We start from the raw sequence: 72,089 nt of genomic DNA, 5'->3' as shown, positions 1-72,089 counted from the left end.
AAAAAGGCGACTATCACTCAGGACAGAGATGAGAGGAAAATCCTTCACCCTGAGGATGTTGACTGTTTGGAATTTTCTTCACCCGAGGAGATCCAGTCACCGAGTGTTTTCAAACTGGATTTTCAGTTCTCAGGGGAGTGAAGGGATATGAGGTTGGTGCAAGAAACTGGAAATAAGCCATGGTCTTGAGTGTTGGGCTGGGCAGCAGAGGCCTATTCCTAATCTCCGTCTGACAGTCGGTGCTGCGCTTGGCAACAGCCAGGGTGTTAGAAGAGGCTCTTCACTGCACGTGCCCGGCACCAGGTGAAGAACCAAAAGCAAAATATTCCAGATGCTGTAAATCTGAAATAAAGGCAGTAACTACTGGAAATACTCAGCCAGTCAGAAAGCATCTGTGGAGAAAGAGAGAAATAGTTCATGATTCTAGACAACACTTGACATCAAATCTAAACTGCAATGCATTTTATGCTCTGAAATGTCTTCACTAAAATTCCCCACCTATCTCTCTCTCCACTCCCTGAAATTCAAAGCAAGTGTTGGTTTTCCTATGCTGACATTTTCTTGCGTGTCTAGCTGATCCTTTTTGCCTGTCAATTCTCCTTTGAAAGCTGGTGGGCAGTTTTACCAAATTACTCTAAATTGCTGATGCACTTCCCAGACTCATTAATACTAACGAGTAACTCACACAAATGCTAGAGGAGCTCAGCAGCTCAACGTGACTCGGAGGAAATGGGAGCACCACGGTAACGTAACAGTTAGTCCAAAACTACTACTGGCTCAGGACGTTGGATTTCGGAGTCCAGTGAGCACATGGGTTTCCTCCCACAGTCTAAAGACGTACCAGTTAGTAGGTTAATTGGTGATTGTAAATTGTCCCGTGTTTTGGCTGGGTTCAAACAGGTGGGTTGCTGAGCAGTGTGTCTCCCTGGGCCCAAGGGCCCTGTTCTGTGCTGTATCTCTGAATAAAATGGTGGACAAGTCAGGCAGCACCGATTGTGAAGAATGAAGAACCAACATCTCAGCCTGAGACACTTCATCAAGACTGGAATGGAAGGGGGAGGAACCCAGAGGTGTAAGGTTGGGGGAAGGGAAGGAGCAGAAGCTGGCAGGTGGTAGGTAAAGTCAGCTGAGGGGGAAGGTCAGTGTGTGGTGGAGGGGAAGAAGTGAGAAGCTGGGAGGTGATGGGTGAAAGAGATAAAGGGCTGAAGATAATGGAATCTGATCAGAGAGGAGAGTAGACCACAGGAGAAAGAGAAGGGGGAAATGACGGGCAGGTGAGGAGAACGGGTAAGAGGGGAGCCAGAATGGGGAATGGACAAGGCAGGAGGGGGAAGGGGGAGAAATGATGGAAGCTTTCCAGATGGAATATGAGGTATTGCTCCTACAGTCTGACAGTGGCTCATCCCAGCAGTAGAAGAGGCCATGGACCGACATGATGGAATGGGAATGGGAATACTGATCTGAAGGTTTTGTGCACAGAGCGTGGTGAGTGCATGGAACTTGTCTGCTGGGGAGGGGAGGAGGTGGGTCATCATGGTGAAGCAGATACATCGGAGAAGTTTAAGAATCTCTTCGATAGGCACATGGATGAAAGAAAAATGGAGGACAATGTTGGAGTAGGTTAAAAAGTTGCACAATATTGTGGGCCGAATGGCCTGCACTGTACTGTTCCATGAATATCTTAATGGTATTTGTTGTTAAGTCTGGTCTCTGTATTATATCTGTTAATGCAGAAGGGGATGAGCAGCTTAAAACAAGGTTGTGTCCAGCCTAGTAAACACTAACAGTACGTAGGATAAATATTATTTCATGGGTTCCCTAACAGTGTAAACAATGAAGTAATAAAGTGGTTAGCTCCAGATGATGGGGTGCAGGCTCACTCCAGTGGGGAGTTGTCAGTCTAATAAGAACAGCTTGGTTAGCACACTGGCCGCGGTTTCACAATGCCAGACACGGTCCAGTCCTGACCTTGGGCTCGGTCTGCGTGAACTTTGCCTGTTCTCCTTGTGAATGTGCGGGTTTTCTCCAGGAGCTCTGGTTGCTTTCAATATTCCAAATGATATGCGGGTTGGCAGGTTATTTGGCTGCGGTAAGTTACGCCTGGTGGCTGGTAGGGAGAGAATGAGAAATAGCAGAGGGAATGGGAATGCTCTGAGAGCTGGCAGCAATGGGCTGAATGGTCTCCTATGAAAAAAATGGAGCAAGTTTTATACATTTTAATAAATATAAAATATGGAAAATGATTACAGCTCATACTCCACACAGTTTTCTCTAACATTTTATTATGAGTTTAGTTTTCAGTGAGAGATTCGGATTTTATTTCCCACAAGTGCATCGAAAAATACTGTCAAATGCAGTGTCTGCATTAACAACCAATACAATCTAAGGATGAGCAGGGGTAGACCGCAAGTGTCGCCACACATTCCGGTGCCAACATAGTATGCCCACGGTGTGGGCAGAACAACACTGAACACAATAGCATGCCCACAAAGTGGGCAGAACAACACTGAACACAATAACATGCCCACAATGTGGGCAGAAAAACACTGAAAACAACCAACAACATAACAACAGCAGGACAAGCCCCGTCCTACCTCCCTCCCACCCATCCGCACACATACACAGTCCTCCAACCGCAGGACAGGCTATCTTTGGCCTCCAGCCCCCAGTGGACTCACAGAGTCTAAATGGAGCTGCTTCCTTGGTATTTTCTATATAACCATATAACCATATAACAATTACAGCATGGAAACAGGCCATCTCGGCCCTTCTAGTCCGTGCCGAACGCTTACTCTCACCTAGTCCCACCGACCTGCACTCAGCCCATAACCCTCCATTCCTTTCCTGTCCATATATCTATCCAATTTAACTTTAAATGACATCGAACCTGCCTCAACCACTTCCGCTGGAAGCTCGTTCCACACAGCTACCACTCTCTGAGTAAAGAAGTTCCCCCTCATGTTACCCCTAAACTTTTGCCCTTTAACTTTCAACTCATGTCCTCTTGCTTGAATCTCCCCCCACTCTCAATGGAAAAAGCCTATCCACGTCAACTCTATCTATCCCCCTCATAATTTTAAATACCTCTATCAAGTCCCCACTCAACCTTCTACGCTCCAAAGAATAAAGACCCAACTTGTTCAACCTTTCTCTGTAACTTAGGAGATGAAACCCAGGCAACATTCTAGTAAATCTCCTCTGTACTCTTTCAATTTTGTTGATATCTTTCCTATAATTTGGTGACCAAAACTGTACACAATACTCCAAATTTGGCCTTACCAATGCCTTATACAATTTCAACATTACATCCCAACTCCTATACTCAATGCTCTGATTAATAAAGGCCAGCATACCAAAAGCTTTCTTCACCACCCTATCCACATGAGATTCCACCTTCAAGGAACTATGCACCATTATTCCTAGATCTCTCTGTTCTACTGCATTCCTCAATGCCCTACCACTTTCCATGTATGTCCTATTTTGATTAGTCCTACCAAAATATAGCACCTCACATTTATCAGCATTAAACTCCATCTGCCATCTTTCAGCCCACTCTTCTAAGTGGTCTAAATCTCTCTGCAAGCTTTGAAAACTTATGCAGAGCTTTATTCACTAGCTTATCGAATACCAAGAAACTGGTCAATCTGCAGACAGAGAAGGAATGAAGGGACTTATATGGGTGCTGTGAGGCCTTCTTTACTGCAGCTGCTTCTTCAGGAAATGGTCCCCTGGCACCTTACACGTGAGGCAAACTGACTGTGGCTGGAGCAAAAGGAAGGGAGTGTGTGAAAATCAAAAGGAAAAATAAACTGTAGCAGTTGGAAACCTGAAATAAAAACAGAAGATTCTCAAAGGACATTGAGCCACTCGGACAGCATCGACAGAGAGAGGAACAGTTAATGTTTCAGATCCAGGACCCTTTGTAGGAACTGGGACAGAGAAAAATCAAGTCAATTTTTGGTAACAGTTAAGGGAAATCTCTCTGTTCTCAGTTGACGCTGAGCTGCATCGATTGGCTTTAGGTATATTGGCTGGTGTTTCAGTTCTCAATTATCTATGGAACGAACCATACAGCACAGAAACAGACGCTGAGTCTTATCCAACTATCAGACACCCAGTGACACCAGCTGTGTACATACATCTACTGATGCTTCTGGACACATCTGCAGTGATGTTCCTGGAATCATCAGGTGTTTCGGGTCTTTCAACATCATACAACCTCCTCCAGGTGACCCAGCCGGGGCTGATCAGACCCCAGCTTGTGTCCAGATGGCTAGCTACTTATGACTCCATAGCTCCCCTCTTTTGAGCCACGGCCATCTTGAGGCCCTCTCTGCCGCATCGGTGGTACTGCGGATGGCTCTCCTCTTCCTCTCTTCCTCGATGCCCAAATTGCTGAAGGCTCTAACTAAGGAACGGGCTGTGAATCCCCTACAACCAACCTCCACCGGGAGACACCTCGCTCTCCATACAATAATTGTTGTCATGGTTTGCAGCTTCCTATCAACCCCTCCCTTCGCCGTTGCCTCCAGAATTTGGTTAACATCGTCATCAAACTGCTTCCACAGTGAAGTCATAATAGCTGCAGGCCATTTGATCCGCCTCCTGTTAGACTTCATGCGAGAGGGATTACTTTGCGAGTAATATTAATGTAAAATTAATATTGCATTAGTATTGCTTTATTCTCCCAACATTCCCTCCAGCGTTTTTCCACTCACCCACAGACTAGGGGAAATTTATAATACAGTCCAATTTATAACATAAAACACTACAGCACAGTACAGGCCTTTCAGCCCACAATGTTGTAGCAATCTTTCAACTTACTCTAAGATCTATTAAATTATGAGGGGCAATTTACCAAACAGGACCTCCTTTGGGAGGAAACTGGAGCACCCAGATGAAACCTATTAGGTCTGTGAAAGAAGGTTCAGACTTCCAGGTTTCTGGAGCTGTGAGGAAATGTTACAATGACACAGTGTAACTGGATCTTAGACTTCTTGATGATAAGACCCCCGTCAGTCCGAGTTGGAAGCTACATCTCAAGCTCCATAATGCTGAACACTGTTGCCCAGTCCCACTCCCCAGGGCTGAGGGCTCAGCCCACTGCTGTTCACGCTGCTGACTCATGACTGCACAGCCAGATCCAGCTCAAACAGTATCATCAAGTTCACCGATGATACTACAGTTCATCAACAACAATGATGAGTCGGCATACAGACAGGATGGTCAAATTGTGTGAGAACAACAACCTGAGTCTCAACATGGACAAATCAAAAGAGATGATTGTGAACTTCAGAAAGGCGCAGGTCGATCACTCTTCATTGCACATCAATGTGCTCTTCACTCTTGTTATGTTTTCTATCTCCAAAACATAAAAAGTAATTGAAAGAAAAGCATGGACCTGGGGATAACTCATGCTCAGCTATAAATAAATTCCAAACAACATAGAACGCATTTCAGCTCTACACTATAATACAACTATGGTACAGACATCCACAGCATAGTAAATTTTAAACTGTCCCATTCAGGCCTAAATACCTAATTGCTGTGAAGAATTTCATATTCTAGTATGATAACATCTTTCCTGAACAGGGGTGGGGGGCGGTGGTCACTGCTTGGCAGGTAAGACTTGTGGCTGTCAAACAATCTCAGGTTCTGGGACCTCTTCTGTGATGGTTGTAGGGTTGACTCCTGCGCTGCAGGAAGTGGTTCTGACACCTTTCGGCTGGGTTGGTTGGAGCAATCAGACTAAGCAAACTGTATGCTCTTTCACCAATTGCACTCAGCAAAACTGGTATTTGTTTTTCATTGGCAATTTAATTTGTTTTGAAATATTGTTCAATTTGTTCAGTATATATTTCAGTTATCTGTTGTGCAATCAAACACATTTATCTTTCTGATGTAGCCAGCCATTTCTGCTTTTTAAAAAAATACTTATTATTAACATCTGGTACTCACAGTTTATGAAACCATGAAATTTGTCCATTTTCTGTCTTTTTTAAAACTAACTCAACCTTTTCTTTCCCCTTTTCGAAGAGATGCATGCTGTGCTTTTTTAAAAACTTGAATAACTCTCTCCTCTTGCAAAGAAAAAAAAGTGCTACACTTTTTTTTACTTGACTGTTTCTCTCTTCTTGCAAAGAAAGCATGATGCACTTTTAAAAAAAACTCAACCGTCTCGCTGCGCTTCAACAAGTAGGTAGTCATCTCGGGTTCGTTTTAAAACCAACTCATTGTTGTTATTACACTTTGTAATTCCAAAACAGAGATACAAATTGAAAGAAAACTGCGGAGTCATGTACGTGTACACTTTAGTCTTTACTTTAGTAAGGTGCACACTTATGATGTGGTGGTGTAATGACAAATGCCATTCACATACTTCCCATATAGAATGCGCAATGAACCATGCAAATTAAGAATGCTTAATGAAACAATGCATTTATAATACTACTCAAATATTTCTGATATATTAAGTACACAACAACTATCTCCCAGCAGAGCCAAAGTTCCTTGGTGTGCACATAACGGACTCACCAAACCTCTTCATTAGTCAAGAAGGCACAGCAATGTCTCCTCTTTCTGAGGAGACTGAATTGTACAAGACACCCCAACCCCAACCCTAATTCTAACAACTTTCTACAGGAGCACAATTAAGAGTGTTCTGTCTGACTGCATCATTGTGTGGTATGGAACCTGCAAGGCATCGTACCGAGGATAGTAAAGAGGATCACCAGAGTCTCCATCTCCCCTATTTGTGACATTTACCAGGAGCATTGCATACGAAGGGCCCAGGGCATTGTTGAGGATCCCTACCATCCATCCCACAAGCCCTTTGACCCACTACTATTGGGAAGGAGGTGCAAGAGCATCAGGACTAAGACCACCAGACTTGATAACAGCTTATTCTCTCAGGCTGTGAGACTAATGAGTACCCTGCCACCTCCGAGGTCTCATCACTAGAACACCGTTATTTATGGTTTACCTGTGCAACACACTACATACACTTTGAATTATGGGTTATTAACTTATTTGTGGTAATATTTTGTTTTATGTTCTGTGTGACATATGCTTTGTGGGTGCACCGTGGTCCAGAGGAATGTTGTTTCATTTGTTTGTATATATGTACAGTCAGATGACAATAAACTTGAACTTGGAACTTAATACATGTTGCCAGATCTACTCCCCCGATTACATTCTCCTCACCATTGAGGACATCTTCAAAAGATAATGCCCCAAAAAGACAGCATCCATCACAGAGAACTCTTTGCATTACCACGATCAGGAAAGAGGTACATGAGCTTTTAGGAACACACTTAATGTTTTGAGAATTGCCTGTTCCCGTCCACCATCAGATTTCTGAATGGTCCATGAACCTTTGAACACTACTTCAGTATTTTGCTCTTCCTTCAGTTAGTCCTGACGAAGGGTCTCGGCCCGAAATGTCGACTGTACTTCTTCCTAGAGATGCTGCCTGGCCTGCTGCGTTCACCAGCAACTTTGATGTGTGTTGGTTCAGTATTTTGCTCTCTTTTTGCACTGCTTGTGTTTTTTTTAAATTCTATTGTAACTTATATTGCACTGTACTGCTGCTGCAAACCAACACATTTTGTAACAAACACTCAATGGCCACTTTATTACTGTATCTCCTGTACCTAATAAAGTGGCCACTGAGTGTTTGTTTGTGGACTTCTGTTGCTGTAGCCCATCTTCTTCAATATTTGACATGTTGTGCATTCAAAAGTGTCCTTCTGCATCTCACTGTTGTAATGCATGGTTATTTGAGTTACTGTTGCTTTCCTGTCAGCTTGAACCAGTCTGGCCGTTCTCCTCAGAGCTCTCTCATTAACAAGGTATTTTCACCCACAGAACTGCTGCTCACTGGATGTTTTTTTTTGTTTTTGCACCATTATTTGTAAATCCTAGAGACTATTGTGCATGAGAATCTCAGGAGATCAGCAGTTTCTGAAATACACAAACCACCCCATCTGACACCGACAACGTTTCCACGGTCAAAGTCACTTCGATTACATTTCTTCCCCATTCTGGTGTTTGTTCAGATTAACAAATGAACCTCTTGACCATGCCTGCATGCTTTTTTTTTGCACTGAGTTTTTGCCACACGATTGGATGATTATATATGTACATTTACTAGGTGTATAGGTGTACCTAATAAAGTGGCCACTGAGCGTACCGTATATCAGTAATAATAAACCTGATGCTGGTATCTGTGAAATGCAGCCTCAGATGGCCACTAACACCTTCAGAGTAACTAGAGAAAGTTAGCATAAAGGTATTAATTCCTTTCAAAATTTCTTTTTAAATTGGAAAATAACCTTTCCAATCAAACCTCTCCAATACAGCGATGGTTCTGTCTTTTGTCTATACTATTCTAGCGAATGTGCCCTTGAGTACTGGGTCTCACAGAGAGCATTAGACAATTGGCCAGGATGGAAATCAATTATTCAGAACAGCCTCTTGTCACAGGCTTGTAATAATTCATTGTTATATTAATCAGAACCTCTCCAACGAGCTTAGGATTTAAATCCGACTCCAAGGCAAATGAAACCATAATTAAGTCAGTGTTTATTGGATGGGAGTAATTAATTTTACACGTGTATGTGACATTATGGTCAATGGAATTGGCTGTGATTTATAACTTGGAACGAATGTTATTGTCGAGCATTATTATAGTTCCAGCTCTCAATATGTTCCAACCTGCAGCCAAGGGTCCTTATGTTGCAGCATATGGGTCTGTTTGTCACGCTCCTCTTCTGATACGCACTGTCTGGTAATGGTTGGTGATGCAGGGTCCACCGGACAGAGGAGTTACAGCAAGTGGCTGGTAGTTTAACCCTGGTGCATTGCCTTCACCAGATTAAAACTCCACCGTGGAACCTGGTGATCCTGATTTGGCTGAATGTGAACAGTGGAGGGGAGGTAAAGAAATGTGGTTTCTTCTGCCTTTCAGTGTAAAGAAGGGGGTACCTTCTCAATATATCATTCGCTCATTACCTGAAAAACCTGCCTCTCTTTTCACTGCTGCCACACTTGTCAATTCCAGGACTGCCCTAGAACTGAAGAACAGAGCCTGCTATGTAATTCAATATGACCAACATACTACCTACGTCCCAAGTCACACAATGGCATTTGCCAGGGTAGAAATGGCTAATACGGAAGGGAATAATTTTAAGATAATTGAAGGAAAGTATAGGGGAATGTCAGAGGTATGTTTATTTTACACAAACTGCATGGAACAGCCTGCAGATACATTAAGAAATTCTTAGAAAGGCACATGGATGATAGAAAAATGGAGGGCTATGTAGGAGGGAAGGGTTAAAAGGGCAGCCCAACATCTTGAAGGACCTGTACAGTTCAGTAATGCTGCTTAGTTAGACCGGAGAGGTTGTGGAGAATCCTTCTCAAATTTGGCTGCCTTCAGAGACCTGCCTCCATTCAGGCTTGCGGTAACATATGGTGTGGTCCCGTCCACCCAGCTGTGTGGCCACTACCTTTGACTACATGCACGTCTGCAGACCAAGTTGCAAGTCATCACTGAAGCATGCCTAGAGGTGGCCTTCCACTAATCTGCTTGACTTCTTTCAAGAATTAACAAGCAGTATATATAAAAGAGAAATAGAGGATGTTGTGTAGATGGACTTTCAGAATGCCTTTGACAAGGTGCCACACCCTGAGGCTGCTTAACAAGTTAAGATTCCATGGTATTACAGGACAGACACTAACATGGACAGAGCATTGGCTGATTTGGCAGGAGGTAGAGTGGGCATAAAGGGGGCCTTTTCTGGTTAGCTGCTGGTGACTAGTGGTGTTCCACAGGGGTCTGTGTTGGGACCGCATCTTTTTACGTTATATGTCAATGATTTGGATGATTGAATTGATGGCTTTGTGGCAAAGTTTGCAGACTATATGAAGATAGGTGGAGCGTCAGAAGTTTTGAGGAAGCAGAGAGGGTATAGACAGATTAGAATGGGCAAAGAAAGTGGCAGATGGAATACACTGTCAGGAAATGTATGGTCATGCACTTTGGTAAAAGAAAGAAGTGTGAACTATTTTCTAAATAAAGAAAATTTAAAAATCTTGAGGTGTAAAGGGACTTGGAAGTCCTCATGCAGGATTCCCTAAAGATTAATTTGTAGTTTGAAGTCAATGGTGAGGAAGGCAAATGTGATGTTAACATTCATTTTGAGAATGACTAGAATATAAAAGCAAGGATGTAATGTGGCTTTGCAAGGCACTGGTGAGGCCTCAGTTGGGGTATTGTGAGCAGTTTTGAGCCCCTTATCTAAGAAAGGATTTGCTAACATTGAAGAGGGTTCAAAGTAGGTTCACAAAAATGATTTTGGGATTGAAAGGCTTACCATATGAGGAGTGTTTGATAGCTTTGGGCCTTTACTCAACTCAGGAGAATGGGGGCGGGTGGTGGTGGAGAGAATATCATTGAAACCTATTGAATGTTGAAAGACCTTAACAGGGTAGATAATGGAGAGGATGTTTCCTATGGGGGAGATTAAGACCAGAGGACACAACCACAGAATAGAGGGACATCAATTTAGAACAGAGATGAGAAGTAATTTCTTTAGCCAGTGTGGCGAATCTGTGGAATTCGATGTCACAAGCAGATGATGAGGCCAAGCCATTGGTTATATTTAAGGCAGAGGTTGCTAGGCTCTTGATTTATCAGTGCATGAAGGTTTACAGAGAGAAAGCAGTAGACTGGGGTAGAGAGGGAAATACATCAGCCTTGATGGAGCCAAACGGCTCAATTTCACTCCTATATCTTATCGTGATTAAAAATGGTATGTCCTTGAACCTAATGAAAAAAAGTTTATTGAAGAGGGAGACACACACAGGACTACTAGTTCACACTGGACAAGAATAAGTATGGAGTATTGTGTTTTCTTATAGATATCATTTTGTAGATATTGGCATTTTTCTTGCCATTATTTTTACTATTTTTCTAAGTGATTTTTGACACACTGAATAAACACCCTTGCACTAAAGTGCTAAGCAACTCCAGCCATTTTTTCCTTTGGTCATAACCCACATCTCTAGGACTAACCCTGACCCTATTTATCAATGTCCGTGCCTGAACCCTGGAAGGTGAGGGTCATTTTCAGTAAGGTCAAGCAGCAATACCTCTGCCATGATTATTCTCAACACTAGTGCATATATGCAGCCTCCTACTCTATTCCCTATACACATGACCACATTCTGCCCTAGCTCAATCTACAACTTTGCAGATGATACCACTTATTGGGGTTGCAACTCAAATAACAATGAGTGGCTTTACAGTCTGGAGACAGACAGCCTAGTCTAGATTCTGCAGAATATCATGTTTATGATTTGCTGAAGGTCTTACATTGCCTCAGTAGAATTCTTAGCACTGGAATGGAAGCAGGTTATCCTCAGCCTTAAGGAACTGCAGTAGGGTGAAGAAATTAATTTCTGTAAACTCTTTCAGTATTTCTGTTTGAGGTTGTCATATTTAAGTTACCATTTGTGCTTTATAGGTGTACTGTTCTCCATTCCTAGAGACTGGAAATAATTGTATTTGTTTTTCTTCCCTCAGTTCTGATGTATTCTATTAACTATCTAGAAAGAACAACTGGAGAGAGGAAATTTTTGTACATCTATCCTTAGCACTGACAGGCAGGGGTAATTCATACTCCAGCTGCCATATGGGGACAGCTCCAAGGTCAGGGGATGCAATAAAGTGATGGAAGGGATTTGTAAAATATGGGTAACAAAAGTCACATTGCTGCCCACTTAGCATGCATGCTCAATACTACGTGGGCATATCCTTTCCAGGCAGGTAAATGTGAATAAGGCCAATAAAATGCCAAAGGGTTTCAATGAACACAAAAATAATTTCACAGACTACAGCCATTGTGCAATATAAATTTAATCACAAGACATAATCTATCTAGTTCAAATTTCAATGTCAGTACATGATGCAGACAATTTTATATACATAGAGCCCACAGAAAGCCATTGCACATATTAGATACACTGGCCAATGATGGTTTACTCAATGATGAAAGTGGTGGAATATGACAGTTAAGGTACGCCACTGAATTATTGTTGGGAGATTTCAAGGTATTACATTGCCACAGAGAACTTCTCAACACCGTGCAAGTGTTGATCCCTCTGGGGCAGGTGAACGACAGCCAGCTAGGAGGTAAACTGTTTTTATGCTCTGGTGCACAGTCTCTAATGAAAGGTTGCAGACGGCTTACGTTGCACCCTGCATTCATCAAGCAGACCCGAGTTTACCAGTTGGCAAAGGAGACTTTCACTTTCCACCAGACGGACAGAGTAATAATAATCCATCCTGCTACCTTGCCTTGATTGAACACAACAGTGACAACACAAAGGACTTGTTCACTTAGCTTTGGCTGGAATGGCCACACGATCAGTGCATGCTATAGTAATACTTAAAGGGAAATGCCACCTTAATACTTAACAGATGTTTATTCATTTGAAAACACTGGGATAAATGCATGATGTATTTGCAACAATAATCCACGGCTGAGTTTCTGAAACATTGACAACACTTTCTTAAGATAAACCTGCTATGAACTGTGGTTAAGCTTCAAATTTTAAATGTGGGGTTGTTAAAAGAATCTAGTAAAATCAACCACAATTAATTCCAGGATCAATACATTTCTGAAAATGAGAATCAGTATTATTCACTTCCTGGCCCTTCATTGCAATCGAGCGGCAATTTAAGTAACATCAGTAAATTTTGGAGGTTGACATAAGTGTACTCAAAACAAGTGTTAAAAGTAGGAGTGTGCATTCAGCACTAGAATTGACTGACACAGAATGTACAGACACAACAGCTATGCTTTCACAATTATTTTTGGGAAATGCTTTGCTGTGGTTAGATGTGGGGAGGTAGTTATCTCAGTGCTGTGTTTGCATTTCCTATGAACGACTGGAGAAGTTAGCTAAGACGCTCACTTTGTGACTTGGTCTTCGGCACCCCTCCCCACTCATTCCCAGTCACATGTGATTGTCTAGAAAGACTGAAAAAATACTATTCCAACCATCCCCACTTCCTTTCTCTGTGCTTTCACCCTTCAGACAGACTCGAGTTATTGCACTGAGTGGAAGCATTAGACTACTTTCACCAAAAGCCAATCAACTAAAAATAGTAAGAATACTGTTTGCTTTGTTTGGAGTTCTTGTAGTTGCAGAACTTGAGGAGAGGGAAGGGGAGAGAGAATATCTTGCTCTAAGAGTGCAAGGGAGATTGCCTCTTCAGGGCCAATGCTGTTACCACTTGGGGTGTAAAACTCCTTTAGTCTGAAAGTGTGCCTAAAGCACCAAGGAATGTTCTAAGTTTCATGTGCTCTACAGGAGCAAGCTATTGTACACCAGTTCACAGTTGGACACAGTAAAGGGGTGAAATGCATTGGTGGGGGGGGGGGAGAAAGTGCTAGCAAGCTGCCTCTCTCAGAAACCAGACTCCACACTGAGGCTCCTCCGGTTCACGTGCTCCACCTTCCCTGTGATGTAGTTGTCGAAGCCAGTCTGGTACTTGGCCAACATCTTCAGCAGAGGCCGGAGCCTCAGCCACCACTGCTCCTTGGGCATCCGGTGCCTGGAAACACACGTAGAGAATGAGAGGATCAATCCCAGCCAGCTAGTCACAATCCCAACCCCATCTCTTCCATCAGATCCATTTACATCCTCCATCCAACAAGTGTCCATTCCTACTGATCAGCACAAAGTCTGACCCCCACCTCCACTCGGTTTTCTTGCCCTTCTAATAATCTTTTATCTTCCAGGTGATGAAGAGGTGTGGCCAAACAAGAGTGCACTGTATGTAAATCAAATTACAGCACCACATATATTAGGAAGAACTCCAACTTTTGTGGGAAAATCCCCCCTCCCACCTCAACTGCTGAGGTTTGGTTGGGGGGAAAGGAGGGGAAAGAGTTCAAATAAAAATGAAAATTCCAACAACCTGAAGGTTATCACTGGCACTGGGGATATGGATAAATAATAACAAATGCCCATCAACCAGAGCAGAAAACAGGGTTTCAGAGGATGATGACTGCCCCTGTGGTAATCAGTCCCCCATACACTGGAGGTAATGCAAGTCACATGTGTAGTGTCTGGTCCTACAGTGTTTGATTGCACCCCAGTCCTTCTAGACACAGACTCGAGCACCGGACTTCCACTGAGATGAGTTTGGGATTGGTGGCTATGAGTGATGATGTGGCAGGCCCATCTCTTGACAAAGGGTTGCTTGGTGCACACTGTCTACATGTGCGGGTTCAGCCCTCTGTTGCTAATTGAGAGGACCTCGTGTACAAAAGTGACTTCTTGCTGATTCTGTGACTTTAGTTGCCAAGGGTACTAAATCTGGAGATCCCCTCTTCCCTTCAAAACCTCTCTCTTTGTCCCAGCCTCTGACAACCTTCAAAGTTCAGTGTAAAGTTATGTCTCTTACACCCACAGAAAATGTCTGGGGGCATTTTTATTATTTTAGAGGCATTGCCTTAATGAAGACTAATGTATTGTTAATCACATGAAATCTAATGCTGGGATAAGGACTGCTTAGTGCAAGGAACCATTCTCGCTCACTTTCTGGATGCCTTGTGTTCATCATAACCCCACCCAACAGCTCCTTGAAGGGCCAAGGTCCTGAGCCTCTACACCCACCCCCAAATCCTCAGCCACTTACTCAAAGTCGGTTTCCCCCTTCAGTTCTGTGACAGGTCGGAAAACCAGGGCCTTCCTGTTCATTCCCAGGACACAGGCGGTCTCCGGACAGTTGGCGAAGACTCTCCCTACATAAGAGGAGGCAAGTCGGTTACAAAGAGAGTGATTACAACGAAGACACTATGAAAGTCTGACATTACTGCTGTTTCCCCATTGTTGCAAGGTCATTCTGCTGCTCAGGAATTGTGCAGGGGGCATTTCTTAGATTCAGTACCTGGGAGAAAGTGATGCTCAGTGTACTGGTGAACTTGACAGGTGCTTTAGAAAGGTCACCTCAAGTCATTCTTGGGCAGAAGAGCAAAATGACGGGCATTGCGGTGGTCAATGCAATCAGTTTTCCTCCCAGAGCTGTGGAATCAAGAATCGGAGGCATAGGTTTAAGGTGAGAGGGGAACATTTTATGGGAACTTGAGCGGCAATGTTTTAACACAAAGGATGGTGTGTATGTAGAATGAACTGCCAGAGAAAATAATGGAGGCAGGTGTAAGAACAACTTTTAAAATACAGGTGGATAGGTACATGGGTTAGAAAGGCTTAGAAGGTTATGGGCCAAACACAAGCAAAAGTGACTTGTTTGTATGGGGTATGGTTGGTTGGCAGGCATAGCCAGTTGGGCTGAAGGGCCTGTTTCTGTGCTATATAACTCTATGAACTCAATTAAAGATTTGAAGTCATTGCTGGTTCCAGAAGCACCTGAGGTTTCTCTCCACTTCCTCAATGTTTAGGGGGACACTGTTGATTTCCTTCCCCTGCTTCCTGTTCTCCACTTCACAAGCCACATGGAAGTACAAGTTTCTTCACTGCCCTAAGAAACATTTCTTCACCAATTCCTGCTACAGAATTGTGCCATGCCCGAGGCAGTGCAGACCGAAATGGCTCACCCCCACCACAACCCCAGAGCCAGGCCGCACAGCATACCTTTCCTGTAGGACTCCTGGAGCTTCTCCGTAAGCCACTGCACAGCCTTCACACCCAGTTTTGTACCAAAGTTCCTATCGAACGGGGTAGGAGCGCCTCCCTGATGATAGAGAGAGAGGAAAGCAAAGTGAAAGCTCATGTGCGGGAGAAAGGTGGCAAACAGAATGTGCAGGAAAGGGGTCAAAATCCTGAAGTGTGGTCCTATTGCTCACCTTCCTGGTCACTGTGATGTGGGCACTGATGATCTGGGCTCAGCAAGGGGCATTTGCTGATAATAAACACCAGCATTATTAAAGTGCCCAGACATGACCCTCATGCTACCAGGAGTTCAGCAGCTCAACCATCGTAAGAGCAGACGATGGGCCACAAGACACGTGATTGTTTCTGCAATCAATCCCACCATAAAGTATCCCATTTGTCATAAGTTCCCTCCACCCCCGCCCCACATCCCCTGACTGTGCTGACCTACCCAACCCTTCCCACAGTACTCTGGACATGCCCTCTGCAACCCCAATCCGTACTGCTGCCGGCCAGGATTCTGGAATGTTAAAGGTCTGATAGATCTCAAAAGCCACACATTTTCCACTGGCATCACACACCCTGACCATTTCGGTTCTAAACACCATGCAGTTATCCTGGCAAGCCCTGTAAAAACTGTTATATTTCAATGAAATCTGCTCTCATTCGAAGCTCAAGCAAATACAGGCGCAATCTACTCGATTGCTCGTGTGATAACCTCATCATCCCCGAATCAATGTGACACACCTTCACTGCATTACCTCACCAACAAGGATATCACTCCTTGGGGTTACATTTGTGACCTTCTAAACTGTGAGATTGGTTGTTGAATCTACAAAGTTTTAGACATCTGGGCATCCACTATTCTTACAAGCCACCTGTTTCAAAACCCAAAGTATAGGTCATTATAGTCTGGGGGCCCATTCACTTACCCACTGTTGGATTCTCTGTTGATTAACTTTCTATGACCTTTACTATTCGTATGAAGATAGAAATATTTTCTTTTGTGAAATTTCACTGCCATTTCTTGCTCTTAAAATAATTTCTATTGTTTTGATTTGTAAAGGAGCCACACTAAATTTAACTAATCTTTTTGTTTTTAAATGTCTAATGAACAGCTCTAACATTCTGGGAATGTTTAAGATCCTGTTGGGCTCCAAGTCCCCGGATTCTCTAGGAACGAAGACTAAACTAGTAAGCACCTTGCTCCTTGTAAAGATCAAATAACTCAAGAATGTCAGATTGGGGATTAGTGGGAGAAAAACCTGGAAACTGGAAATATCCAGAGAAGCACGGCACAGGGATTTATCCAAAACAGGATACGTTACTGGGAATGATTGAGCCAACTGCCTCTCCAATGGTTGAACAACTGAATATAGCACCACCCCCCCCCCCACTAAAGCTTCATTAGGTGGCCAGTAGGCTCTGTGCCCTCAGACTCACTTGTTGCATGTGGCCCAGCACATTGGTACGACAGTCAAATACGCCCTTCCCCTCAGCAGAGTACAGGTTGTACAAGAATTCCGTGGTATAGTGTGGGTGGCATTTCTCATTTCTTGATGGAAGAAGAAAGCTCATGTCAATTTCATATGGAAACATAAGAGACATCACCTCTGATAACACTGATTTTTTTTGGGGGGGGCGGATTGGAGGGAGGGGAAGAACCCACCTCATCTTCCCCTTCAGTCAACTACTTCACTACCTGTGAGGAGACTGGGAAAAGCTTGCCCAGACCCTGTATTGTGGAGGTCAAGTTAGGCAACTACCAGAGCCAAGCTCAGGCTCAGTGTACTGGAGCTCGGAGTAGCAAATTGCAGTCCCAATTCCTGCTGATCACACAGTACTCCGTATCCTGTGTGTGTGTTGGAAGTGTGCAAACTGTTTCTCTTATAAGTCAGGACAGGAAGTGGCCCTTCCATTAAATCATGCCTGATTAGTTTCCTCATCCCATTTACACACCTCCAGCAAACACCTTGTGAAATTTTCAGCTACCCTCCCCAGTGCCCCCATTCACAGGTGTTTGTAGCACCTGGAACCATTGCCAGGACTGAGTGATGATGTGTGACCATGGTACCAGCTAACAAGGGGAATATATTCCAGTGATAACATTCCCACCTCTGAGCTAGAGTCCCAACCCAGATAATCCTCAGGGTCTGTCTGTACCAGCCTAATATACGTAAGGACAAATTGGATCAGACAGAGTCCAGCTCAACCACTAGTAGTTGGAGACAGAAAGGTGCAGGACTAATCTGCCCTCCTGTGCCAAACTGGCTGACCTTGACTGGGGACAACAGTGGATAATGGGCAGGTCACCTCCACAGAACAGGGAGCCTATTTTAATATCCTGTTGTAAAACATGTCCTAGCTGGCATTGGGTGAGAATGAAATTGGACTCTGCTGTAATGCTTTCAATGGCTAAATAAACTGAAATGTCAGGGAGGAGAGGTTAACCTCCTTCTGGTCATGGCAAAGTTTCTTTGGGGTGTGAAGGAAAAGTCAGGAAAGGAAAAGGTCTTCCTCATCCACACTGAATAGCACAACAGTAGGGGTGAGCACAGCAGAGGTGGGCTGGAAGGAAGGACCAACTGAACTCACCTGACCATAGCTATTGTTCAAGTCTGCCAGTGGAAATAAGCTGAGAGGCTAGTATCCATGGCAACTGCAAATCCCTAGTCAGAGGCAACTGTCCAGCAATATTGTTCTCAACTCATCAAGAGATAAATCCAACACAATCCTAATTTCAGATTCAAGTCCTCTGAAAGAGGCCAAGCTTCAGTAAACGGGAGTGACCTTGGTATCTCAAAGGCTCCCTCTGGTGGTCAGCTCAAAATGGGGAACTTGGCTCAGTGCTCAAAGGACTTCAAATGGAGCACACAGACTGGATTTGGGCATCATACAGACCTGCTCTCCACTTGCGAGAAAAGAAAATCAGGATCAGCCCCAATCTGTGGTCTTGGGGAGGGTACAGTATTTTCCCATTTCCAGGTAAGGATATGTATTTGGATTTCAAAATCACTTGATGTCATTAGTTTCTACCAATACTCATGTCAGACAATGGCAAACATAGCAGCCAAGATCATCTGTAACCTGTGTGATGCAGACTGGAATACTGGAAACCACGTCCCTGCTGGGATATTGGCAGCACTGAGGACTCTGCTGCACACCCTTTACCAGTTGTGCTCCAGTATCTGGGATTGGAGTTATGGAAGCCAAGGGCCAGGTGAGGGTGTCAGCTGGAGACATCAAGGCTGGTAGAGGGAGTGCATTCTCCTGGGTTTTGCAGGAGGCCACATCCTGCTTGCCCACAGAACGTACCTTATCACCAGCCCACGCTGCACTGTCGTCTTCATCTTCTCCGTCAGGTGCTCCACGTTGGCCTGCGGAACCCAGTGTCAGAAGGTAAGCAGCAAGGAAAAACTGCTCCTAAACTTGCATCCCCTCCAGACCCCAGAAATAAATGGCCAGCTCTCAAAGGAGTAACCCTGCAGAAACAGCCACACTCCACACTGCCACTCCCCACATCCCCGAAATAAATGGCCAGCTCCCAATGCAGTAACCCTGGAGAATCAGTCACACTCTCACACCCCACCCCCACACTGCCACTCCCCAGACCCCAGAAGTAAATGGCCAGCTCCCAGTGCAGGATATTTGCACCCTGGAGAAACAGCTGCACTGGCAAAAGGGCCCTGAAATCAGAAGGAAGGCAGAGATTTTGAAGTGCTGCAGAAGTAGGAAAGAACGAGTAAGGAAACCATCATGGAACCGTGATCCAGGGTGCAAAGCTGTACGGATGGTAGAAGCTGTTGGGGGAATAATTGATCAGGAAATAATCTCCAGAGAAAAAGGTGTACTGAGTCGAAAAGCTCTTTCAGAGAGCTGGCACAGGGCTGAATGGCTATTTTTGTATAGTTTCATGCTGGAGAAAACACTCATCACACCAAGGGGCGGCGAGGTCATGTATGGTTATTACAGCGCCTGCGACCTGGGTTCAATTCTGCCGCTGTCTGTTCGTTCTCCCTGTGAGCACGTGGGTTTCCTCCGGTTTTCCGTCACATTCCAGTAGGTCAGTTGGTCACATGGGTGTAAATGGGTGGCACAGGATTATGGGCCAGAAGGGTCTTTTATCATGCTTAAATAAAAATAAAAACAAATACATTTAGCCTGAACCACAAAGTAACTGAATTCCTGGTAGGAAACTGTGCCAATCGATGTAGGGGGTCTACTGAAGAGAGCACCCTGGCCGTGATGGCAGATTGCAGCAAGGAGCACCCTCAGTGTGGATTAAAGAGACTCGACACTAACCCCCATCCAGATCACAACTTACCGTCAGGTCATGGATATTGATCGGGTCTTCGTAGATGTAAGCAGCATCAGCCCCGACAGCCAGAGCAGTGGCGGAGGCCAGGTAGCCACAGTAACCTCCCATGGTCTCCACAATGAAGACCCGGCGCTTGGTTCCTGAAGCTGACTGCTTGATGCGATCACAAGTCTGTGGGGGGAGAACCGCAAATTAGACACGGACCCCGGGAAGGCGGAACAAAACGGGGGATAACCCGGTCTCAGGGGAGCCGTTAGCTGTGCTGGTCCCTTCTGAACACATCCCACTTGAAATGGAGATCCATCCACTTTCCCACTAAACAACCAATTACCTTTTTTTAAACAATGTTATTAGGGAATATGAGCAATTCATCTCTTTCCAGGTCACAGGGAACTCAGTTAGCTCGAGTATGTCTGCTGAAGACTGGGGGTAGTATGTCTTCCATTTCCTGAACCTCACAGCACCAAGACCCAGTTCCTCCCTACCATCCACACCAAGGCCAGTGCGAACATCCTGCCTGCATTTCTTTTCAGCCCCACCCTCCCCACCAACACCAATCCTAGTGGGATACTTTCACCAGTAGGACTGCAAAGTTGACATGCTCTCTCATCACAACGTGATCAGTAACTTCAATGGTCTCTCATTGAATATATTAATAAGCTTGGTGGGGTGAATGTGTTTCCATTCTATTGACCTGCTTGACAGGCTGAATGCTCTGCTGCCACCCAGTGCTTCAACCTGACCTTACCTCCATGGCTGCATTGACAGCAGTGTCACAGCCCAGGCTGAAGTCAGTTCCTGGCACGTTGTTGCTAATGGTGGCAGGGATGACACAGATGGGGATGCAGAGCTCCTCGTAGTGGTCCCGCCCCTCGGTCAACTGCAGAGCTGCTACAAAGGCCTGCAGTGGGAGAAACAACTCCATTAAACCGTGTGCTTTGTCACCAACGCCTCCTAAAGTGGGGAACTCCTCAAAGATGAGACTGGTGGGATGTTCAGTTGCCGGGATAGGAGAGGGAAAGGAAGGCAGGAGGGCAAGGAATGCCTTTCACTAGTGGAGAATAAGGGAGCTTAACTAGGTTTGGAAGGTTCTTGGAAAGGAAGGAACAAACAAAAGATAATGGGTAATGATCACAGAAATGCACAGCAGGTCAGGCAGCATCTGTGGAGGGAGAAACAGTCCAAGTTAATCACCCTTTTGCAGAGCTGCTGAGAGGCTCAGGGAAGGGTAATTGCCCCGAAACACTGACTCTGATTTTCCCTTTCATAGTTGTTGCTTGAGTTGTGTATTTCAAAGCATTTTCAGTTTATTCCAGATATCCGGCCTCTGCAGCCTTTTTTTGCTTCAGTGAGGTGGGATCTACTAGAAGTTAATTAAAAGCCCTTAATATTTGTGGTGGAGTATGCTGGGGAGGGGAGCAGAGTTGGAACATTCCACAATTGTGCTCAAGTCAGCAAGGCCTTGAAGCCACGTACAACTGACACTCACCCCCATACTTTGACAGCTCGACCCATGATCAGATACCCCATCATACCTTTGCTCCAACTAACCCAGTGCTGTAGCATTGCCTTTGACCTACCAGCAGAGGGATAGAAACACTAATTTAGCAAGGGATTTTTTTTTTAAAAAAAGAACTAAGGCAAGCAACATACCTCTTCCACTGAATTTGTGGGAATCACTTCCAAAAAACTATCATAAAAATTTGCAGGACTCTAAGAATTTGACACAAGATTAGAATCTTGTGTGTCTAAGTTCTCTGTGTATACCAATGGGAGTGCATAGCACAGCAAGCCATAGCAAGAGACAGCAGTATTGACTTATCATGCACACGCACCAAGTTAAGGCAAACGAGATTCCATGTGTGTGGTCACTGGAAAATACGGCAAAATAGTAGGTTTGATGCTACAAGCTCAGCTAAAACATGCCACATATGATACAAGTGCAGTACTGTTGTACATTAACAGATGGCACTGATGAGAACTGGCCAAAACAACCTCATCAGCAGTCCACAAGATACCGTGTGAGCACGGAAACTGGGACAGTGTGAAAATGACCACGAATAGCACAGTGACTGGGATAAACAGAAGCAAAAAGCCGCACAGAATGAATGAGAATGTGGCACGTGCCTCACCTCAAACCCGCCAATGATCAGCAGAGCGTGGATGTTATGGTTACGTATTTGCTGCACGAGCTTATCCATGCACTTTTCGGGGAGTGTCCTGCAAACAAACAGATGAAATAGCAGCATGTAAACTAAGGTAGAGTGGACGCAAGCCTTTGATCAACAGACAGGGAGAAGTTGGAACTGTGTATTAGAATATAACAGTTACAAGGGAGAGACTTAAAACAATGCAGAAAGTTATGAAGAATTAGCTGTTTGTGCAGAAGCAGGTGGGCACAGCGCCAATGCCTGAAGGGGGAGGGAACTGAACTGCTGTGATCTAAAGCCCACTGCCTGCACTCGGGTTCAACTGGAAAGGAACTGGATAAATACCCTCGGAGCTATTGTGGAAAAGGACCAATTCAATCAATCGAGTGCAGCAAGACTAGTTCAAATGATCCTGAAAATACTCAGTTGTTCTGAGTAAACAGTCAGATGCTGCAGAGAGTGTCCTGTCCACATGCAGCCATTACAGTCATCTCAGGGGCTGCGGTGATAACTACCGTTTAGTGCCCAGCAGCGACCCGCCTTGTCCAGTCCAGCCTCCAACATCACGCCAACTCACTTCCTTAATCTGCAGAAGAAAGAGAAGACAATTCCAGTGTCACTTTCATAGTAGTAACAGAACACTGACAATTTCATGCACGTAGCTCTTTTCTGAGAGCAGGCAAAATTTCTGGAGATATGTTGAATATCCATCTACACACAACTACATGCCTTCTGTCCTCACTGTAAGCAATGCCACAAAAGGGCCACCATTTATAAGGAAATGCAATGTGAGCAATGCCACTGGTGATCTATTAGTGACCCACAGCTCCACTGATTGAGCAATTCTGAGATTGCTCACATCAGTGCTATTTAAACATACAGTAGGTCTCACCTCTGGTGATGGGCAATATTAAAGAATACGGTACTTTTATCTCCAGGTAGACATATCACATCTCCCCCATGATCTCAAAGTGGAAGCATTGCTAATGCTGAGCAGCTCATGCCTACCTGGACAGAGTTAAACCATATCTGTGACTCATACTAGCATAACCACAGGGACCCCAATGTCTTGGAATTAAACGCCTCTTACCTGCCCTGTGGAGAAACCTTCTAGACCATCGCTAACAGTGTAGACTGTGTGACCAGCTGACAGCCCAACCCGGACTGCGGAACGCACGGCTGCATTCATCCCTGCTGCTGGAGCTCCAATATTCATGATGGCCAGATTGAAATTACTCTATGCAAACGAGAAAACAAAGCAAGATGTCAGCAAGGCATCGAATGGCCTCATCATGGGCACTTGCCCATTTATCAAAAGCAGTCTGCAATATACAGTCATGAGATGAGAACATCTGTTTCCACGTTTCCCTGGGCCACTCTCAGTTATCACTACGCATGGTGTATGTACAGGTCAGCAAGGGGTAGGGTACCAGACAAAATAATAGTTCTATTGTAACAGATCCTTTTTATATGGTGTAAAGAGGCTATGATAACTCAGCCACACTGGAGCTGGCTGTTAACAGCCAGCTGTCACTGTAGTTGTGCCTACTGTACATACACATAGTTGACCACTTTATTCGGTAAGCTTGCATGTTAATGCTAAAATACAATCAGCCAATCACGTGGCAGTAACTCAGTGCATAAAATCATGTAGACATAGTCAACAGGTTCCATTGTTGTTCACACCTAACATAAGAACCAGGAAGAAATATGATCCAAGCGACTTTGACTATTGAATAATTGTTGCTGCCAGGTGGGGTGGTTTGAGCATCTTAGAAACTGTTGATCTCCTTGGATTTTCACACATAACATCTCTAGAATTTACAGAGGATTGTGCAAAAACAAAGAAAACACCCAGAGCGACAGTAACTCAAATAACCACACATTAAAACAGTGGTGTACAGAAAAGCATCTCTGTATACACAACACATCCCACCTTGAAGTGCATGGACTATAGCAGCAGATCACTAACATATACTCAGTGACCATTTTTATCAGGTACAGGAGGTACCTAATAAAGTGGCCACTGAGTGTACTGTATATATCACCATACATGTACCATGCCCAAATGACGGATACAGCAGTAGAGGGGATTTGTGCTTAAAGCCATAACTGGGTATCTGAAGGAGAGCACTGTAGACAAGTAAAGAAAAGCAACTGATGTATAATGGGGCAGTTATAGAAGACAGTACTCAGCATCTCAAATGTGCTCTGCAATTCCATTAGATTGTGGTGCAGGTTTTCACAAATAAAACGACATGAGGCATTTTATATTTAAGAAAAACTGTAACAACTCATTTACTGAACTCCAAAAACTGAACATGAAGCGTGGTAATTGAACCTCACGAAATTATGTCATCACATCAGACCAGCCTCCTAAAATGAATCTGAACCTGCTGGTGGTTATGAATTCTGTACATTTCCACCAATTACCTTACCCTACACAGGACCACCCCCTCACTCCCCAAAATTCACTAAAACCTGTCTGGAGCTCGGACAAGCCACTTGGCTCAGGTCCTATGTTCCATGGGTGGAGGAACAGCAGGTGCTCCTGGCTCGTCCAGTGGTGTGTTGACATGCCCATGGTCAAGTCGTGATGGCAGGGGCATGGGAGCAGAATCCTCCAAATCTTGGTGGGCTGGTTTAAGGCGATCTACCGAAAGACATTCTGGTTTACCCCTCTGATTTATGATAAAAGTCTTTTCTCTCAGTTCCAAACTTCCTTACCCAACAGTGGCCATCTGTATCCAACTCAATTTATCCAGAGTTCCTTATTCTTTAATACGCTGATGCAATGAAAAGTTATCTCACTTAATACTTGATTTCCAACTCAACATCTTTGGGGAAAGTTTTTCCCAGAGTTTCACTGCACTTTGACTAAAGTGCTTCTTAGAATATCCCACAGAGTAAAATCCTAATTCCCACTCTTGTGGGACCTCCTCACAAAAAGAAATCATTTCTCTCTACACCATTAAATCCTTTAATCATTTTAAGCAGTTAGCCCTCTTCATAATCATCCCCCAGACAATGGAATTTGGCCCTAATTTATTCAGCCAGTCATTGTAAACTGTTTTATTCCCAAAGTCATCACGGGGAGTCTGAACTGCAACACCTGCAAGAGCAACATATTCCTCTCCTGGGCCCAGATCTGAAAGCAGTTGTTAAGATGTGGTCTCACCAATGCTCTGTACAATGACTGGGCAAGTTCCTCCTACTTGTGACACTCAGGAAAATTTGTTGTGAGTAATATAGCCTCTTATGATGTGTTGTTCTGCAGCCCATCCCCACACTCATCACATTACCCTCCTGTGTGCCTGTCATCCCAGGTCACTCTGGTAAGTGAACCCTGTGAAATGCTATCGCAGCCAAGATTGTGGCTTCGCTTGTCGTTCACCTGATGCACCCATGCAATAGGCCCAAACTGCAAATCGGATGCATCGCAGTCACAAAAGTTTACCTTAGTCACAGAAGGCTTCTGGTGTGCCAGTAGCTTGTAGATATTCCAGTTATTCTCAAAACTCCTACAACAAAAGAATACTCAATTACAGGTTGGATTTCATTTGAATTGTTTTCCAAATCTCCAGATGTCACAGTCAGGACTGGATCTCTTTTTTTTTAAAAAAAACATATTGGGGAACATCCACAAAAAGTATAATTCCTGAGATGATGTTTAATAAGCGCTCCATGTGTAGAACAGTTGAAGAGCCCCTTATGCAGTTACCCAGAAGGTATTTCAGGAATGGTAAATGGAAGCTCCTAAATATTGTTGCTACATTTGAAGCATCATAAAATTGAAAAAAAAAACAATCTGCATGATATTTTCTTGTGGCTGTATAACATTAAGTTTATTTATTTATTTATTTATTTATTTATTGACATATAGTGCAGAGTAGGCCCTCCCGGCCCTTTGAGCCACACTGCCCAGCGATCTCACAATTTATTCCTAGCCTAATCATGGGACAATTAACCAATTAACTTACCAACCGGTAGTCTTTGGAGCATGGGAGGAAACTCGTGGTCATGAGTGAGAGTAGGAATGCGATGAGGTGGAGGATAAATGCGTGGCTGAGGGATTGGAGCAGGGGACAGGGATTCAAGTTTTTGGATCATTGGGACCTCTTTTGGCGCAGGCGTGACCTGTACAAAAAGGACGGGTTACACTTGAATCCTAGGGGGACCAATATCCTGGCAGGGAGATTAGCGGGGGCTACTGAGGTGACTTTAAACTAGAATGGTTGGGGGGGTGGGAATCAAATTAAAGAGGCTAGGCGTGAGGAGGTTAGTTCACAACAGAGGGATGGGAACCAGTGCAGAGAGACAGAGGGGTGTAAAGTGAGGGTAGAAGCAAAAAGTACAAAGGAGAAAAGTAAAAGTGGCAGGCCGACAAATCCAGGGCAAGCATTAAAAAGGGCCACTTTTCAACATAATTGTATAAGGGCTAAGGGAGTTGTAAAAGAGCGCCTGAAGGCTTTATGTGTCAATGCAAGGAGCATTCGTAATAAGGTGGATGAATTGAAAGTGCAGATTGTTATTAATGATTATGATATAGTTAGGATCACAGAGACATGGCTCCAGGGTGACCAGGGATGGGAGCTCAACGTTCAGGGATATTCAATATTCAGGAGGGATAGACATGAAGGAAGGGGAGGTGGGGTGGCGTTGCTGGTTAAAGAAGAGATTAACGCAATAGGAAGGAAGGACATAAGCCGGGAAGATGTGGAATTGATATGGGTAGAGCTGCGTAACACCAAGGGGCAGAAGACGCTGGTGGGAGTTGTGTAGAGGCCACCTAACAGTAGTAGTGAGATCGGAGATGGTATTAAACAGGAAATTAGAAATGTGTGCAATAAAGGAACAGCAGTTATAATGGGTGACTTCAATCTACATGTAGACTGGGTGAACCAAATTGGTAAAGGTGCTGAGGAAGAGGATTTCTTGGAATGTATGCGGGATGGTTTTTTGAACCAACATGTCGAGGAACCAACTAGAGAGCAGGCTATTCTGGACTGGGTTTTGAGCAATGAGGAAGGGTTAATTAGTGATCTTGTCGTGAGAGGCCCCTTGGGTAAGAGTGGCCATAATATGGTGGAATTCTTCATTAAGATGGAGAGTGACATAGTTAATTCAGAAACAAAGGTTCTGAACTTAAAGAGGGGTAACTTTGAAGGTATGAGACGTGAATTAGCTAAGATAGACTGGCAAATGACACTTAAAGGATTGACGGTGGATATGCAATGGCAAGCATTTAAAGGTTGCATGGATGAACTACAACAATTGTTCATCCCAGTCTGGCAAAAGAATAAATCAAGGCAGGTAGTGCACCCGTGGCTGACAAGAGAAATTAGGGATAGTATCAATTCCAAAGAAGAAGCATACAAATTAGCCAGAGAAAGTGGCTCACCTGAGGACTGGGAGAAATTCAGAGTTCAGCAGAGGAGGACAAAGGGCTTAAGTAGGAAGGGGAAAAAAGATTATGAGAGAAAACTGGCAGGAAACATAAAAACGGACTGTAAAAGCTTTTATAGATATGTAAAAAGGAAAAGACTGGTAAAGACAAATGTAGGTCCCCTGCAGACAGAAACAGGTGAATTGATTATGGGGAGCAAGGACATGGCAGACCAATTGAATAGTTACTTTGGTTCTGTCTTCACTAAGGAGGACATAAATAATCTTCCAGAAATAGTAAGGGACAGAGGGTCCAGTGGGATGGAGGAACTGAGCGAAATACATGTTAGTAGGAAAGTGGTGTTAGGTAAATTGAAGGAATTGAAGGCAGATAAATCCCCAGGGCCAGATGGTCTGCATCCTAGAGTGCTTAAAGAAGTAGCCCAAGAAATAGTGGATGCATTAGTGATAATTTTTCAAAACTCGTTAGATTCTGGACTAGTTCCTGAGGATTGGAGGGTGGCTAATGTAACCCCACTTTTTTAAAAAAGGAGGGAGAGAGAAACCGGGGAATTATAGACCGGTTAGCCTAACGTCGGTGGTGGGGAAACTGCTGGAGTCAGTTATCAAGGATGTGATAACAGCACATTTGGAAAGCGGTGAAATGATCGGACAAAGTCAGCATGGATTTGTGAAAGGAAAATCATGTCTGACGAATCTCATAGAATTTTTTGAGGATGTAACTAGTAGAGTGGATAGGGGAGAACCAGTGGATGTGGTATATTTGGATTTTCAAAAGGCTTTTGACAAGGTCCCACACAGGAGATTAGTGTGCAAACTTAAAGCACACGGTATTGGGGGTAAGGTATTGGTGTGGGTGGAGAATTGGTTAGCAGACAGGAAGCAAAGAGTGGGAATAAACGGGACCTTTTCAGAATGGCAGGCGGTGACTAGTGGGGTACCGCAAGGCTCAGTGCTGGGACCCCAGTTGTTTACAATATATATTAATGACTTGGATGAGGGAATTAAATGCAGCATCTCCAAGTTTGCGGATGACACGAAGCTGGGTGGCAGTGTTAGCAGTGAGGAGGATGCTAAGAGGATGCAGGGTGACTTGGATAGGTTGGGTGAGTGGGCAAATTCATGGCAGATGCAATTTAATGTGGATAAATGTGAAGTTATCCACTTTGGTGGCAAAAATAGGAAAACAGATTAGTATCTGAATGGTGGCCGATTAGGAAAAGGGGAGGTGTAACGAGACCTGGGTGTCATTATACACCAGTCATTGAAAGTGGGCATGCAGGTACAGCAGGCGGTGAAAAAGGCGAATGGTATGCTGGCATTTATAGTGAGAGGATTCGAGTACAGGAGCAGGGAGGTACTACTGCAGTTGTACAAGGCCTTGGTGAGACCACACCTGGAGTATTGTGTGCAGTTTTGGTCCCCTAATCTGAGGAAAGACATCTTTGCCATAGAGGGAGTACAAAGAAGGTTCACCAGATTGATTCCTGGGATGGCGGGACTTTCATATGAAGAAAGACTGGATGAATTGGGCTTGTACTCGTTGGAATTTAGAAGATTGAGGGGGGATCTGATTGAAACGTATAAGATCCTAAAGGGATTGGACAGGCTAGATGCAGGAAGATTGTTCCCGATGTTGGGGAAGTCCAGAACGAGGGGTCACAGTTTGAGGATAGAGGGGAAGCCTTTTAGGACCGAGATTAGGAAAAACTTCTTCACACAGAGAGTGGTGAATCTGTGGAATTCTCTGCCACAGGAAACTGTTGAGGCCAGTTCATTGGCTATATTTAAGAGGGAGTTAGATATGGCCCTTGTGGCTACGGGGGTCAGGGGGTATGGAGGGAAGGCTGGGGCGGGGTTCTGAGTTGGATGATCAGCCATGATCATAATAAATGGCGGTGCAGGCTCGAAGGGCCGAATGGCCTACTCCTGCACCTATTTTCTATGTTTCTATAAGGGGAACGTATAAACTCCTTACAGGCAGCAGTGTTCTGTTCAGATCCCTTAAAAAAATTGGACTATGACTAAATAATATAGATTTGTTTTTAAAGACTCAGTCCAAAAGTCTACAAATTGGATTGAATTGGACTCCTCTAACTTCGTCTGTCGTAATGGCAATGCATTCCTGAAAAAAGATGTAATCGAATCCTAATATATTAGAAATAGCAGCATGGCACTTAAGAACACAGATTTGTGCAATAAACCAGCCTTGGAAAGGCTGGGGGTGATTAGTGCTTAAAGAACTCTCCTTATGGTAGTCACTGATTAGCATTAGGAGAGGCTGCCACTTAAGGAGGGAATGCTAAAGACCATTTAATTCCATAGACTTCTCAAACGCTGCATTCCCTTCAAGATTAATTGTCATTCAACCAATAAATGAATACAGCCAAATGAAACAGTGTTACTGCGGGGACAAAATGCACAACACAGTACCAACAGTCACACGCTGCACAAGGCACATATAAGATAGCCAGAACATACAGTACAAGATAGCAGTAAAACACAGTCACACAAAAAAAATCCTAGTCCCTGAGTCCATGAATGTTGCAGCAGTCTATAGTTGAACACAATCCAACTTGTCTTCTGCTAAGTGAACACAAACTCCAGCATAGACACCACGCCACACTGACTCCAGCACTCCAGTGGAGCGCCCGACTCAGATGTCTCCTTCTAGGTGGCACCATGGCTTGAGGCCTAGTCCTTGCTACGACCGAGGCCACACAGCTCCCCGCCGTTCACCAATAAACCAAAGAACAGGGCTTGTAGCATTCCACTCCACCGCTGTCCAACAGGGTCTTGCAATCACCAGAAAAGTGACGAGTATGATCACTCGCTGTTAGACTACACATCTCCTTCATGCACCAACACCCTCTGTTCCAGGCAGCATCATGATCTGCACCAAGTTCAGCTCCTTCAGTGTCTCTGCCAATGAGCACTTGCTGATGGGGTAAGACACGTAGTATTTGTTCTTAATGTCCAGCAGGGTCTTGCACTTGTAAAAATATGTTTTAAAAAGCCAGTAACACCCTCTTAATGACCTTCTCTAGTATCTCATCAAGAAAGTCAAGCAGATTAGTCACACATATCTTGGCTTTACAAAGTTTACACTAGTTACACCCTTTGTCAACTCAAATTTCTTCAAATGTCAATAAAAGCTTTCCTTGCTTCTAAAACCTTTCTCCAACTAAACAGTAGTCACCTGGCAGATCAATGCACCCTCTCTGAATGTTACTAGTGTCATTTTCCAGACATCAAGCTATCCTGTAACTAGGAACACTCAGAGGATTATAGCAAGTCCTTCTGCAGTCTTTACCCCACTTCTCTAAGCAACTGCACTGTATCTTCACTGGGAGATACGCTAACTTTTAAGCACAACCTCTCCTTATCAATTGTCACCTCATCCAAGAACTTTATTACCTCCAATTCTACTGAGATTTTGGCAGCATCCTCTTCTTTGGTAAAGAGTAACGTTCAAGTACTTGGTTATTATGTCCTTTACTTCTTTGCAAAGAGCATCTTCTTTATCAGCCCTGCTACTTACAACTACTTACTCTTATCCAGTTAAAAAAAAGTCACAATAAATTCTTAAGTGCCACACTTACTTCCATTGATGTGACAAACATTTTATTATTCAACTACATCAATAAAGCAAACCATCTGGTCACCACCACGTTCGTGATCTCTGGATCTTTCTATGCACAATCTGGCTCCACTATTCTTTCCATCACAATACTGAACACACATCAAAGTACTCAATTGGTTATAAAGTGATTGGAACATCTCAGATATAGATGAGAGCTCAATTTATTGAGAACAAAGACTGAGAGGAAGAGGAGAAGCAAGGTCTCACCTGCCACGCAGCGTTATGGCTTCATCAAATCTCTTCTCATCCATTGCTTTCTGAACATCCTTCGTCTAGAAATGAAGCAAAAAGCATGTGTCCAGCCTCTGACAATAAAAGCTAATTACCCTCTATAAAAAAAAATGTTTTCTCATTAATTCTCCTAACCCTCATGTAAAGGTATTGATCATCGATGGTGTATGGTTCCATGGATACCAGCAGCACTTATTTACATCAACAAATGAGCTGTGGAATGTTTCACTGGCACACTTGGTCCTGTTTTCACCTTGAACAGACCTCTTGTACAGTAAAACTGACTCATAGCCACACAATCCACTGTTATGATCTTAGAACATAGAAATCTACAGCACTTTACAAGCCCTTTCAGCCCACAACATTATGTTGACCATGTAATCTACTCTAGAAACTGCCTAGAATTACCCTACTGCACAGCCATCTATTTTTCTAAGCCCCATGTATCTAAGAGTTTCTTAAAAAACCCTGTTGTACTTGCCTCCACCACCATCACCGGCAGTGCATTCCACGCACCCACCACTCTCTGTGTGAAAAACTTACCTCTGACATCCCCTCTGTACCTGCTTCCAAGGACCCTAAAACTATGCCCCTCATGTTGGCCATTTCAGCCCTGGGAAAAAGCCTCTGGCTATCCACAATCAATGCCTCTCATCATCTTATACACCCCTATCAGGTTACCTCTTTTCCTCCATCACTGCAAGGAGGAAAGGCCAAGTTCACTCAACCTTTTCTCATAAGGCATGATCTTCAATCCAGGCAACATCCTTGTAAATCTCCTCTGCACGCTCCCTCTATAGTATCCACATCCTTCCTGTGGTGAGGTGACCAGAACTGAACACAGCACTCCAAGTGGGGTCTAACCAAGATCTTATATAGTTGTAACATTACCTCTCGGCCCTTGAACTCAATCCCATGGTTGATGAAGGCCAACACACCATACGCCTTAACAAAACTGTCAACCTGCGCAGTAGCTTCAAGTGTCCTATGGACACGGACCCCACGATCTCTCAGATCCTCCACTCTGCCAATCCTTACCATTAACATAAATATTGCACTTTATCATTTTCAGGCACTGCACTTGGTTCTTAAGTTTTTAATACTTTATTCAACATTGTTATTGTTTTACCTTGTTCTAGCTCAATACATTGGATAATGACTTGATCTGTATAAAGGGTATGCAAGGCAAGCTTTTCACTTTATCTTGGTACACGTGACAATAGTAAACCAATACCAATAAAGCTAACTATGGAGGCACGAGAGAGGAGCTGGCCAAATCATAGAACACTACAGTACAGAAAACAGGCCATTCGGCCCTTCTAGTCTGTGCCAAAACTTTATTCCGCTAGTCCCATTGACCGGCACCCAGTCCATAACCCTCCAGACCTCTCCCATCCAACCATCTGTCCAATTTATTCTTAAAACTTAAGAGTGAGCCCGCATTTACCACTTCAGATGGCAGCTCGTTCCACACTCCTACCATTCTCTGAATGAAGAAGTTCCCCCTAAACCTTTCCCCTTTCACTCTAAAGCCACGTCCTCTCATATTTATCTCTCCTAATCTAAGTGGAAAGACCCTACTCACATTTACTCTGTCTATACCCCTCATAATTTTGTGAACCTCTATCAAGTCTCCCCTCATTCTTCTACGCTCCAAGGAATAAACTCCTAACCTGTTCAATCTTTCCCAAAGTTGATTGGAAGAAGACTCTGGCAGGGTTGACTAGAGTAGCAATGGCAGGAGTTTCTGAGAATAACTCAAAAGACACAGGATCATTTCACCACAAAGAAGATGCAGCACTCTAAGGGAGGATGAGGCAAATGAGGCTAACAAGGGAAGTCAAAGACAGCATAAGAGCAAAAGAGAGGGCATACAATATTGTAAAAACTAGTAGGAAACTATAGGATCGGGAAACTTTTAAAAACCAACTGAAGGCAATAAATAAAGCAAAACAATGAAAAATGAAGGCAAACTAGCTAATAATATAAGAGAGGATACCAAAGTTTTTTTCCCACCAGACACATATATGAGCAAAAGAGGGAAAACTGGATATCGGACCGCTGAAAATTGATGTTGGAGGGGTAGTAATTATGAAAAAGGAAATGCTGGACGAACTGAATAAGTATTTTGCGTCAATCTTCACTTTGGAAGATACCAACAACGTACTAGAAATTCAGAAATTCGAGAGTCAGGGGCAGAAGTGAGTGCAGTCTCCACTGCTACGAAGCTGCTTGTGAACCTGAAAGTATGAAGGTAGTTAAGTCACCTGGACCAGATGGATGACACCACAGGGTACTGAAAGAGGTAGATGAAGAGATTGTAGTGGCATCAGTGGTGATCTTTCAAGAATCAGTAGTCAGGAATGATTCCAGAGGTCTGGAAAATCACAACTGTCACTCCAGTCTTTAAGAAGGGAGGAAAGCAAAAGATAGGAAATTATATGCCTGTTACCCTGACTTCAGTGGTTAGTAAGATTAGAGTCCATTATTAAGGATGACATTTCAGGATACTTGGAAGCACATGATAAAACAGGACAAAGTCAGCATGGTTTCTGAAAGGGAGATCTACATGACAAACTTGCTGGAATTCTTTGAGGAAGTAACAAGCAAGATAGACAAAGAATAGTCAGTGGGTGTTGCTTACTTGCATTTCCAGGTTTTTCCACAAGGTGCCACATGTGAAGCTGCTAAATAAGATAGGAGGTCATGCTGTTACAGGAAAGGCAATAGCATGGATAGAAGATTGGCTGACCAGCAGAAGGCAAAGAGTGGGAATAAAGGGGACCTTTCCTAGCTGGCTGCTGGTGACTAGTGGTCTTCTCAAGGGGCCACTGTCCGGTCAGCTACTTTTTATATTATACTTAATGCTCTGGATGGCAGAACTGGTGGCTTTGTGGTTATGTTTGGAGACAATACAAAGGTAGATGGAGGGGTAGGTAGCGTGGAGGAAGTAAAAGAAATGGTAGATGGAATACAGCGTAGGGAAGTACATGGCCATGCAATTTTATGGAAGGAACAAAGGCATAGACTATTTTCAAAATTCAGAAATCCAGGGTGCGAAGGAACTTAGAAATCTTAGTGCAGGATTCTCTAAAGGTCAAATTGCAGGCTGTGTCAGTAGTAAGGAAGAAAAATGCAATTAGCATTAATTTTTAGATGACTAGAAAATAAAAGCAAGGATTTATAAGGTGATGGTCAGACCACATTTGGCGGAGTGAGAATACTTTTGGGCCCCATATCTAAGGAAGCGTGTGGCGACATTGGATATAGTCCAGAAGAGGATTATGAAAATGATCCTGGCAATGAAAGATTTAACATACGAGGAGTGTTTGATGGCTCTCGATCTGTAGTCACTGGAGCTTAGAAGAATGAGGACAGATCTCACTGAAAGTTGCTTAATATTGAAAAGCCTAGATAGAGTGGACATGGGGAGGGTGTTTCCAGAAGTTGGGAGTCCAGGACCAGAGGACACAGCTTCAGAGTTCAGATCTCGGAATAGGTTCCTCATTAGTAAGGGTTTAAGTTATGGGGACAAGGCAAGAGAATGATGTTATGAGAGAATAATAACTCAGCCATGACAAAATGGCACGACAGATTTGATGAACCGAATGGCCTAATTCTACTATGTCTTACAGTTTTATAGTATAAATCATGACAAATCAGACATCAGATGGACCGCTGAAATTATTTCCAATATGGAACTGCCATAATTGGAAAAATGCAATGGAACACATTACAATGCAAGGAGCAGTCCATGAAAATTGAGATATCACAACAAATGGTCTTGCAACTCAAAAGAAATCATACTTTAATAGCCAAGTACAAAATTTTGCTCTTCAATTGTACCAAATAGCTGGATTTAAAAAAAAATCTATAAATAAACTCTCAAATACCTTCCCTTTTGCCCATGTTTCTAGCTGCCTACTTTCTAGAAAGGACATAAGAGCATACAAAATAGGAGCCGGAGTAGGCCAGCTGGCCCATTGAGCCTGCTTTACTAATCAATAAGATCATGATTGATCTGGCCATGCACTCAGCCCCACCTTTCTGCCTTTTCCACCTCACCCTTAAACTTCCTACTATGCAAAAATCTTTCTGTGCCTTAAATATATTTAATGAAGTAATTAGCCTCTACAGTATCCCTGGGCAGAGAATTCCACAATTCACTACACACTAGGAAAAGCAGTTCTTCCTCATCTCTGTCCCCTTGTTAGTCTCATTTACCAATGGAAACAAATTTCTTGCCTCTATTTTATCTATCCCTTTTATTATTTTATGTGTTTCGATGATACCCTATCTCTCCTCATAGGCAAATCCCCTCACCTCTGAAATCAACCTGGTGAACATCCTCTGAACCACCTCCAAACCCAGTACATCGAGTAAGGAGACCAAAACTGCATGCAGTACTCCATGTGCGGCCTAACCAGTATAGTTACAGCACAAACACCCCACTCTTAAATTCAATCCTTCTAGCAAAACAAAGGCAACATTCTATTTGTCTTCTTGATAACTCACTACACCTGCAAAACGACCTTTTGAGATTTATGCACAAGCACTCCCAAGTCCCTCTGCATAACAGCATGCCGCAAACCCTCACCATTTAAGTGTTCCAATCTTTTACTTTCCTTCCAAATTGTATGGTATCACATTTACTTACACTGTACATCACTTGCCAGAACGCTGCCCACTCACTTAATACACACACACACTCTCACTCTCATATATAAAATCCATCCTCTATGCATGCTAATACATAACCCCTAACTTCATACATCTTTATTTTATAGATAAGTCATATAATGTGACATTTTATCAAATCTCTTCTTGAAATCCAAGTATATAACATCCACCTGTTCCCCTCTGTCCACTGTGCTTCTTATATCCTCCAAGAAATCCAGCAAGTTTGTCAAACAAGACTTGTGGTTCCTGAATGCATATTACATCTGTCTGATGGAATAATTTCTATCCAGATGTCTCATTATATTTTTTCCTTAATGACACCTTCAAGCATTTCCCCTGACTACAGACATTAAACTAATTGGCCTATAGTTATCTGTCTTGTCTACATCCTTTTTGAACAGTTTGTGACATTTACTGCCTTCCAATCCACCAGGACCTGCCCAGAGCCTAGGGAATTTTGGTAACATAAAAGCCTCTATTATAAATGCAAAAATTTCTTTCTGTACCTTGGGATGAATTCCATTAGGACCAGGGGTTTGTTTACCATTAGGTCGTTTAGTTTTCTCAGCACTACCTCTTTAGTGATGGTGATTGTATCATCTACCTTTACATCCTTAACATCTCTCTTTGGTACGTCAGACATGTCCTCCACTGGGAAGGCTGACACATTTTCGTTCAAAGCCTCAACCATTTCTGCATTACCCAATATTAATGTTCTCTACTCATTTCTCAATGGACCTACATTCAATTTAGCCACCCCTTACTGATTTATAAGTATAATCACAAAAACTTTTGCTGTCTGTTTTATAAGTTAGTTGATGTTCATAATCTAGCTTCCCTGTGCATTCTTGGTGCCTCTTCGTTGCTGTTTAAAGTTTTCCAAACTTCCAGTCTCCCTCTACTTTTGGCAACTTTGTCTGCATGAGCCTTTAGTTTGATGTCTATTTGATTTAACTATGTTATCCAAGGCTAGCATTTCCCACCCTTATTGCCCTTGCATTTAACTGGATTATGCTTCTGTTGAGCACTGTGAAATACCTCCTTGAAAATTTTCCACTGTTCATCAACTATCCAAACAGTATTCCCAGCCTACCCCAGCCAGCTGTTCCCTCTTTTTGATGCGGTCTCCCTTGTTTAGGCATACTACTCTGGCTTCTGATTAAACTACTGCATCCTCCATTTGTATTTGACTCTAATCTACAGTTCCTTCGGCAGCCAGGTTTTAGATCAGGTCAGTGTTTTATGAATGGAGTGGGCAGCTGCCACCTCAAAATTTGGAGCAGTTGGCTGGCACTATGTGAGTCCTGTCAGGAATAAAACTTAATGTGGAAAGTGTCACCTACCAGCATCACACACTCCATCAGCGGCAGCCGCAGGGCCTGGTTGCCACAGAGGCTGACAACGCAAGATGAAGTCTCCGGCGAAGCATCCAACAGTGTGAGTACAGCTTCCATGCCCATCTTGCTGCTCTGAGGATGGAAAACACAGAATATAACCAGACTACAAGAGAAAACAATCAAAAGAGGAAATGAGTCAAAAATTTGACTGGACAAAATAAGATTAGAGGAGTTTCATGAGAAACGTGGAAAATATAGCCATGTGGGCAGAATAGCCACTTTCTGTGCACTAATTTCTACGTTCCCCTCAGGTTACGAATACCTGACTTAGGAACACCCCATATATATGAATGGGCTCTATCAATATTAAATTAAAATAACAACCAGTCTTGGGAAAGAAAACTGTTTACATGCAACTTTCATGCAGTAACCAGACATCATTGTCTCTTAACATACACTGCCAGTTTTACAGCAGGAGGCTGCTTAAGAGAGTTGCTTTGGAAATTGACAAGCAATTGTTCTTCTGATGCTTGTACAATATTTTATTAAAAACTAACATCCACTGATACTTCAAGCCCATCGAAACTAGCGACTGTTTGTTTCTACATTGCTTCATTCCAATTCTATACTCTTGTAACATGGTAGGGGAATAGAATAAATACACGTTCATATTAATTGGCTCTCACCAGCACTTATGTAGCTGGATCCTGCCTGGATTTCCTGTCAGATCGCTGGCAGGCGGTAAGAGTGGGCTCCCTCACCTCTGCCCCTCAGGGCTGTGTCGTAAGCCCCCTCCTTTATGCTCTGTATACCCATGATTGTGTCGCCACCCACAGCTCCAATTTGCTAATTAAATTTGCTGATGATACTGCGCCGATTGGCCTAATCTCAAATAATAATGAAGCAGCCTACAGAGAAGCAGCCATCACCCTAACACAGTAGTGGCAAGAAAACCTCTCCCTCAATGTTGCAAAAACAAAGGAGCTAGTTGTGGATTACAGGAGGAATGGAGACAGGCTAACCCCTACTGACATCAATGGATCTGGGGATGAGAGGGTGAATAGCTTTAAGTTCGTCAGCATACACATCACCGAGGATCTCATGTGGTCTGTACATACCAGCTGTGTGGTGAAAAAGGCACAACAGCACCTCTTTCACCTCAGACAGTTGAAGAAGTTTGGTATGGGTCCCCAAATCCTAAAAACTTTCTATAGGGGCACAATTGAGAGCATCCTGACTGGCTGCATCACTGCCTGGTACAGGAACTGTACTTCCCTCAATCGCAGGACTCTGCAAAGAGTGGTGCAGACAGCCCAGCACATTTGTAGATTTGAACTTCCCACTATTCAGGACATTTACAAAGACAGGTACGTAAAAAGGGCCTGAAGGATCATTGGGGATCCGAGTCACCCCAACCACAAACTGTTCCAGCTGCTACCATCCGGGAAACAGTACCGTAGCATAAAAGTCAGGACCAACAGGCTCCAGGACAGCTTCTTCCACCAGACCATCAGACTGATTAACTCACGCTCACATAGCTGTATTTCTATCTTATATTGACTGTCCTGTTATACATACTATTTACAATAAATTACTATGTTGCATATTGCACATTTAGACAGAGATGCAATGTAAAGATTTTTACTCCTCATGTATACTAAGGATGTAAGAAATAAAGTCAATTCAATTCACTGTAATACCGTAGACTAACAGTAATCGTGTTGAGTGAGCTTGTGACATGCTTTTCTGTAAAATTGGAACCAATTTAAAACTGGAAGATATTCTGGTTACAAGAATATTAAGGTGCTTTTTGCACTGGTATGCTGAAAAGCTTAACAAATTGCCCCAAATAAAATATGGGCGAATATCCTCGGCACTGACTACAAGCAGGTTATTAGGCCTGCTGCCACACAACGCATACAATGTCTGCAACATTCATATTCATGACAGATTTACAACCTTGTGTTTTAGCTGTAACCATTTCATTATCAGCAAACTAAAGACACTTAATGTATGGGGCAATCAAATGCTATTTCAAAAACCTCCCATCTTCAGTCCTCTTCACGCACCCTCCTTACCCCTCATTTATCATCTGACAGCTTCTCCCCCCTTCCTTTACAGTCCTGAAGGGTCTCAGCCTGAAATGTCATCTGTTTATTCCCCTCCACAGATGTTGCCTGACTTGCTGAGTTCCTTCAGCATTTTGTACGTGTTGCTCAAAATCTCCAGCATCTGCAGAATCTCATGTCTTACTTTTTCCGAAAATTTGTCTGATCTCCTGTACACTTGTGTATGCTTCTGAAAAATTACTGCTCTGACAAAGACATTACAGGAGAATTCTGACTTCTCAAGGGATTGTCCACTAGAGAGTTTTCAAAACAGTGTAAATATCTCTTACTGTTCACATTAACTTCTCATTTGTGTTACTGTGGAGCTTTAGAGTAGCTCTTAGAGATTTGGTTTACTTTAGTTATAAATCTGTTTCTTATCCACACCACAGTTAATTGACTTGCTTTGAATTTTACTTCCATATACATGTCAAATTTGGTTCAGTGAGTAGCATTTGTATTTTGAGTGAGGACATTGAGCCAAGACAAATGTAAAATTTCTTATACCAAGATCAATTTTCTCCCTTTCTTTCACTACTCGATCCAAAACTTCCCAGTCCTCTGGCCTTCCAGCATCCCTTGTGACTTAGTGTGTCCTACTTTTCACTTTAACACTAATCTCAACCTCCTTTGTTAACCACAAGTTATGCCTCTTTCTCATGCAACCCCTCTTTTTAATTAGGCTAAATTCCTGCTGAAGGGTGAGTGTCAGACCATCAGCATATCTGCCACTATTCATCTACTGACACATCTCATAGCTCATTTTCCTCGCCCATCTTTGACAACTCCATCTTCATACTGTGATAATTGTCCTTACTTAAGTTAAAGAGAGTACTTTCGGGCCCTGTATTTTTCTAGCTGGTTCCCAAGGCAAACCATGGCACCTCTACTGATGCTGAACTCTCTTGATTATCCAACACCAATTTGGGAGCTGAGCTTGAAGCTTCGTACATAACATGTTCAAGCTACTTTGAGACCCATTCGGATAAGCCCCACAGTGAAGGAGCTAATGGCCCATAACAGTCAGAATAGTTACATAAACTCACCAGAATTCGATCGAATGCAGAAGGTGTTCCTCCTCGTTGGACATGCCCCAAGACAGTGACCCGTGTGTCAAATCCAAGACGTTTAGAAACAAGCTGGGTGGAAAAATAAAACAGAAGATAGAATTACTTGGGGAAGTGGGGGTAAGGTGGTTGCATGGACCATGAGAAAAGGCAACTCTCATCGGCTGCCATAAACATCAATCCATGTACAAAAATTCTATCAAATGGAACCAAACAGTGTGCTCTCCACTGTCCTTTAAATAAAGTGGTTGATACCCTAACCCCTAGTTATTCACTTTAGTATAAATTATAAACAAGTCACCATATTTCAAGTAGCTACACTCTGCATCATTTCTGAAGGCTAATAATTAACATATCAAATATACATGAAGGCATATCCTGGGGAAAATCTATTTCATTATAACATTTCAGTGATGCTCTTGCTAATTCTGGTACCTACATCTTTTACGTAGTTGGAGCTGATGGGATTTCCATGCTGGTCAATTGCTCCCTCTGCAAGGATGATGATATTTAGTCTCGAACCTCTACTGCGACTCTGGAGAAAGGACATGTTAGGTTGATCAATCAGACTTGGAAATTAGTAGGTGTTTCAGTTAAGTGTCTATAAACATCCGCTCATCAAAAAAAAAACACTCTCTTGTGGGAAGCGGGGTCTAGCGCGTGTAAGGATCATTGCAGCCTCTCTCACCACCTGCCGTTTAGCTGAGGATGTCATCAGCACTCCACTCGGACAATAGCTCACATTTCGCAGGAGCCAAAGTCTAGGGGTGGGCATTCTGTGGCTGTTCCACATCCTCTTCTATCCACAAGCAAAAGGGCTGCTCGAGCATTGAAACATCAGATGGAGTTATTGACCCCCACCCGCATCCTTCATGGGTGGCTGAGTCTGCTAAAGCAGGCTGTGCACTACCTGAATTCCCAACCAGAGGACTGGGGATGTCCTGGCAACGTCGGATCTTCCAAAGGCGGAGGAGATGGAGTTGGAGGACGGATCAGGGAAGGTTTGGGTGTCACGCCACCAGGGCACAGGGAGATTACGGCACATGGACCAAGGGATTACACGATTGATGGCATTACCAGGGGAAAGGGGATACTTCATTTTAATACCCAGGGAGTAACTAGGAGGAAAGGAGTTTTCTCTCCCTACATTACAGAATGACAAAACGGTGAATGCTGATGGCAATGGCGATGATGGCAGTCGCTGTGAGATTCTACAACACATTCCCATGGAAAGTGTATGAGTAGGCGAACCAGATCAATGCTTCAGACTGTTGGGCTTGCATGAGGGCGCTACCACGAGCCACCGATACCGATCCCCTTTAATGAAGGACTGGACTATTGGAGGAACTTGTCAAGTTTCTCAGGTTTTGCCACTCTGTCCATTCCAGCCAACCTCACCCTCTCATATGAGAATTGCCTCAGTGAACCCGAGTCTCAGTAACCCCTGGTGGAGGACTGGTACTTCCCTGCTCACGATCTGTCTAATCCCAAAGTCGTTGCTTGGAGAGTAATCCCTCTGCCAACAGGGAACGGGAAGGAGTGTTGCTGCATGCACAGGTCTAACCAGTCAGTAAGGCACAGCGAGCGTAAGTGGGAGCAGTATCCTGGGATGACTGCATCAACATTGAATGGTGCCGTGAAGGTGGGCACTCCCTGGATGCTCAATGGATATGTGGCACCCGTGCCTACTTGTAACTTCCAATAGGATGGTACAGATGGCCATCCAGGGTATGTGGTACCGTACATACAGCGCATTAACAGCCTGGATGAACACCCTGCCCATGAAGGTCGGTGCAGTAAGAGGCAGAAGGGTTCTGGATAATTGCCTTCCTCTGTGAGGTATGGCCAGGATGTCCCAGGAACTGATATGCATGGCATCTGTGATGGAGACGCTGGGCAACGAGATGGCCACAGCGTTCAGGCATACAGAGGATTCACTAGCCAGAATGTCTGTTGAGATGCTGGCTACCTGGACCGTGGCTTTGCAAAATCAGATGGCCTTGGACTACCTGCTCGGGGAGAAAGTTGGCATCGGTGCTGAGACTGGTCAGGAGTGCTGCACCTACATTCCCGATGAGTCTGGGATCATCACTCACCTGGCTAATCATATTCAGCAGTCAGTAAATAAGATCAGGAAAGTAGAGGGCCAGTTCCATAACTCCTATACCTGGGGGGCCCGGGAGATGGGGGAGGGGAGCTGGTGGTCTTTTGGGAGGTATAGGAGGCTCGTGGACTACTGCAGTACACTGGGTAGTAACTAACGGGCTGATAATTCTGGGTATCATTGTATTACGTTTTGTGTGTAGTATAGTGGGACGTCCACGGGGGTTTTACCAGCCTGCAGGCCAAGTGTCACAGTGTTGTGTCTTTTGAGGAGTGAAATGTTACAGTGTCTAACTTATCCACTCATCGAAAGCCACCTCTACGTGGGAGATGGGGATTGGCATGTGCAAGGAGCACTGCAGACCCTCCCACTACCTGCCATTCAGCTGATGACATCACAGCACTGGTAATTTAAATCTAGCGCATGGTAACCACATGGTTCCTTTTCAGTCTCCGGGTTGCCGTGGATTGGATGGTCAAGAGTGCTACGGAAATAGCAAATAGTTGGGGTCTGCTGCTCTAAAGAGGGCCTGGGCGCACACTTAACAAAAGTATTCACCACTGTGTGTACATTTACTGTCTATTTTGTCCTACCACTTTGGGCATCCAATTCAGATAAGTATTTGTAACTGAGCATTGCTGGAAGGGTTTACTGAACGTTTAGTGCTTGCTCTGTCCGGTCAATAAGTTAACTTATCGGTAGTGAGTGTCTTCTGTCCCCACTCACCGAACTCGCAAATCTGTTTCCACGCAGCAGGTGTCACTGTACCTCAGTGAATAACATTCTCAACTTGTTAGGATGTGCAGAGTTCAAGCCCTTCATTGTACATTAATCCAAAGTGGCCAGTCTATCAGTTGTCTCCTGTACAGTGTTGCTTCAGTGTACTTTTTATAAATGTACACAAGAGTTTCAACTCATGATGAACACATGCTAACCAAGGCAGTGATTTTACTGATCTAATGACTAATAGAATTAATTAGTATTAAAACACGGCACAAGAATGGTCAAAATGTATTTTTGGCTTTTTTCTTTGAAAAACAGGGTGGTCAGATATCCAACCGTTCCTTACCTCTCCAAGTCTCTTACACATGAAATCTTCCCAGCCATCCTCTGGAGGGGCCTCTGGGATAAAAAGCCAGTCGGCACCAGAAGCCAATGCAGACACCAGTGCAAGGTATCTAAAAATAAAAGACCAAGGTAGGATGATTAATTACCAAGACAACCAGTAACAGGACAGCTCTAGCTGATGATAAAACTACCTACAGGAGAGCTGCTTAGTACAGGACATTCTGCCCAAAACAGTCTCTACTTGTTCTTCTTCTCCTCATATCACTTTAAACACAAAATCTTCTTTCACTTTCTCTCTCTTCTACCAATCCAGCTTTCTCCTTCCAACATCTTATGCTTTAATCATAATCTTATGTTGCGATAGTGAACTCTACACTTTCAATGTTCACTTGATAGAAACATTCCAGCAAGGTTTTAAGTTAAATTTGAGTTCTGTACAGCCAGCTTTCAGTATTGTTCAACTAAAGAAAAATAAATAGATCATTACACTGGATAGATTTGAATTTGGATGACACCCCAAACTGAATAATCTGACAAAATCTAAGGTAATTTTAATCTAGTCAATTTACATGATGGGTTTCCATACCCAATATTCTCTAACAATTTCAGCAGGGAATAAAAATTAGACAGCGTTAAACAGCATCTTACCAGAGCTTAGACCATATCACCATAAGATATAGGAGCAGAATTAGTCCATTTGGCACATTGACTCTGCTCTGCAATTTCATCTTCATCAGGTGCCTTGCCCAGTTTGAGCTTTGACTGCTATGGCCCACACACTCCTGTTTTGGGTCAAGTGGATCAATTCATTGGTATTCATTTCCAGTTCTCTGGCTGCTGTCTCCATCATCATTTGTCTTTGTCTTCCTCTTGCTTTCAATCTCTCCCATAATTACCATGCACTCTAACTCCTCTTTCCTAATCACATGTCCAATGAAGTTATGTTGCCTTTTCATGATCTCATACATTATTTCTCTTTTTGTGTTTGTTCTGTTCATGACATCCTTGTTAGATATTCGTTTCGTCCATGATATTCTATGCATCCTCCTCAAAAACCCACATCTCTTGTGCTTCAATTTCATCATAGCTCATCTAATTTTCCTCTTAGCCCCAATCTCCTGACTTCTCTCCGTAACCCTTCATACCCTGACCAATCAAAAATCTATCAACTTCTGCCTTAAATATACAGAAGGACTTGGCCTCCACAGCTGCCTATGCAAAGAATTCCACAGATTCACCACCCTTGGCTAAATAAGTGCCTCCTCACCTCCATTCTAATAGGATGCCCCTCTATTCTGAGGCTGTGTGCTCTGGTCTTAGGCTCTCCCATCATAGGAAACATCCTCTCCACATCCACTCTATCAAGGCCTTTCATCGTTCCATACATTTCAATGAGGTCACCCCTCATTCTTCCGAATTTTAGTGAGTACAAGCCCAGAGCCATCAGACACTCTTCATATGACCAGCCATTCAATCCTGGAATCATTTTCATGAACCTCCTTTGAACCCTCTCCAGTTTCAGCACATCCTTTTTAAGATAAGGGGCCTAAACCTCCTCACAATACCCCAAGTGAGGCCTCACCAGTGTTTTATAAAGTTTCAACTTGCTTTTGTATTCTAGCCCTCTTGAAATGAATACCAACATTGCATTTGCCTTCCTCACCGCAGACTCAGCCTGCAAATTAACCTTTAGGGAATCCTGCACAAGGTCTCCCAAGTCCCTTTGCATCTCAGTTTTTTGAATTTTCTCTCCATTTAGAAAATAGTCAGTCCTTTTGCATGACTTCCCGACACTGTATTCCATCTGCCATTTCTTTGCCCATTCTCCTAATCTGTCTGAGCCCTTCTGTAGCCCCCCTACTTCCTCAAACCTACCTGGCCCTCCAGCTAAGTTCATAGTGTCTGCAAACTTTGCAACAAAGCTATCAATTCCAATAGAAAGGAAGGACATAAGCCGGGAAGATGTGGAATCGATATGGGTAGAGCTGCGTAACACTAAGGGGCAGAAGACGCTGGTGGGAGTTGTGTACAGGCCACCTAACAGTAGTAGTGAGGTCGGAGATGGTATTAAACAGGAAATTAGAAATGTGTGCAATAAAGGAACAGCAGTTATAATGGGTGACTTCAATCTACATGTAGACTGGGTGAACCAAATTGGTAAAGGTGCTGAGGAAGAGGATTTCTTGGAATGTATGCGGGATGGTTTTTTGAACCAACATGTCGAGGAACCGACTAGAGAGCAGGCTATTCTGGACTGGATTTTGAGCAATGAGGAAGGGTTAATTAGCGATCTTGTCGTGAGAGGCCCCTTGGGTAAGAGTGACCATAATATGGTGGAATTCTTCATTAACATGGAGAGTGACGTAGTTAATTCAGAAACAAAGGTTCTGAACTTAAAGAGGGGTAACTTTGAAAGTATGAGACATGAATTAGCTAAGATAGACTGGCAAATGACACTTCAAGGATTGACGGTGGATATGCAATGGCAGGCATTTAAAGGTTGCATGGATGAACTACAACAATTGTTCATCCCAGTTTGGCAAAAGAATAAATCAAGGAAGGTAGTGCACCCGTGGCTGACAAGAGAAATTAGGGATAGTATCAATTCCAAAGAAGTAGCATACAAATTAGCCAGAGAAAGTGGCTCACCTGAGGACTGGGAGAAATTCAGAGTTCAGCAGAGGAGGACAAAGGGCTTAATTAGGAAGGGGAAAAAAGATTATGAGAGAAAACTGGCAGAGAACATAAAAACGGACTGTAAAAGCTTTTATAGATATGTAAAAAGGAAAAGACTGATAAAGACAAATGTAGGTCCCCTGCAAACAGAAACAGGTGAATTGATTATGGGGAGCAAGGACATGGCAGACCAATTGAATAATTACTTTGGTTCTGTCTTCACTAAGGAGGACATAAATAATCTTCCAGAAATAGTAAGGGACAGAGGGTCCAGTGAGATGGAGGAACTGAGCGAAATACATGTTAGTAGGGAAGTGGTGTTAGGTAAATTGAAGGGATTGAAGGCAGATAAATCCCCAGGGCCAGATGGTCTGCATCCCAGAGTGCTTAAGGAAGTGGCCCAAGAAATAGTGGATGCATTAGTGATAATTTTTCAAAACTCGTTAGATTCTGGACTAGTTCCTGAGGATTGGAGGGTGGCTAATGTAACCCCACTTTTTAAAAAAGGAGGGAGAGAGAAACCGGGGAATTATAGGCCGGTTAGCCTAACGTCGGTGGTGGGGAAACTGCTGGAGTCAGTTATCAAGGATGTGATAACAGCACATTTGGAAAGCGGTGAAATGATCGGACAAAGTCAGCATGGATTTGTGAAAGGAAAATCATGTCTGACGAATCTCATAGAATTTTTTGAGGATGTAACTAGTAGAGTGGATAGGGGAGAACCAGTGGATGTGGTATATTTGGATTTTCAAAAGGCTTTTGACAAGGTCCCACATAGGAGATTAGTGTGCAAACTTAAAGCACACGGTATTGGGGGTAAGGTATTGGTGTGGGTGGAGAATTGGTTAGCAGACAGGAAGCAAAGAGTGGGAATAAACGGGACCTTTTCAGAATGGCAGGCGGTGACTAGTGGGGTACCGCAAGGCTCAGTGCTGGGACCCCAGTTGTTTACAATATATATTAATGACTTGGATGAGGGAATTAAATGCAGCATCTCCAAGTTTGCGGATGACACGAAGCTGGGTGGCAGTGTTAGCAGTGAGGAGGATGCTAAGAGGATGCAGGGTGACTTGGATAGGTTGGGTGAGTGGGCAAACTCATGGCAGATGCAATTTAATGTGGATAAATGTGAAGTTATCCACTTTGGTGGCAAAAATAGGAAAACAGATTATTATCTGAATGGTGGCCGATTAGGAAAAGGGGAGGTGCAACGAGACCTGGGTGTCATTATACACCAGTCATTGAAAGTGGGCATGCAGGTACAGCAGGCGGTGAAAAAGGCGAACGGTATGCTGGCATTTATAGCGAGAGGATTCGAGTACAGGAGCAGGGAGGTACTACTGCAGTTGTACAAGTCCTTGGTGAGACCACACCTGGAGTATTGTGTGCAGTTTTGGTCCCCTAATCTGAGGAAAGACATCTTTGCCATAGAGGGAGTACAAAGAAGGTTCACCAGATTGATTCCTGGGATGGCAGGTCTTTCATATGAAGAAAGACTGGATGAACTGGGCTTGTACTCGTTGGAATTTAGAAGATTGAGGGGGGGATCTGATTGAAACGTATAAGATCCTAAAGGGATTGGACAGGCTAGATGCAGGAAGATTGTTCCCGATGTTGGGGAGGTCTAGAACGAGGGGTCACAGTTTGAGGATAGAGGAGAAGCCTTTTAGGACCGAGGTTAGGAAAAACTTCTTCACACAGAGAGTGGTGAATCTGTGGAATTCTCTGCCACAGCAAACTGTTGAGGCCAGTTCATTAGCTATGTTTAAAAGGAAGTTAGATATGGCCCTTGTGGCTACAGGGGTCAGGGGGTATGGAGGGAAGGCTGGGTTCTGAGTTGGATGATCAGCCATGATCATAATAAATGGCGGTGCAGGCTCGAAGGGCCGAATGGCCTACTCCTGCACCTATTTTCTATGTTTCTATGTTTCTATTATCCAAATCATTGGCATATAATGTAAAAAAAATTGGTTCTGGACTTCCTAACAGGTGGGTTAGTTTAAAACCGCATACACCTGGCATCTAACTCACTCAAAAGTTTGACAGACAGCTGGAAAATTTCATAAGCAGCAATTCAGTGCTGACACCCTTTCATAGCCTAGGACATTGCAGAATTCATCTGACACGCTGGGGCACAGTAGTTAGGGCCAACAATCAGAATCTTTCCTTGGGAAAAGACAATTAATTAGAGGTTTAGGACTGAAAAACATTATTTGGTCCCCTACACTGACATTCGTGATTTGCATAAACAAGCTCCAGAATCAGATTTATTGTCACACATTGTGGAACTTGTTGCTTTGTGGCAGCAGTGCCGTGCAAGATACAAGAATGACTATAATGTATAACGAGCTAGTTCGAGCCCTGTTTAGAAATCTGATGGCAGAGGGCCAGAAGCTGTTCGTAAAACATTGAGTGTGGCTCTTCAGGCTCCTGTACTTCTTCCATGATGGTAGTAAAAAGAGGGCATTTCTCTGATGGTGAAGGTCTTTAATGAGGGGTGCAGCCTTCGTGAGACACTGCCTCTTGAAGACATTCTGGTGGCAGGGAGGCTAGTGCCCATGATGGAGTTAGCTGAGTCTACAGCCCACTGCAGCTCTTACAATCCTGTGCATTGGAGCCTCCAGTCTTTGATGTCCTCAGACTCCTAAAGAGGTAGAGCCACTGGTGTTCCTTCTTTGTGTCCAGCCCAGGATGTTAATCGTTTGAGGTGTTGACACCCAGGAACTTGGAAGCTGCTCACACTTTCCATCAATGACCTCTCAACGAAGACTAGTGCGTGTTCTCCTGATTTCCCCTTCCTGAAGTCCACAATTCCTTGCTCTTATTGACATTCAGTATGAGAATGTTGTTGCAACACTACTCAACCAACCCATCTATCTCACTCCTATATGCCCCCTCATCACCAGCTGAGATGCTGCCAGCAACAATGGTGTCATTGGCAAATTTATAGATGCTGTTTGAGCTGTGCCAAGCCACATAGTCATGGGTATAGAGAGAATAGAGCAGTGGGCTAAGCACATATCTTTGAGATGTACCCATGTTGACTGTCAGCACAGAGGAGATGCTATTACTGATCTGCACTGACTGTGATTTCATGATAAGGAAGCCAAGGATCCAGTTGCAGAAGGAATAAACAGAAGCCCAGATTTTGAAATTGTTTAGTAGTAGAGAGGGGATAATGGTGTTGAACTCTGAGATGTAATCAATAAACAGCACACTGACACATTACCTAGGTGTTCCAAGACTGAGTGGAGAGCCAGTGAAATTGTGCCTGCTGTAGATCTTTCACCTTTATCCTATTAGCTATCTAATTCTTTCTCTCCCTTGTATACAATAACGATTAAATACATTTACAGAGCTTATCCCAAGTACTTCCTGGGCTACTGGGCTGCAGATTCTCTCTTTTTTTTTGTCTAACACTTTTTAATCTGTATTGTGAGCCTTAAAACGAGGAAATATTTCCTCTATTACTATAGTGACAACACTTCAAAAGCACTTAATCAGCTCAAAAGTACTTGATAAAATCTTCTTAGAAAAGTTTATGACTTCAGTAATATTTAAATCATTAACTTAAAACAGATTAATTGTTAAAATGCAGAAGGATCTTTAACTTACCCGCAATGTCTGCCCATGACTTCAAGTACAAAGGTTCTCTGGTGACTGTGGAGTGAAAAGAACTTGATAACTGCAGGAAAAGCTAATTGACCAGTTTGAAACTAGCCAGTCAGGTGTACGAACTCATAGTGAAATAGTTTGCACCAATGTGGGCAAATTAATGTACCACAAATAAGCAGAGTTCATCATATTATCAGCAATATACCAATATATACCAACCACAAGAATAGCTGAGGTGAGAATGCATGCTTCGCACCAGTCACGGTGACACTGTACTATGTTACAATAAAGAGGATTAATAGTGGAGCATTTAAACTCAAATTATACTGTGGAAACTTGTAAAGAAAGTTTGGTTATTAGTAAAAATGATCATGACACTGTCCATCAAATTTCTATATTTAAAGTCAGCCTCGAGGGAAAGAATTCTTGCCCCCTCTGGATAAAGTGAAGCCCATTTGGTGGGGGAAGGCAAGGCTCGACGTTGGGGAGAAAGGCTGGGTGGGAGAAAAGCAAGGTCTGATTGGGTGTGGGGTGGAAGGCAGGGCTGGATGGAGTTGGGAAGGGGCAGGCCAAAGAGGGTGGAGGTGGAGACAGTGGTGGCTAGCAATGCCTAGTTAAATACTAACAATTGAAGTGCTCTCAAATCTGCAGTGAGAATTTTCAGAAACCCAGCCACAAGATTTAACCAGCTTTTTTCCCCCAACCCACTGCGGTTTATTTCATTTCAGATTTATTTAAAAAAAACTTTTTAAGCTTATCTCTGCTCGAGGGTGATAGGCTAGGCTTGAAACAAAAGATAATGATACAGTAAACATAATAAATTTAATATTGCTTATTTCCCACTAAACCAGCACCCTATTATAGGTTTAAATACAATAGATCAATCACGGTTGAAATGAGCAATTCTGCAACACTAATGAGACAATAATTCCTTCACAGGAGCGTCTTCAGACAAAATTTAACACCAAGCTCTGTAAGAAATTTATTCTTTTGGCAGTAGGAAGAAATGGAAAACTCTAGACAGTTTTCCAGCTTTCCTGGCCTCAGTCTGGCAATGAAAACTGGAATCATATAAAAGACATGTGCAGAGAACATGGGAGGGCTATAGGGCAGGAGGAGATCACAGAAGTGGCAATAGATTAGGACTCTGAACACAAAGCTCAGTATTTTTTGACTGGAGGCACAACTGGGCAGAATTAATTCCCTAAATGGTGGTAGTTTCTAGCAGGGGAGGGAGAAACGTGAACACTGTTGTTAGGAGTCACTGGAGAAAGCACTAAGAGTGTAACTCAAATTATTCAGCAGCTTGTAACACAAGCCATTGGTTATCATCTGGCTCGAACCTTTATGTTTTCTGGGGATTTGTGATTTCCCTTCCATACATTTCTTCAGGAGAACCCTTTGTCCAAAGCAGCTGTGTAGGCCTCAGGCACATATCGTAGATGCAATTCTCCCAGAATCCTGGCCACTGTCTGTCGAGCGCATTCATGAGTAAACATACCTCTGTGCCGTGGTGGTTATTGCATCGATCACCTCCATGATCCTGTGCAGGGCAGAGTCTGTGCCAATAGTCATGTCTGTCCCACAGAAGTCATTGTCAATTGATCCCACCATCCCAACAATGTTCAGGTGGGAATATTGTTGGGATGCATCTTCAGTGATTTTACCTGAAAGGCAAATAGGGAATGCAAGAGTATTATGTTTTCTGAAGTTTAGCTGATGCAGAAGCACATGCAGTGTTGCTTAGTCAACAGTGACAGCTACTCTTAGTCTCTTTACCCTACCATGTGAAGTTACCAAATTTGCTCGAGATGCAGAAAATGTCATCCTTGTACACACATCACAGGAAGCTAGCATGCAGATATGGCAGGCAATCAGGAAAGTAATGACATGTTGTATTTTGTTATGAATGAAATAGAGGACACAAGTAAAATCCTATTGTAGTTACATAGGAACTTGTTCCAATTGCTGTACTTTGTATAATTCTGGTCTGTTTACAACACATGTCCTAAAGAGAACGAGATAAAGATTCATGTGGTGACTTCTAAGGTGATGAGAAGACTGGTACACATGAGGAGGATGATCTATGATCTCATCAATACACATAACATTCTTAAAGGCTTTGATGGGGTATATATTGGCTGAGCAATCTGGGTCCAGGAGGTACATTCTCAGAACAGACATCTTCCACTGAAGTGACATGAAAGAAGTGTCTTTACATAGAGTATGAGTATATCCTAGACAAAGTGCAACAGGTATTTAGATACACAGGAAATCAGGGGATTTGAGAACAAATGAAGAAACTATGTTGGCTGAGGTAGAAATTTGCTATGGTCTTAATGAATGCTGGTTATTCTACCCTTAGTCCCGACATCATTTACAAATACATTCTTCACAGAGAAGAGCTCCTCATTTCACCAGGTTAAAGGTTTGTGTTCCAAGAGCAGGGAGGGAACTGATAGAACATAGAAACTGGAGTGGGCTGTTCAGCAAGCCTACGAGCCTATGCTGTTATTCAATGAGATCATGGCTAGTCTGTGACCTAGTTCCAAATACTTGAATTTTTTCTTAAAAACCTTAAGGCTTTTCATTATCAATCCCAAATTTAAAATTAACAATCTATCTGGCATCAATTGGAGTGAGGTAAATAAATAGTTCACTACTCCTAGCAATTATTAACTTAAAGAACCTGCAACAGTGTTTGTAATGCAGAAACACATGGTGTGCTGTTCTTTCAGCAGTGATAGTTACTCTCTTAGTATCTTTACCCTACAATTTGAAGTTATCAAATTTGCTAGAGATGCAGTTTTTTTAAAAAATATCTTTTCCACTGGGATTCAAATCATAGAACCTTTCTGTTCTTTTCTATCCTTGAACAGTTGCCAATGTCTCTTCACAAGAAATCTTTCTCTTGCCACTTCAAATGGACATTCTCTTTGATTCATTCCCTCAGGCAACAATCCAGATATTACAATCCCAGAAGTTCTGCCCTTTGATTTGCTCCAAATAAGATCCCTTTGCTATTTACATAGGCATAATACAGATTACAACCAGGTACCTTCTTCCCTCAACAATATTCTTTCATGCCACCTCAAGATGTCCCTCAATCTGGTTTAAGATAAGCAATAAACACGTGGAACTCCCCATCTTGGTTATAATGTTCTTCAGTTATGAAACTCCCCACAGCTGCTGCAATCTTTTAAGTTGTGTGACCGAGGGTTTGGATTAACCTGCCCAGATTCTTGTCACTCTCGAGTCAGCGTCTCCAGCAACCCAACTCAACAATACCAATCTACAATGACTTAGAGCTCTCAGAAATAGTCGATGCTTAAATTGAGAAAGACCAATAGTTCCCTAGAAACACACATCAAATGCTGGAGGAAATCAGGTCAGGTAGCATCTACAGAAATTAATAAACAGTCGACTTTTCAGGCTGAGACCCTGCTTCAGGATTGAAAAGAAGGAAGATACCAGAATAAAAAGGTGGTGGGAGAGGAAGTAGGACTAGCTAGAAGGTGATAGGTGAAGCCAGGTGGATTGTAAAGATCAAGGGCTGGAGAAGCAATCTAATAGGAGTGGAGAAAGGAAGGAGGAGGGGACCCGGGGGAGGTGACAGGCAGCTGAGAAGAAATAAGAGGCCAGAATAGAAGGGCAAGGGGGGAAAAGAGGAGAGGGAATTTTTTTTTTAAACCAGAAAAAAAATTGATATTCATGCCATCAGATTGGAGGCTACCCAGATGAGACATACCGTATTGCTCCTCCACCCTGAGGTTAGCCTCAACTTGGCACAAGAGGAGACCATGGACCGACATGTTGGAATGGGAATAGGATTTAAACCATTTGGCCTCCAAGAAGTTCATCACTGTCAGTGAAATCCAGCGCATTTTTCAGCCGGTAATTCATTTTCCAGGTTTTTGTAGGGATCAAGGTCAATAGATTAATGCACCTACCCTCTTGAACAAGGGTAGCCAGCAAGTCACTCCATTCTGTCCGAAAGATATTGGCCCCAGTTAGACTGCCGTCACCCCCGATCACACACAGATTGTTGATACCATGTTGGATCAGGTTGTAAGCTGCTGCCAGGCGTCCTTCACGGGTGCGGAAACTCTTGCACCGGGCACTTCCAATGATAGTTCCACCCTGCCCACCAGACAAAGGAAAGATTCCACTGAAACCAACCCATGCTTGCACCTCAGATTCAAACATTCATTTGCAGAAGGTGCAGTGAAAGCTGATCAGACTCACGTAAATGGAAAATAACATAGTAGCAGATCATTCTTGATTATATTTAGCCCCATCTCTTATTATTTTACAAGATACTGACCACCATCTCAAATTACTTGTCTCTGTATTCTGGAGCACAAGTAGTCAGTATGGGTTTCTCCAATAATTCGATTGACTGGAAAGTTTATTCAACTGGCTTGTCGACTTTTAATTGTCCAAATCCATTTTTAAGCAAATTTCTGCACGCAAATAGATTTTTCCTGAACCTTTTCTTCAAATATACAGTATCATTGAGTATTATGAAAACTGATATATTAAAAATACATCTCCATTGCTTCCTTAATCTGTCCTTTTTCTTTGTCTAGACTCCTCACCCCTTTTCTCTGCACCTCTCTCTGTCTTGCCTGCCCTTTCATCCCTGCTCAGATTAGGCTACAATCCACAACTGCGTTCCCATTGCATTCCTCCTTTCACTGCTCCAGTGCTTAACAAAGGCCTCAGTGTTCACTCACTAGTTTGGCCAACAGTTATTTGAACACAGAACTTTAATTCTCTTAAACAAAGGCAAGTTGTTATTGTCAATTTTTTTTTATTAACACACTGACCATTTCTGACAGACTGCAGCCATCTATGAAGTATCTTACTGCAGTGTTTTGCTACTCGATTCTTCTACACTGATGCCAAGACAAGATCAAGTTGGGAATTCGACATGCTGAATTTTGAGTGGATAAAATCTCCAGCTTTTAAAATAGTGTTTGACTGCAGACACGAGCTGTGGTCATATTGGACATGCTTTTACACTGCCTCATCCTCAAGTCTGCTATCCCCACTCTACTGTCCCCCTACCCCAAGACTCTCAAAGCCATTTCAAACACAGTGGTACAAGCGTCACGAAGGCAGTTGATTGGATTGGGCAGGGTGTGGGGATTGGTTGCTGATCTACACACATACAGTGCCTACAAAAATTACTCACCCGCTCCCCCCCGCCACGTTGTCATGTTTTGTTTGATTGTACAACGTTGAATCACGGTGATTTAATTTGGCTTTATTGATACTGATCAACATAAAAAGACTCGAGTCAAAGTGAAAGCAAATTTCTACAAACTAGTCTAAATTTGTTATAATAATTAAACACAAAATAATTGATTGCACAATTATTCACCCTCTTCAAGTCATACTTAGTAGATACACCTTTGGCAACAATTGGAGCCTTGAGTCAGTCTATATAGATCTCGATCAGCTTTACACATCTGGACACTGCAATTTTTCTCATTCTTCTTACAAAACTGCTCAAGCTCTGTCAGATTGTATGGGGATCATGAGTGAACAGCTCTTTTCAACTTCAGCCACAAAGTCTCAACTGGATTGAGGTCTGGTCTCTGACTTGGCCACTCCAGGACACTAACTTTGTTGTTTTTAACCTATTGCTATGTAGCTTTGGCTTTATGTTTAGGGTCATTGTCTTGCTGGAAAACAAATCTCTCAAGTTGGCAGTTCTCTTCCAGGCTGCATCAGGTTTTCCTCCAGGATTTCCCCAAATTTTGCTGCATTCATTTTGCCCCATTCCTTCACAAGTCTTCCAGAGCCTGCTGTAGTCAAACATCCCCACAGCATGATGCAGCCACCAGCATTCTTCACAATAGCGATGGTGTGTTTTTGATGATGTGCGGTTTTGACTTACGCCAAACATTGCACTTAGTCTGATGACCAAAAAGCTCAATTTTGGTTTCATCAGACCATAGAACCTTATCCATCTGACTTCAGAGTCCCCCATATGCCTTTTGGCAAACACTAGCCGAGATTTTATGTGAGTTTTTTCCCCAACAGTGGCTTTCTCTTTCCTACTCTCCCATAAAGCTGCGACCGGTGAAGCAGCCAGGCAACAGTTGTTGTATGCACAGTGTCTCCCTTCTCAGCCACTGAAGCTTGCAACTCCTCCAGAGTTGTCGTAGGTCTTTTGGTGCCTTTCCTCACTAGTCCCATTCTTACATGGTCACTCAGTTTTTGAGGATGGCTGCTCTAGGCAGATTTACAACTACGCCATATTCTTTCCATTTTTTGATGATTGACTTAGGGATATTCAGTGACTTGGAAACTTTTTTGTATCCATCTCCTGGCTTTTACTTTTTAATAACCTTTTTGCAAGGTTGTTTGGAATGTTCTTTTGTCTTCACGGAGTAGTTTTTGCAAGGAAATGACTCACCAGCAGTTGGACCTTCCAGATGCAGGTGTATTTTTACTACAATCAATTGAAACACCTTGACTGCACACAGGTCTCCAAAAAGAGATTTCCATTTAACTAATTATATGACATCTAAAACCAATTGGCTACACCAGTGATGATTTGGCATGTCTTATTAAGGGGAGGAGGTGAATACTTGTGCAATCAATTATTCTGTGTTTTAAATTTGCAATTAATTTAGATCACTTGGTAGAGATCTGTTTTTACTTTGACACTAAAGAGTCTTTTTCTGTTGATCAGTGTCAAAAAAGCCAAATTAAATCCTCTGTGATTCAATGTTGTAAAACAATAAAATATGAAAAGTTCCGGGGGGGGGGGGGGCAGAAATACTTTTTATAGGCACTGTACATGTTGCTAATTTGATTGTGATCCCCAAAAGCAACATTACAACAGAAGTTATGATTCAGCTATGATAAATACAATCTCTCCACTATTCTCCTAGCATAGTGGATTTTTCTGGCCAAGCACCAAATTACAATATGCAGCATTAGTGAAATGTCTCTTCACGGCAATGAAAATTGTATGAACGGCTTAGGTTATTTTTTGCTAAAAGCCACAGTAACTATTCTATATTGAATAGTTTTCATCTTAAGATGGCAAGCCATCCATATGCAGTTAATGAAAACATGCAATCACAAATATCAAACTCCCTCTCTTCCACCAGAGGGTAAGGCTGGAGCCGCGGGTTGCAGACATATCCGACACGTTCCACAAGCAGCATTCTTTCCCATAATCCGCCTCTAAGCCCCTATTCCATCACTGACAACCAAGCATACATCCCACTTGTTGCAATGGTACAAGCAACCAACGCCAGAAGCAGAATAATCTTACCGCTGATGGGACTTCATCACTACAAGAGAAAGAGATGAAAGAGATGCAATTTCATTATGAATGTAGCCTGGGGAAAATAAGATTATAAGGTGTACTGAAAGAGGGAGATATATACTTAGGAGGGCAAAAAGAGAACACACTTGAACAAGTGCACTCAAAGGGATGTCTAGTCACTCAAGAAGTGAACAAGCTAACTCCTGGGATCAATCCTCAATGAGCTATTTCTCCTCCTCCTTTCACCACTGAGTTGGATGAAATTCTCAAACAATTAGCCAGATGGACCAGTTGAATTGTGAGAACACTGGTCCTGTCAGGAACAGGGCAATCACTTAATGACTTCATTATCAAATGGCTGATGATTACAGCTTCCAAAAACAAGTGTCTTTCATAGGTCACGCTATGTGAAAATGAACTACGTAGGTACAAATGTCAATTTATTGGATAACAGTGAATAAATCCTAGTCGAAATTATGTTTAAAGATGGGTGACACTTAAGACTTCAGCAGTTTGATTTGAGCCAACCATGCCACCTCTCCAAAATTCCTTCTCAAATGTTATGCTGCCAATGCAAGCAATTAATGCTATGTAATTCTCCAGCATTGAGTTCCCAGACTAAGTCTGATTGTTGGAGATCAAATGATATGTCAAGTGACAGTGCAAATTGTAGCAAGGTGATGATTCTGAGAGAAAGGTCCTTGTCCAGATACTAATACTTTCAAATGTAAAAAATATTTTACTCAAAGGACTTAAAATAATAATAAAAGTGGACAAGTCAGTGCTGGAAACCAAGACCAACACAATTTCTCACAGGGGTAAAATACAAGTTGATTTGGAACATGTTCTCCAGACAAGAATCAAGTGTTGTACTTACAGGCCTGCTCTTCAGATTAAGTAGCACATTTTCCATTACAGAGGGGAAAGTGAACAATGAAAATACAGCAAACACCATTTTTAAAAAAACACAAAGGGTGAGAGGACAACATTTCTAAGACTTAAAAAGAATGATGAGATGTCTGTTACTTACAAGTTGGATGATATTGGAAACATTGTCCCATTCTGCCAACTTTAAGTACTCCTCACCACCAACAAGCCCTTCGTAACCCTGCAAAAACAAAGACATTCCCTTAACAAATTTGTGCATCCCTAAAATGAGAATTAAAAAGACTCCATTAAAAAGAGGAAGAAAACATTTCAAAAATAATTGTTAAAATTTCTAGCAACTTACCATATGTAGAATTAAGACTGGAATATTTCAAAACAAAGGAAGTGATTAGCTAGTTGAAACTGGGAATAGAGCATGTATCAACGGAGTCATCAAGTTGAAGTTAAATTTTTAAAACTAATGAAGGAATGAAGAGCATTAATCTAAGCAAACAGAAATGTTCAAGTACCAGGAATGCAAGTTTTAAATCTACACTAGCATCAAGGAAAACAATCGTATTTCTTTTGTCTCTTTGTAAGCACTGCACTCCCAAAAGATTAATGTGTGATTACTGGTGCTCTTCCCAATTGTTGCCTTCATACCCAGACTGGTGAAGCATACAGGGTTTGTATAACAACAGAATTATGGTTGGCTATTTTTCCTAATACAGATGAATGACTTGTTGGCACTGGCAATCTGAGCCTATCCTTGACTTCCTCGTAGGAAAACCATACACCAGAGGGAACTGGGCTAACCAAAACCAAGAGCAACAAAAATCAAATCAAGGTTCAAAGATTTTTGTTACCATATAATCAGATTTTGATTTAAACAATCCTGAAGTGTTTATCTTTGGTTCAATCTGCCCTTTCACCTTACAGATAAAATGCCATGCAAGAAGGTAAAGAGACTAAGGGCAGAGCAATAATATTGATTGCAAACAAGTGAATAGCCAATTAGAATGAGATAACAGGATAGAGCCCTTCCTGCTCGGGACCTAACCCTGAACATTAAGTAACAAGGACAAGAATGACACTAACCTCATAGACAAAATAAACGTCAGCTCCCACATAAATCCCCATCCGTACCACTGCTCGCACGGCTGCATTCATACCTGTTGATTTAAAACAACGAATGAATTTGAGGGAGTAAGCACGAACCAGTTTGGGTTCATAGTAAATGCAGTAACCAGACCACACAACTGACAAAACAAACAGTGGGAGGTGGTGGAAAAGCAAGGAGAATTTTCTTTTTGAAAATGTTATGATCTGAAATTCAGTGCCTAAAGGGATGGCAGGAGCCATCAAATTATTGATCACATTTCAGAAGGTCCTTGAAATATAATTTAATAGTGAAATATACAGGGGTAAGGACAATTTGAGTGGGAATGAGCAGCTCTTTCAAAGAGCTACACAGACAAGAAATGCTTCATGATCAAATAAGATTTGTGCTGCAGAGTCCATTTCAACGAGACAGAGTTCAAAGTTAATTTATTATCAAAGTACATACATGTCACCATATACAACCCAGAGGAAAACACAAATCAATATATGTCAAGCTTGCTTCCTTTGTGATAGTCTTCAACTAACAGTCGATTTAGTCATCAATTATATTCTGTTTTACCATGATTGGTGTCACAAGAACCTAAATATTCATCTGAACCTCCACCAGTAATAAAGTTGCCAATTTAATATCGTATCCAAAGGACAGCATCCGCAACATCATACACCCTATCCTCGTTATATGCGAGGGATACGTTTCTCGAAGTTGACGCATAATGTGAACAATTATTTAAATGGAGAAAATGGGATGCATTCCAGAGGGCTTCCTAAATATGTTTTATCTGTAATTTATTCACATTTTCATACCAATACAACACAAAAGCAGTACTACAAGACAACATTTGTATTATATTTAATCAATTTAAGGTAATATTCAATGTAATAAATCATAGAAAGTTAACATCCTCTGGTGTACAGTACTCACCAACAGTGGCAAGTGTGTTCGCTCCGGGAGATGAGTGGTTGTGGTGTCGGGCAGCTTTACATGGATAAGGTGGATGGTTGTGGTCGTCAGGATCGTATCAAGCACAGCAAGGGGTGAAGGAAGACTCATAGAACTCTTAGAACTGATAGCAGCAGAAGATTACAGCAATTTAAATAAAGTGGTGAGGGTTGTTTGCTTGGCAGCATTTTGTTTTTCAGCATAAATTTGCTTGTAGGGAAGAAGGGTTGACAGCAGGGAACGACTGAAATGCTGACTCCGTTCTAAACTTGGGTCCATGTCCATCACCATTTGTGCCAAGTGTTCCGACTTCCACCATTCCCTCACTGTTGGTAAACTCCCGGGATTTTCAAAATCGTCAGTTGCTGGCAGCATGAGAGATAGTTCGCCGTAAAAAAAAAATACGTATGCCTTGAATGTGGATCACACCTTGGTTGAATCAGCGATGTTATGTTAGGCGGCAGGAAACGCACTGTTATGTTAGGATGAAAGCTGTCCAAATGTTTCGGAGGGGCTGGCGCATTGTCAAGCAACGAAAGAACTTTAAAGGCAAGATTCTGTTCCTGGCAGTAGCGTCCCAGAGCTGTGTTACCTTCAGCTGATGCCACGCTGTTTACAGTTTCTAACTTTTTTTTCCCAAGTGTTGAAGTGGTTATCTGCAGCTCGGCTGATGGCCCAGGACATGACAATGGACGCTTAGGAGGCATAGTTAAATATTTCAAGCACAAAATCACTGCACCATAGGTAAAACCAACAAAAGTTTAAGATCGTGCATCCACACCTTGCCAAAACCAATGCGAGAGTGGCGGGAGTGAAATTGTGAGGCACGAGCACCTGACTTGTATTGGCGGGAAAGCGGTGCTTCTCATCCCAACAGTGAGACTGTGAAGCGTGCACATGTGACTTGTATTGGCGGGAAGGCAGTGCTGCTGGCATAACTGTGAACTTTGGACGCATACATTGAGACGTTGGTAGAAACAGGTCCCTCACATAACTGTGAATCCGCATAGTCTGAAGACTCATAACGAGGATAGGGTGCAGTATTCCATATCAGAGTATCAGCATAGTACATCAGATATTGTTTTGATACTGACATGTAGAATTATGTTGCAGGTGCTCTCTGTCCTTTGGATACATAATGTGCAAGAAATACTTGGCTACATTCGCACAGACTGACGAAACATACAATTAACTAATTATAAACTGTCTGATGGCTAGGTTCACAAGTCCAAGGGGCACAATATAAAGTGTCTGATAGCTCAATACTAATAATCAATGCTTTATATTAGCAGTGCCTCCACCAGCATCACAATTACTGGCAAGATAAACTGTTAGTGTCTTTAAGCAGAGAGGAAAAGGGACAGCAGTTTTAAAGAAGAGAAGGAACTGGGGACACCTGGTTAATGTCAGCTTTGGAGACAAGTGCCAACTTCAAAGGAGTGAAATAGTAACTGTACTTGAAAGAGAGAAAAGAGAGAGGTGAGAGGAGGGACAGAGAAAGGAGGGAGGCTTGAAGAGAGTGAAAAAGGAGGGAGGTATGAAGATGGAAAAAAGGTAAAAATGCAGGAGCAGCATCCTGTATCTTTAGAGGTGGATAAACCAAAAACAAGGGCCAGATGAGATATATTCTAGGCTTCTAGGCCTTGGAAGAAGCAAATTAAAAAATAACATTGACTCTTACTGTCCTTTTCCAGTCTTCTGTCTGCTGTGTATGGACACTGTTGAATAGGACTGGTACTGTTATATTATTTGAAATTGGGAAGTGGGATAGACCATCACATTAACATTGGTAGTGATTAAGTTACCAGAAAAATGTCAGCGACAATATGAATTAATATTTAATGCAGTTTAATCAACTATAGCCAGCATGAATTTGTTTAAAAACTAAGGTTTATGTCTGGTTAATAATTGAGTTTTGTGAAGTAGCAGCAAATATATGACTTAAGATCACTTAACCCAATCAAATGCTCTGCCATTTAGTAAGCTTGTGGATGATCTGACTGCAATCTCAGATCTGTATTCCTCATTCCTCGTTACACACGGTAACTTTTCATCTCCTTTCTTCTCAAAACATCTATCTCTACGTTAAATTCACCTCCCATTGCCCTTTGAGGAAGAGGATTCATGATCTCCAGAGAAAAAAAGTCACCTCATCTCTGTATGGAATGGATGATCCTTTATTCAGGTTTCCTGCACAAGGGGGAACATCCTCTCAAGTTGGGTCCCCACTCACTCTTTCCAACTGCTGCCCAACCAGTTCCACCATTTCCTCGTAAGACAACCTGCTCATTCCAGGTATTAGTACAGTAAACCTTCTAAGAATGGCTTCCAATGCATGAACATCCTTCATAAATCAGGTGGATTGATGTAGATGCACAATTTATATTATTTACATGGATTTCAGCAAAGAATTTGACAAAGATTCATTTCACAGACTGGACCAGGGAAAGTGGTGTTATTTCCAAAATTTGTCTAGTAATACAACACAAAGTGCTAGTTGACTAGCTTCAGTGAAGAAGTTGTCTAGTGTATCAGGACTTGGCAGGTCTCTGTCTAGTTTTCATCAATGCTTTGGATCTTAATGTAAGGGCAGTAGTTAGGCTTTCAGATAATACAGCCAAAATGGCTAAGAGTTAGGAAATTGTAGCCTGCAGGATATTATCAGCTGAAAAAAAGAGTGGCAAATAGAATTCAGTTTGAAGGTTGGGAATAGAGATGGCCGAGGAAAGACTTAATCACATGATGTAACATTATTAAAAGCTTTAGAGGGATGACCTTCATAAAGATATAGATTTAGGATATCAGGAATAAATATACACCCAAAGAGCTCAAGTGTCTGAAACAGAGCCTAAAATCTAGACAGAGGCCACAGCACAGATCAAAAGTACCTGCTGGAATTTCTGAAGAGCTGCATACACAATGCACTGATTTAGGAGCTGAGAAGTAGGCCAGTTAAAAATAAAAGACTAACAATGAAGTTGAGTCTAGAATAGGTCGAGGGCCTTTGTGAACTGAGTTTACACTGGGAACACTGGACAAATGACAAGAATGGTTCAAAGTAAGAATTAAGTAAAGCCACGTGATCAGAATGGCCATGCAAAATGTTAACATAGAATGCTCCTGGAACCCTTTAAGTAAATTGTCCTCTAACATTCTGCTGCGCTGAAACTAGGCTGCTTTGGCCTTGTAATTGGTGCCAAGTAGCTGTTTAAAAATAATTTTTATAGCAGATACTCCAGATACCCAAACTGTGATGAAAATTCCATTTTTCTGCTTTCTCTAATTAGATTAGATTCAACCTTATTGTCATTGTGCCGAGTACAGATACAAAGCCAATGAAATGCAGTTAGCATCTAACCAGAAATGCAAAGAAGTGTTATTTACGAAATAACTGAATAAAAAGTAAGTGCTATAACACACAAATATAAAAGTACTGAGACAGTACAATATGGGTGCAATACTGCTTAGCGCTGTGATGTGAGGTTCAACAGGGTCACAGCCTCAGGAAAGAAGCTCTTCCTGTGCCTGCTGGTGCGGGAGCGGAGGCTCCTGTAGCACCTACCGGATGGGAGGAGAGTAAAAAGTCCATGGTTAGGGTGAGATGCATCCTTGATAATGCTTTTCGCCCTGCCCAGGCAGTGTTTATGGTAGATGTTCTCAATGGTGGGCAATTGGGTGCCGATAATCTGCTGGGCAGTTTTCACCACACGCTGGAGTGCTTTGCAGTCCAATACGGGACAACTGCCATACCACACTGAGATGCAGTTGGTGAGTATGCTCTCAATGGTACAGTGGTAAAAGTCCGTCAGTATCCTGGGACAGGGGTGAGCTTTCTCGATGCTCCACAGGAAATAAAGGCACTGTTGCGCCTTTTTGATCAGGATGGAGGAGTGCAGGGACCAGGTGAGATCCTCGGAAAAATAGACACCAAGGAATTTGAAGCTTGATACACACTCCACTACAGCTCCGTTGATGTAGATGGGGACGTGAGAGTGGCTCCTAGCATGCCTGAAGTTCACAATGATCTCCTTGGTCTTCTGGGTGTTAAAGGCCAGGTTGTTGTCGGCACACCACGCGACCAGGTACTGGACCTTGTCCCTGTAGGCCGTCTCGTCATCCCCTCTGATCAGGCCAACCACCGTGGTGTCGTCTGCAAACTTGATTATGGAGTTAGAACCATGTACAGGAACGCGGTCATAGGTGAAACGGGAGTACAGAAGAGGGCTCAGCACACAGCCTTGAGGCATGTTGAATGCTGAAAGGTCTACATACTAATTTCAGAATGCATTCAGGATTGCACTTGTGACCAATGCATCATTCTAAATTTAGAATGCCTTTAACTTGGAAAGAGTTTTGTTGATGAATAATTAAGTAGCATAGAAACAAATTAAAATAATGCTTTAACCAGGGTTTTTATAAAATAGAGTGGATTTAGTCCTTTAAAGTCTGCAGTGAGTTTTTAAACAAGGGGTGAAACACATTTACAAGAGCACCACTAGTGAAGCTGGTAGTGATAGGAACAATCTGAACAGATGATGAGGCACAGAATCTCAATCCAATTCTTCTCTTAGGTGCCTTACATTTTAAAAGAGTGAGAATTCCTCAGCTGTATCCTGGTCAATATTAATTCCTTGACAAAAACAGATGATCTTTGTTTATCGCGTTGCTGCCTGCCAGACCTTCCTGTACAGAAATCGGCTGAATACAATGGAACAACAATATTTCAAAACCACTTTGTTGCATTTGATACCCTGAGGTTGCAAAAAACATCTCGACCATGATTAGATTAATGAAGCAAGAACTTAATATGGGCTTGGATGTGCCAACTGTAAAGGTTTCAGAGGTGAGTAGGCACTGGCAAAGACCAGATGATGGCAGTCGAGATAACTTGAGAAGCAGGGGACAGGACGGAAAGGTGATCAAAGGGGAAGATCACATTGGATCCCTTTAACAATTTATTGATGTGGGAAGACAAGACCGATGTGGACTATTAGAAAACACCTGCATTAATGAAAAATGAAAGTATACACAATGTTAAAGGTGTTTCTGGCATATATATTGAAAGGATGGGGTGATTTGGGCAGCTTGATGCCGTGCCACATGATTACCGCGCCCCCCCCCCACCCCACCCCCTGATTTGTACAGAACTACAGATCTTTGCTACTTTAGAAGCTGTGGATGAGCGGGGAAATTAAGTGCTTCATGAACGCAGTTAACTAAAATTTATATACTAATGTATGGGATGATAATAAGGTTAGGGAATTCAATGTTTTTTTATCTAGAGCAGTTGAAAACAAAATAGATGGAAGCTATATCTTAAACAGACAAGGTCCTACCTAGATTGAAGTGACTTTAGAAAGGCAAGCAGTTTAATCAAGAGGAGAGATTGTATTAACTAGAAAATGTGACTGGATTCCTTTTAGTTTAGATTGTTACATCTTATTTATCCAATGGGATTAAAATTATAAAAGCTTCATTCGTAAGTATAGAGACATAGTTTCCTTTAGTTAGGGAATCCAAATCCTATAGAGCTCAACTGGTGGATTGAATTAACTGGTTCGCTGTGAAAACAGAAATCCTATTTTCACAAAAATAACTATAATTCCCCAAAAGTCACTGATGGAAAGAAAAGGTAGAGCAAATCAGCAGCAGATCAGATGCTATGTTAGTTGTTATGAAGAGTTCATTCTATTTCTTGTTACAAAGTACAGCGTGAATGTCATGGTTCTTTACATATTCTCAAGACAGTTGGCTATGCAGCCTGAAGTCTGAAAAAAGAGTGGGAAGGATCAGTGACATGCTGAGAAAAGGCTTGGAAACTTGTAAATTGCTTTTGTCCATAAACAATTATACTAAAGGAAAGAGACAATAATTGTTACGTGCACTGTACAAAATAAATGTACTTATACCAAGAGAATATCTATTAAAAGAATAGCTGGGGGCAAAAATTACACTCTATTTATATGTCCTTAAATAAAACAGAGCCGAGGGCTGCTCCAAATTCGTAGCAAAGTAATGATTTCAGAAGAGGAAAGGGCAAAGCAGAGTAGCGGGTTGCATGTCTGGAAATCCAGCAATCTTAAATACCGCCAACACGAGGAAATCTGCAGATGCTGGAAATTCAAGCAACACACACAAAATGCTGGTGGAACGCAGCAGGCCAGGCAGCATCTATAGGAAGACTTCCTCCTATAGATGCTGCCTGGTCTGCTGCGTTCCGCCAGCATTTTGTGCGTGGATCTTAAATACCGTTACGGTGTGTAAATATCGAGAACTATTGTTCAGTATAGAGAACATCCTTGGAAAAATGTGAGCTGTTTCAGAGGTTCTGATGCAGGGGTTTGACTCGAAGCTTCAGAAATTCTTCTCCTCCCTGCCCTGGTGATGCTTGACACATTGTGTTCCCCCAGCAGCTTTTGTTTTGCTCCTGATTCCAGCATCTGCAGTTTCATACGTCTCCAAGTAATTCTGGATTCCTCAATTAAAGAGTAAACTTCTGCACAGAGACAGTTCAGAAAGGTTCACGAAGTTGATCCCTGGGCAAGAGTTGCAAGGGATATTATCAAACGCAAAATTCTTACGAGGCTTCATGGGCATTTCAGAATGAGAGGGTCACCTACTTCAGATGAAAATTAGGAGCAACTTCACAGGGGGTCAAAACTTTTTGGTATTTTCTAATGCAGAGGGCTGTGGAGGCTGAATCACTGGAAGTACTCAAGGCCAAGAATCTTTAGAAACCAAAATGTTGTTCAAATATAGTCTTCAATTCCCCAATCTTTCAATAATTTATCTACCTCCTCCTTAAATATTTCCAAACATTCAGCATGGTGTTCGGATTCCAGGGCGTTGCCACCTTTTGTGAGAAGTTCTGACACACTGCAGTTCAAAATGACAGCTCCATGATCTAGTAGCGTTTTCTATCCATGGTTCTCCCAGCAGCAGAGAATCTCAACATTTATCCTGTCATTCCCCATTCTCAGATAAATTAATTAGGATCACTCCAGCTCACAAATAATAAAATTCTAGCTTGATTAGCTATTCATAAGACAACCCCCTCACAGCTGCGACAAATACAAACTGTTTTATTCTGAAAGATGCTAACAAAATGATGAAGGGTGTATGTTATTTGATGATTTAAGAGGAGGTCATTTGAGAGAAACCGGTAGGCCAAGTTTGTTTTTTTGCACAGAGAATATTAGGTGCCTGTAACAGGCTGCCTGTGGTGGAAGCAAATATGATGGATTTAGATACATAAATATACAACCAATGCAGGATAAGGGATTTAGTTTAATTTTGCATCACTTTTGGCAAAGACACAGTAGTCAAGAGGATCTGATCCCGTGCTCTATGTTCTTTCTGAGAAATCAGCCTAGTCTTCTCGTCTGCCAACGATGTTTGTATATACTTTATTTAACAAGGGGACCAACATTATGCAAAGCGAATAGATGGGAAAGTACTCATTACAAATTGACATCTGCCGTGATCTTACAGCCTCAGAGGTCATACGTGCTAATCACTTATCCTATGTTCTTCAGCGTCATAGAGAACTGTAGCTCCTACTAATCTGGACGCTCAGTCTCTCTCATCAGTAAGGAGCTGTGAGAAGAGCAGCAACCGACTACAGTTTTTGAAAGGAGAATGGCAGGTCTGAACACGCATCAACCATGAATTAGTTAGAGGACGGCTGGAGCGCGACCCGGGCAGACGGGGGAACAACCTGCTGGGAAGCACGTCCGCGCCACGTGACCGCCAGCCCGCCCGCCCGCCATCGCCGACTCCGCGGCGGACGGACAGCTCGGCGAGCAGCACAGCCGCAGTCAGTATTCCACGCGTTTTCAAATCCCTGCACGCCGTACAGGGCCCAGCAGCCGAGAGAGCTGATGCTTTAACGGGAAGCGGAGAGAGCGCCGTTACTGCCCGCGGCGGTTGTTTAGGCGCCGGGGAGGTCCCGTTAATGGGTAAACACGGCGATGCCGACGTCGGCCCGAGTATGCGAGGCGGGTAAGGCAGCCGCCCATCGGGGAGACTGGCATCGCTAGAACTGAGCGATGAGAGGCCGCCACGCGTACAATGGATGGGGGTGGGGGGCCAGACCGAGCTCCCGCCGCGGCGACCGACTCCGCCTTACCTTGCGCGTCTCCCCCGCTGGTCAGCACGGCGATGGACTTGCCGGCACCCCTGCTTCGCAGCTGCTCCATGTCTACCTGGGCCATGATGTCTGGCAGAGTGCGGCGTCTACCCTCTCGGACCCAGCTGCGGGAGTGCGCCTCCTCCGCACTGGTCCCTGAGTCCCCTCCTCTCCGGGCTCGTGCACGCCGGATGCGCGCGCCCCGTCCCTCCTCCCCTCCGGCCGGCGCGCTTCACGGACTGAATCCTGTGTACTTAATGCTCGCCCCACCCCAACCTTTACCCTGCCTTGGCACTTTCTGATTATAATGAGCCCTACATTCTGCATGATTTAAAAATATACTCTATTCATAATAAAATATACAAAAGAAGAAACTACAAAAATATATATTCGAAGTCGATACATTCAGTAATGCAAACCTTAAAAAAAACAAAAACAGAGCACCAGGCTAGTCCTTTGGCCCAATGGAGTGACCCATCAGATTTGCTCCATCTTGGACCTCAGGAAAATTGCAGATGTCTCCGGTGATAACTGAGACACGGGAGCGGGATAGAATCAGGTTTATTATCACTGACATATGTCGTGCAGTTTGTTGTTTTGGGGCAGCAGTACATTGCAATACATAAAATATACTATATAATATCTAATATTAAAAATAGTGCAAATAATCATGAGGTGGTGTTCATGGGTTTATTGTCTGTTTAAAAATCTAATGGGGTGGGGGAAGGGAGCTGTTCCTAAAATGTTGAGTGGGTCTTCAGGCTCCTGTACCTCCTCTCTGATAGTTGCAATGAGAAGAGGGTGCTTCCTGGGTGGGGCTCCTTAATGATGGATGTTGCGTTTTGAAGATGACCTTGATGGTTGGAAGGCTGGAGCTCATGCCATGCCACAGTAGCTCTGTGAGCATTGTGTCTGATAACCATTCTTCCCAGTTACTTACAGAGAACTCTGTTTGTACTGACAGGCCCAATTTTTGTTTTACCCTCACAAACCACTCCAGCCAATTCTTGTTACGTGCCTCAGCTCCTTTGAACTAGATCCCCAGCACCTTCAGGTAGTCAGACTTGACTGTGAATGGGACATATAGTCCACATTCAACAGTGAAATGACTCTCCAGTTCCTGATGCCTGCCCTCTTTCCATTTTGCTTGTTGATGAGGGTCATGATGCTCTTCCTCATGGAGTCCAGTGTGTTGCCAGCCAGAACAATAGGAATATACACTTCCAACAGGTCTGTGCCATTCTGGTCATCGCTATCAGTCGTTGCTTCCAGAAATTTTATTCGTGCCAGGAGGTCAGATGGAACTGGTCAGCTCCTCCAGAATCAGTGGCAAATCCAGATTCTCCTGCTTGCTATTGTCCAGCATCTCTGTGATAGAGGACTGGAAGTCCTGGGACTAAGTGTTGTCTGTACTTTTCTGTCATACAGACTGTCATTGAAGGATGTGCAGATCTTTAGTATGTCTGTCTGTGAGGGGTGTTGCTGGTTTTGTCACTGGGGGCGGGGGTGGAGAGCGCAGTCTGCATCCCTGTTCTGATATCTGTCTCTGATTGTTGTTTACCTTCCATCTCTTGGAGTTGGGGTGTGTCGGAATCTGTGCTACTGCAGGTCTCCCGAAGTTGGGGACCACTGGCCTTTGCACTGCCACCAGTCTCCCAGAGCCGGGGATGGCACCTGTATTTGTCTGTAGACTTCCTCTTTGTCCACTCCATTTTGATGCTTCCTTTGCCTGTGTCTTCGGCTTTCCATATTTACTTCATCCTCCAACAAGGAAAGGTTACTGGCATCTGTCTGTTGCATGGCCCCTTTCTTCCCATTACCTTTACTCTCAGATGCTTAAGTGGTTGTCTTCTGAGACTTCTTCCTTTTCCGCACTGGCCATTCACCTTCTTGTTCCTCTGCAATCCCCTCTTTCATTGACCCCTCCTCTTGGGGACGGACCTGGCGGCATTGGTTGGGGTTTGGGAGCTTAAGGTAGATGGACTTCCTGCAGTCTGCACCGGTAGGGAGTGTGCCACCATTCCTCTCGGAGCTGTCGATGTCAGCAACCTCTCTTAATGCCTGAGCACAGGTACAGGCACATTTTGGCTCGGTCTTGTAGGGTAGCCTGTCTCCCCACTCAGGCTGTGATGTTTGCTTTCTCTACAGTTCGTGGTCTGGTGGCCTTCCTGCTTGCAACCTTGCAGATGACTGTACTGCACTGGTCTGCCACATGTCTAGGTTTGTTGCGGTTATGACACAGTCTTGGTTGTCCTGCCTATACCATGCACCCACAGTTCTCTCTGATAGCAAGTACTGAGAAAGGGTGGCCAATGGCCTCGTTTGCATCCACCCTCAGTTTGACCCTCACCTGGCGCTTGCTGGTCCTGCACCCAAACAGGACCTTGATGTCTGCATTGTTTCCTGCTCCCTCAACATAACAAGCCTAGAAGGTGAGGACATCCACAATGTGCACATGTTGATTAAATATGCGCCATTATCTCTCATTCCTTCTGGGTGGATGTGTGAAGAATGGCTGTGACTTCAACAATGACAACAGAACCTTGTTTTCATTCTCCCAAAAGTCTTGTAGCATCTTCTGCTATCCCACTGGGTACTTAAAGGTAACATCAATGTACCCATCACCTGGGAAGTCCTGGAGGCATTATATGTTCTGTACCTCAAACCTGTGCAACTCCTGCAGGACTGTCTTGATGAAGAGGGGCCTGGTGAAGAGGTTCTCCTTGTTGAGGTCCTTCACTACCACGCTAACTCTGTTTTGAATCCCCTGTCCTCCTTTTAAGGCACTCATTGCTGCAGCCATCCTGATGAAGCTGTTTGGTTATAGCAGGATTAGTTGCTGGAAAGAGGTGCTGGATTGGTTTCCCATTCAGCTGAGGATCCACACCTGTATCAAGCAGGTATTCTGGAGACCCTCTCAGAAGAGTCTCCTAAACTCTCGTCAGCTTTAAGCTGCAGTAGCAGTAGGCTGATGTTTCCTTGCACGGAATTGCAGGCTGGGATTGAAACTGATAGATTCCTTTAACATGAGAGTGCCTTTGCTGTTGCTGTCGTCCTTGCTAACTCCACAAGCAACGCTTTGTCAAACATAGATATTGAATTGACTTTATTACTTACTGTGCATCCTTCGTATACATGAGGAGTAAAAATCTTTACATTATGTCTGTCTAAATGTGCAATATGCAATTATAGTAATTTATAATAAATATTATGTACATCAGGATAGTCAATATAACAGAAATACAGTTGCGTCAGCATGAATTAAGCAGTCTGATGTCCTGGTGGAGGATGCTGTCCTTGAGCCGCTTGGTCCTGGCTTTTATGCTGCGGTACCGTTTCCTGGATGGTAGCAGCTGGAACAGTTTGTGGTTGAGGTGACTTAGGTCTCCAATGATTCTTCAGGCCCTTTTTACACAGCTGTCTTTGTAAATGTCCTGAATAGTGGGAAGTTCACATCTACAGATGCACTGGGCTGTCCTCACCACTCTCTGCAGAATTCTGTGATTAAGGGAGGTACAGTTCCCATACCAGGCAGTGATGCAGGCAGTCAGGATGCTCTCAGTTGTGCCCCTGTAGAAAGTTCTTAGGATTTGGGGGCCCATACCAAACTTCCTCAACCGTCTGAGGTGAAAGAGGAGTTATTCCTCTGAG

The 72,089-nt window shown here is 43.2% G+C and overlaps 1 protein-coding gene across 1 annotated transcript; it reads right to left on the bottom strand.

Moving 5' to 3' along the window:
• Positions 1-11,908: 11,908 nt before the first annotated feature.
• LOC134348358 (ATP-dependent 6-phosphofructokinase, liver type-like) lies at positions 11,909-68,737 on the bottom strand. Its single transcript, XM_063051586.1, has 22 exons — positions 68,439-68,737; positions 59,347-59,420; positions 58,412-58,489; positions 54,041-54,230; positions 51,592-51,757; positions 50,091-50,135; positions 43,801-43,909; positions 41,067-41,162; positions 40,607-40,699; positions 37,459-37,584; positions 31,412-31,476; positions 25,613-25,676; positions 23,246-23,392; positions 22,671-22,741; positions 22,138-22,225; positions 20,754-20,906; positions 20,012-20,176; positions 19,003-19,064; positions 17,131-17,242; positions 15,670-15,769; positions 14,714-14,819; positions 11,909-13,624 (listed from the first exon to the last, which is right to left on the bottom strand). The coding sequence occupies exons 1-22, from the start codon at positions 68,521-68,523 to the stop codon at positions 13,477-13,479; spliced, it is 2,343 nt and encodes a 780-aa protein (XP_062907656.1). The 5' UTR covers positions 68,524-68,737; the 3' UTR covers positions 11,909-13,476.
• Positions 68,738-72,089: the final 3,352 nt, after the last annotated feature.

Source organism: Mobula hypostoma, chromosome 6, assembly GCF_963921235.1.
Source record: "Mobula hypostoma chromosome 6, sMobHyp1.1, whole genome shotgun sequence".
In the NCBI taxonomy this organism is placed as follows: Eukaryota; Metazoa; Chordata; class Chondrichthyes; order Myliobatiformes; family Myliobatidae; genus Mobula; species Mobula hypostoma.
This window is presented reverse-complemented; position numbering and strand designations above follow the sequence as displayed.

What these genes read in the sequence shown, in the direction of transcription:
- LOC134348358 (XM_063051586.1), bottom strand. Translation starts at nt 68,523, where the DNA reads ATGGCCCAGGTAGACATGGAGCAGCTGCGAAGCAGGGGTGCCGGCAAG. An exon ending in GCCATAACGCTGCGTGGCAG is followed by an intron (nt 25,677 to 31,411) that starts GTGAGACCTTGC and finishes CTTTTGTTGTAG; the next exon opens with GAGTTTTGAGAATAACTGGA. An exon ending in TGATCATTGGCGGGTTTGAG is followed by an intron (nt 20,907 to 22,137) that starts GTGAGGCACGTG and finishes CTCCCACTGCAG; the next exon opens with GCCTTTGTAGCAGCTCTGCA.